Source organism: Liolophura sinensis, chromosome 7, assembly GCF_032854445.1.
Source record: "Liolophura sinensis isolate JHLJ2023 chromosome 7, CUHK_Ljap_v2, whole genome shotgun sequence".
NCBI classification, from domain to species: domain Eukaryota; kingdom Metazoa; phylum Mollusca; class Polyplacophora; order Chitonida; family Chitonidae; genus Liolophura; species Liolophura sinensis.
Window position 1 is genome coordinate 17181878 of NC_088301.1, and position 72089 is coordinate 17253966.

The 72089-nt window shown below is 40.7% G+C and overlaps 2 protein-coding genes and 1 long non-coding RNA gene across 3 annotated transcripts; 1 reads left to right on the forward strand and 2 right to left on the reverse strand.

The window, feature by feature from the left end:
- Window positions 1-1877: 1877 nt before the first annotated feature.
- On the reverse strand, window positions 1878-14009 carry LOC135471922 (endoglucanase A-like). Its single transcript, XM_064751363.1, has 11 exons — window positions 13824-14009; window positions 12813-13023; window positions 9669-9839; window positions 8931-9115; window positions 7859-8018; window positions 6361-6472; window positions 5779-5935; window positions 5133-5277; window positions 3369-3534; window positions 2486-2676; window positions 1878-2001 (listed from the first exon to the last, which is right to left on the reverse strand). The coding sequence occupies exons 1-11, from the start codon at window positions 14007-14009 to the stop codon at window positions 1961-1963; spliced, it is 1725 nt and encodes a 574-aa protein (XP_064607433.1). The 3' UTR covers window positions 1878-1960.
- A 24155-nt stretch (window positions 14010-38164) lies between these two features.
- LOC135470695 (uncharacterized) lies at window positions 38165-41826 on the reverse strand. The gene is made up of 2 exons (XM_064749730.1): window positions 41811-41826; window positions 38165-38931 (listed from the first exon to the last, which is right to left on the reverse strand). The coding sequence occupies exons 1-2, from the start codon at window positions 41824-41826 to the stop codon at window positions 38165-38167; spliced, it is 783 nt and encodes a 260-aa protein (XP_064605800.1).
- A 21335-nt stretch (window positions 41827-63161) lies between these two features.
- Window positions 63162-66320, forward strand: LOC135469693 (uncharacterized). The gene is made up of 4 exons (XR_010444351.1): window positions 63162-63269; window positions 64709-64951; window positions 65339-65548; window positions 66194-66320. It is a non-coding gene; the product is annotated as an uncharacterized LOC135469693 (long non-coding RNA).
- The last annotated feature ends 5769 nt before the right edge of the window (window positions 66321-72089 follow it).

The window sequence follows — 72089 nt, forward strand, 5'->3', positions numbered from 1 at the left end:
CCTAGTGCCAAGGCTAGGAAGGAAGTGCCCATAACATTGGTAAATACCTCTACTATCTGCATGGGAACGTTCACCTTCTTAGGTAAACTTATGTCAAGAAACTTATGGTTTTTGTCTTATATTTTAGGCTTAACCCGGGGCTAAGGATTAGGTCGCCACGTTGGCTATATGAACAGTAGCGATCAAAACGCAATTGAGATACACATTTTGTTACTGATTTCACTTAGTCGCCTTGACCATACAATGCGTCTTCCAACCTCATTTTTGACTGCTGTTCTTTGTATGTTTCCGTCTTAGTTGTGTACTTTATATCCTTTTTTTAAAGTTCTTTGGTGATTTGTCTTTAACGTTATTTTGGGAATTGGCCTTGACATCATTGACCTGGAACGTCCTTCTTGTTTGACGGCAGGTATACGAATGTCTGTTTCGACGCATAGTATGAACGTTTGTTGCTCATGTAATGTTTGGGGTTGAGGTACAGGGCTAAATGTTAAAATTATCGCTCATGGAAAATTAATAAGGGACTTTGTCCATTACAGTGCACCCCGTATCGTCTGAGTTTCAAGAAATCTCTTGAGTTTTCTTTTATTTTAACAACATAATGTTGTACTTATTTACTACATGGAAGACGTTTTGTGAATATCTCAAGCACGCGTTACAGTATTGCTGTTGTTGCATGTGTGAATGGCTCCAGACTACTTATTTTTTCATAAGATCTGAATTTCTGTATATTTTTGAGTCCCGTTTTGCCTACTCCTAGATCACTTAAACGATGGTGGCCATCAGATCCCTAAGAGGGATTTCAACATATGTAAACCACTGGCCAACCCTATTTTAGAATGCAGTGCATTTGCGCACTCCTTGAAACTCTACTCTATAGACATGCAAAAGTATATAGTAATCAGTGCATTCAACTAATATAATTTGCATTGAAAAATAACTAAGTAACTGCATGGAGAAACTCCCTTTTCCCGTAAACACCTGTTTTCTACATTTTTTTTTCAAAGACATTTTATCTGTGGAGATGAATACACCCACGTCTGTATTAAGCCTTCTTGGGAACTACGCGTATGGACCGCTTATGATAGTGATATGATAGTGAAGTGTTTAGTGATATGACTTTTTTGATATACAAACAACATCTGGTATGGTACCAGATTAGCCCAGCCGCAAAGCTTTATCATGCTGATAGTATAGTCAAATGTCCCATGTTGCTAGTGTTTTGTTGGACGCATGCTGTATGCAAACTCTTTGAACTGCATTAAAACGAGAAAAAAAACCGCATGTATCTTTATCTGAGATCATCAATGTAAGACTTTAGATCACTAAAATATGTGTCAGAAAAAAAGGTCTGCTCAGGTTTAAGATTTGCTTTAAGGAAATTAGTTAAATGTTTGAATTCCTTAGGGTTTTTCTTTTCTTTGTTTCACTTTAACTACCAGCACATGCATAATTATGTGCGGTCAAAAACTGTGGCGCATGCGCACTTCAAAAATGTACCCCTAGTATCAAGAAGAAGAAAGGTTCCATTTCCAACAAAAAGAACAATGTAAACGATGTCCTCTCATAGACCTATTATATTATAAATATTATATATTTATTTATTTGGTTGGTTTTTGCGCCGTACTCAGGAATATTTTACATTCGATGGCGGAAACAAAGCAGAGTCCGTGAGAAACCCACTACCATCCGTACAAGGCCGGAGAGGAAGCCAGCATGAGTTAGGCTCACAAGGACGGCATGACCTGCTAAATCCTTCGGCGGCTCTATTATATGGTGGTATAACTATCGGAAAAGCTGGTATACTGCCAGACAAGCCTGCAAATGCTACAGTTTATAGTACATGGACACATGATACCCGAAAACAACAATAGTATGTTCCAGATAAGTAACTGCGTTTTATTCCTTCTTGAAAACGGAAATCCTGCGACTACATGTTCTTCTCGTGAAAAAGATGACATTAATGAGGCAAGTTATTGTGTACGGCTAGATGCTTGAGACCTGGAAAAGACCACATCATCAAATCAAGTAACAATTAATTATTATATTATTGTATTAGGATACAAAACATGGGGGAAAATGCACAGCGGTATTTATGAGAATCGTATTGTTGGTTGTCTTTTTTATGATGTTTCTCAATCTTCCAATGAATTCTTAAGGATAAATGTCTGGGTCGCACTAAACATTATTAAATCTGGGCCTTTCAATAAAATCGTTCCTAGATGTCTTTTGAAGTGTATTTTCCATGGAATATGCTAAGCAGTCTAGCGGTCCTACGCCGTTCTGCAGCTTAAAACTAGGGTATCTGAAACGTTAGAGTATATTACGAAACTATACTAAAACAGCTTTTTTGTGGTGATTATCTGCCATAACTCTCTGACTGTTTCTTCAAATAAGCGAAACATTGGCTTATACCGTATCTGGCGCTAAAATCAATGCCAGGCAGACAAAGTGTTAGAAGTCTAAAAAAAATAAAAATACCCACCCGCCACAGCGGACTGGAATCCGGCATTGTAATCGCAGGCTACCTCATTCTTCTTATAGTCCGTCCTTTCATCCACATAATCGTCGTTTTTCCCTGGGCCTCCAACGAGAGCGCCATACAAGACGTGAGGGTCGGGTTGGTTTGTCCGCTGGTGATCCCATCCGCACGTGGCAGGCATGTCCGGGCAGGAGCTGCAGAACACATAAGCGAATGCGACAGTGGAAAGGCAACATCACCTTCTGGTGCATTCCATGTTTGAACCCGTCCGATTACAGTTTGATTAGTTTCCACAGCTGAAAACAGATACTGTCACATGGGCTATGTTCCAATGTTTTCGTGAAAAAAGAAGTATTGTAATGAGGGAGAACGTGTATGTGAAATAAAATGTCATTGTAGGTCCCCATGGCTTTTTGCACATTATCACGCGAGATCTGTAATATTGGAGCACAGACTAAATGAGGGTTTGCGAGTCACGTGGTCTTTCTGGCCGAGAAAAGCCAATAGTGCACCTTAATGCATTTTGGGGGGATACTTCAATTACAAATGTAGACGCAGTAGTGAGAACATTGAATTGAATCTTACTGAGGCTCACTTTATATATACATTCATAGAAGACACGTTTTACACGATCTAATGATTGCTGAGAAGATTTGACCGATGAAAGACATGAGTTGATTCCATCATATACTGAGAGCGACAATACAACGCCATAGTTATCACGAAACATTTTACCGCTGTTGTGTTTCTTCCAGGCTTTACAACTTTTGCTAAACTTTAATTATAAACTGACAGAGAAATTTACAGATCATTATCATTATTGTCAGCATTATCTTGGAAGCGTGTTCAGTTAATGTTCATGAACAGGTGAGGCTAGGCAACTTACGCTGCTCTGTGGTGAGGTTTTGTTGGAGGGTTTTTACCGAAACCCACAACGTAACTCCTCCCGCCGTCTCCCAAAGCGTAGTTAACCTGACCCATGGCCCACTTCCGGTAAGATGTGGGGTTAATGCCGTAGTCAGCTGCCATCAGGGCAATCATAGCCATGTTTTCTATAAGAAAAAGTATGAAATGACAATGTCCATCACAATCCAAAGATTTATATTAGGCTACTTCTATTTTTAAAGCTTTAATGGACTACCGTAAGCAAAGCATATAACGTGGCCCAATTCTTGGTGAAATAAGAGAAAAAAAGACTAGAGCATTTAAAAAATATTCTCTGGGACTGCTATCAATCATTATGACATTCTACTTGAGTTACTTCTAACTGAGTATGCGATGTAGTTGAATTGTCGTCTCTTTGATAAATGAGAATGTGTTAGATGTAGCATCTAATTAAATAATTAACGCTATCAAATAAATAGGTCTGGTAGCTTATTTACGCCGGAGCCTTCTGGCAAAAACCCAGACGTGGAGGCGCCATTTTTGCATAAGATCAGGAATGTACAACCTGCTGTTTTGGGAACTGCTTAAATGTTGCTGTTAAGATACCAATTATTAGATGTTAGGCGCCGTTATTGGTAATATTAGTCTTGCGAAGGTCGGGATGTAACTATAAAATGGTTCTCCAACAGACACTTGGAAAGCTGATGCGGATACCACGGCAAAGAGGCATGATCCCGGCTTTTACCAACAATGTCTCGCAATAAACAATCGATGATGTAATTCGCCTTTAGGCCGGAATCATATTGTGTCCATTAACCGGTGGAGAAATGTTTTGATATTTTAACACGACAGACAATAGATATATAATAGGCAATAGACATATGATAGGTAATAGACATATAATAAGCAATAAACACATGATAGCAAATCTTTACTTGCCTACATCGTTAAGTGTAGACCTCAACAACTACATGGTGCACACACCTAATCTAGGACATCGTTAAAGGATACATGAAACCATTCGATTTGATTTTTAGCATATAGTTTATGATATATCCTTCCATATCAGGTACAGATAACCTTTGTCAGCATTCAGTGGAGTAAAGATGGATTAAAATGATAGTTTCTCTAAGGCTTCAGCGGGCAGTCCGGAAATTAAGAAAGCTACACTAGTGACGTCAATCTATTGGCGAGGGGAATTATGTCATTCCGATCATTTCTGACCAGTGACGGAAAATATGCACAAAACAGAGGAAGAGATATTAAATATGCCTAATTCAAACCCAATTCCTTTATTTGATTGAAACTATATTCGTTTTTTATGTATTTTCTTTTCAGGTTTTATTAAGGGCATATCTAGTGCATTGTTGGGTACAAACCTTATCTGGTACACGGTTAATCGCTCAGTGACAGGCCTTATCTATATTGTGAAGCATTTGAATCGTGTTTGGGTGACCTCAAGGTCAGTCACATACAGTGCAATGCGAAGTAAATGTATAATGCACCAAGTATTTAAAACACTTAAAACGATTGACCACAAAATTATTAACGCAATACTCTCTAAATGCGTCAGCGAACAAATTGTGTATTTCTGGTACACATTAAAGTGGGTGTGTTACACAAATTGTTCAATTTGTGCACTGTTGGTGCAAAATATTATGTGGGTTTGCATTTTTGCCAGAATACCGACTTTTGATTTTAGAGAGTGTTACTACCGAGACTTTAAAGAAGAGAATGTATAAGACTGTGGTGCATATATACACACGAGCATATCTCAGGGTCCCCCACTCAAGTCTCCAGGCCAAGCCTTTGGGCGTGTAATGAATGGAGCCGCCAGGCATCCAGCTCTTGTACGTCTGAACGATGTCTTGTTTGTATGTATCCTTCTTTGTGAACTTGTAAAGGAGTAGCTAGAACAGACAGATAGACAATCAGAAACAATAAATCGTTATAACAATTTTCAAATTTTCCCGTCAAACTAAGCAAAACACCTTTTGAGGAAAGTGCGGTATGTGCCAATATGCCAGTGGGATATGACGAGCGTCATTCGTAGCGTGCTGTTAGGTGACATCGACGTATATAGGCTCCCATGAAGCATTGAAGAATTTTGTTTTATCTACATTTATATACAATGGTAAGGTGCTTCACGGAATTAAGATGCTTAATCTTCTAATAAAGTATATTACATCAGGCAATTTTTCTAAAATACTATACGTAAACAAAAATATCACACTCTGTTGCATGATAATTTTTGTCAGATACATATAGTGTAGAGTTTCCGGTAACACTGCCTGCCCTCTTTTGAAAGGTCACTTTAAATGTGAATACTTCATGTATTCTGATCAGCCCAAACAAGTGTTCTTTAAGTGCATAAGACATGTATAGCATTTGGCCTAAATAAGCAGGCCTACATTTGCTCCGGCATTTTTCTCGTCCCACGACTGCCCCCAGGCTCCTCCAGCTATGGCAGGATGATGCTTTTCTGCATCCGCCAGATATTTAGCGTCATTAGTGGCGTAATACAGCCAGCATCCTGCCCACACAGCCTCGTCCTCGTACGAAGCGGATCTTTAGGCAAAAAATAAAAGGAATCAACAGAACGTATGATATATATTTGAAAGATGGAACACCCATTGTACAACTTCAGCATTAAAACAATTTTAAAAATGGTGACTTGATACCAAGACACACTATAATTCTGACGCAAGACTTCTCGATTACCGTTCAGTGTATATCAACACATAATATCTAACTGATCAATGAAAACCCATTTTGAGCATGTGAAGAGATCAGCCGAGTTTAGATACTTCCACCATTTCATCTCGTCCTAATTTTTAAATATAGAATCAAGTTATGCGTTTTCCATTCAACATTGCTACGCTGGGCTAATTTCGCAAGCAAAAATTATTATCACTGATGATTTCGCAGATGTGTACAAAATTCGAAAAAAGTAAATAAATCAAGGGTGTTATTGTTGAAGAAGGACCACTAACTTGTAGTATTTGGCAGCAGCCGGTACAGATTTGGAGTAGATGCCTTTGTGGTTCTTGGAGAAGTCGTACAGTTGTTTGGCATGGGAAAGCAGCTTGTTGGCGTATGCATGATCTGTTGAAAGACGTTCAAGACGTTGCTAAATAGCACACATCACTGCGATGAAACGTCTGCATTTAGCTACTTTTTATTTAAAAGCTGGAAAGTAGTAAGCCAGAACTATGGTACAGACCACTAGAATTTTACCGTCAAGTATTGTTGGTGTTCACATTATCAGTACATTGTTAAAATGAAAGATTGCATAGTAATTACAAACAGGATCTGCATTAATGCTTATAATTATTTGACACCCCTGCTGGCCATACCAGAACAGAATTTGACGAAACCGTATACGGAGCTATTCTTCTGTGATGATTTCATGTTGTAAACAATTACAAAAGAACAGTGTGCAAATTCCTGAAAAAACACTCATGCTTGGTAACGGTAATTTCTATAACAGCCTTTATGCCGAGGTAAATAATGCAAAATTTTATGCAGTTATTCTCTCTGGTAGACCATTGAAAGCTTCCTGCCTTAAAAACAAGTGAAATTTGCAATAACTAGCTGTGATACATGAAATAAACAAATAAACAGAGGAAGATAAACACATATATGTGTTATGTAAAAATGAACAGTACTGTAACAGTTAGGGAAAGATGCATGTGAGGGGAAACACCAGTACTGTACTTGTTTAGAGAAGACAAGTATCATGGAAAAATCGGCAGTGCTCTAATGGTTTGGGAAAGACATGTGCTGTGGAAATTCACTAGCACAGTACCGGTTTGAGAAAGGCTTGTTGTATGGAAAAATCAGCAGCACAATAATGGTTTAAGAAAGATATGTGCTATAGAAAAAAACCCAGTACAGTAATGGTTTAAGAAAGACATGTGCAATGGAAAACTCGTCGGTACAGTAATGGCTTAAGAAAGTCATGTTTTATGGGGAACGAAATCGCCGGCACTGTAATGGTTTGGGGAAGGCGTGTGTCTGGGAATAATAACCAGTACAGTAATGGTTTAAGAAAGACATGTGCAATGGAAAACTCGCTGGTACAGTAATACCTTGAGAAAGACATGTTTTATGGGGGAAAAATCGTCGGTACTGTAATAGTTTAGGGAAGACATGTCTCAGGGAAAAATAACCAGTACAGCAATGGTTTGAGAAAGACATGTGCAATGGAAAACTCGCCGGTACAGTAATACTTTGAGAAAGACATGCTTTGTAGAAAAATCGCCGGTACTGCAATGGTTTGGGAAAGGCATGTTTTATGGGAAAATGCCATTGGTTTAATAGAAAAGGAAAGACTATAACTGTTTAAAACGTTTATAGTCATTTTCAAACTGTGTGTAATTCATTTCAAAATTTGAATATTAACTACAATTCAAATCCAGATCACTCCCCAAATTTCCGCTGACCACTAAGAACGATAGCTGCGCATATATTAGCTGTCTATAAACTTACCCTTGGTTTTGAATACCAGATATCCAGCAGCCAAAGCAGCGGCGGTTTCTCCGGCTACGTCACTTCCTGGCTTGGAGGTGGTGATCTTATAGGAGGGTCTTGCCATGGTCATGTTTTCTGGGCGGCCCCAAAAGCTGTGATCAGCGCTGCCATCTCCAACCTGAGCAAAAAGTTAAACCACATTTAAAAATTCTTGTGGTTTTCTGACAAACTCGAAACTTGCGGGCTTCTTCCAATGCTTCCGTTTACACGAGGATCATGATTTTTGGACTTGCGAAGATGGATATCTGTGTAACAGAGTATGTTTAGTTTAAATCGCTCGTACGTTGCTCTGTAGTTTTGTTTTACTCTCTTCACAGCAATGATCTAATGTTAAAGTTTAACGCTTTTCTCCTCCGTGGTGTATTTATTTATTTGATTAGAGTTTTACGTCGTATCCAAGAATATTTCCTTTATACGACGACGGCCAGTATTATGGTGGGAGGAAACCGGACAAAGGAAGGGGGGGGGGATTTTTCAAACTTTTCTAGGCATTTGTGTTAACATTGGCTATACATGTAGCACATGGGTGAAGAATGAAATTGTGACACGACGCCATATATGATTGCTGAATACATGTAGCAACCTATACACATGCGCTTAAAAGTGTTTAGTTCGGGAGATACAATTAACCATCTCGCTTTTCTTCGTTTTAAAATTTTTTCGTGACGAACAATTTTGATACACATTTAATACAATATCACTCATTCTTCACAACTACGTGTAACGAGTCTCTTCACATTTCGTGTAGCTCCGTGGCCCGGATCCTGAAGCCTCTCACCAATGCCGTGAGTTCAAGTCCAGCTCATGCTGACTTCCTCTCCGACTGTACGTGAGAAGGTCTGCCAGAGACCTGTGGATGTTCTTGGGTTTTCCCCAGGGCTCTGCCCGGTTTCCTCCCACCTTAATGCCGTCGTATTAGTGAAATATTCTTGAGAACGGCGTAAAACACTCTACATAACTAACCAACTCACATTTCGTCGACTAAATACGCAATGACGACAATAATGTGGTTATGTTCACCTCCGCCTACCTGGATATACAGCTCATTTGTGCCGGTGTGAGCCTTTAGGAAGTAATCCAGTGGCCATTTGATGCAGTCGTACATGCGGTTAAGCTGTCCGCTAGCCTCATAGGCGTCCTTCCACTGAAGCAATCCCCATGCTAATAACGTTGTGGAAGCCGCCATTGGTAATCCAAACTTAACGTGATCACCGGCTTAAGATGGTAAATTGAACATAAAAATATATAAACGTTTGAATCATTATTGTATGTATGTATATATGCTGGGGATTTTACGTCGTACGTAACAATTCCTCGGCTGTATAACGACGAGGAGCCATAAAGGCTTGTACATGTACTGTGTCTTCCTGTGGCAGAGAGAGTTCATGACGCCACTGAAACATCATGAAGAAGACACTGATGCCTGGCCAACCCGGTCAACCAGTCCTGTTTTCTTACTCTAGCAAGCACCGTGCGAGGCAGCAACAAGTCGATATGACCTGACCTGTGTTTCATCCCGGGTCTTCAAAGTTCGAGACGGACGCTCTAATCATTAGGCCACCGAAACAGTGGCATCTTTAATGTGATTAGCATTTGTGAGTTATGCATAAATTGTTCATCATTCGCTGTTCTGTGAATTAACGTCAACATGACCTTATTTGCAAAATGAATATGTACAGGTATAACTCCATTCTTTATTGAACCCCGGATATATCGTTTAAGAGACAGACAGTCTATTATCCGACGAAGTGTCAACTATGAAACTCACCGTCATACCAGCCACCTGTCAGGTCGTGGCCTACATCTTTTCCGTCGTGGAGGGCGGAGTCACCTCGCCATGGAATCGGGTTATTTGCCGGAAGTTTACCAGATCTTTGTGCATCGTAGAATAATATTGACTTCATCAGGACCTCGTCGTAGTTGTACTTTGTGGCTTGTCCTGATAAAAGGTAAAATTCTAACATTGAAATAAGGTACATCTAGCACATTTATAATTTACATATTTTAACATTGCTGTTATAACACTCTTATTTAAGTCTGTTTCTTTTAGCTAGTTTCGTGTAAAGTCAGTCATACCCGCCACAAATACTGCTTTTAATCGATGACACGTACCAACACAAGTTCTACACATCGATATGTTGAAAAGTCATATTCTAAAATGAATTTAGAACATTTTTTCTAATTCATGACGTTTTTCATATTCATAACTGCATAATCAGAGTTTCGAAGGCGAAAACTCATTGCCTAGAGTCACATCATAATCATTAAAATACATGTGGCATGCGGAGAATGAGCGGAGTCTGGTATATTTGAATAAAAGTGACAGCAGTTACCTATGCTCATATCAACTCTAAACCCTGTTTCAAACACTGACATGTATGGATTTAGTAGTAGTACTAGTAACATTTAGTAGAACATAACCTTAGTAAGTGGTTTATATTTTATATCTTGTAACAGCAGTATAAATGAGGCATATGTTAGGTACATGGCGAAGTATGATAGTTTCATAGAGTCTGGTTTCCTCGACCCACAAACCTGACGGATGAAGAATGTTTGAGCAATTTGTCTCACTTGAGTGGGAACTTGCTAGCCCCATGCGAGGTACTGAATCAAGCATTTCTTTACTTGAGTGGAATTATGATTGCTCCACTTGTGTGGAATTATGACTGCTCCACTTGTGTGGGTTTGGTGATTATCCCATTTGTGCGGAATTGTGATTGTCTCAGCTGTGTGCGATTATAATTGCCCCCCACTTGTGTTGGATTGTGATTTCTCCACATGTGTGACATTATGATTGCCTCATTTGTGTGGGATTATTATTGCCCCACTTGAGTGGGATAGTGATTGCTCCGATTGAGTGTAATTGTGATTACTCTACTTAAACGGGATTGTGATTTCTCCACTTGTGTGGGATTGTGATTGCTCCACTTAAGTGGGATAGTGATTGCTCCGCTGGAGTGGGATTGCTCCGCTTGAGTGTAATACTCTACTTGAACGGGATTGTGATTTCTCCTCTTGTGTGAGATTATGATTCCTTCAGTTGAGTGGAATTTAGATTGCTCCACTGAGTGAGTGGGATAGCTTCACATGAGTGGGGTTGTGATTTCTCCACTTGTGTGGAATTATGATTGCTTCAATTGGGTGGAATTGGGATTGCTCCACTTAAGTGGTATTGTAATTGTTGCACTTGAGTGGGGTTGTGATTGCTCCACTTGTGTGGTATTGTGATTGCTCCAGTTGAGTGGAATTGTGATTGCTTCACTTGGGTGGGGTTGTGATGGCGCCACTTAAGTGGTATTGTGATGGCGCCACTTGAGTGGGGTTGTGATTGCTCCACTTGACTGGGATTGTGATTGCTTCACTTGAGTGGGTTTGTGATTGAATCACCTGAGTGGGATTTTGATTGCTTCACTCGTGTGGTATTGTGATTGCTCCACTTGAGTGGGATTGTGATTGTTTCACTTGAGTGGGATTGTGATTGCTCTACCGGAGTGGGATTGTGATTGCTTAATTTGAGTGCGATTTTGATTGCTCCACTTGAGTGGGATTGTGATTGCTTTGCTTGAATAGGATTGCGATTGCCTCACTTGAGTGGGATTGTGATTGTGCCACTTTAGTGGGATTGTGATTTCTCCCCTTGAGTGGGATTGTGATTTCTCCACTTGAGTGGGGTTGTGACTGTTCGACTTGTGTGGAATTGCGATTGCTTAATTTGAGTGGGATTGTGATTGCTCCACTTGAGTGGGATTGTGATTTCTCCACTTGAGTGGGATTGTGACTGCTCGACTTGTGTGGGATTGTGATTGCTTAACTTGAGTGGGATTGTGATTGCTCCACTTGAGTGGGATTGTGATTGCTCCATTTTATTTGGATTGTGATTGCTTCACTCGAGTGGGATTGTGACCGTTCCACTTCAGTGAGATTGTGGTTGCTTCACTTGAATGGGATTGTGAATGCTCCACTTGTGTGGTATTATGCTTGCTCGACTTGTATGGGATTGCGATTGCTTTACTTTTGTGGGATTGTGACTGTTCGACTTGTGTGGGATTGTGATTCTCCACTTTAGTGGGATTGTGATGGCGCCACTTGTGTGGGATTGTGATTGCTCCACTAGAGTGGGATTGTGATGGCGCCACTTGAGTGGGATTTTGATTGCTCCACTTGTGTGGTATTAACGTTGACTCTATCACTTTTGACGTGCATCTGATGTAGTGGACAAGAAAGTTTCCAACCCTATGCCGCCTAACTACATCATCACAGCAGTTTGTCAATATGCATATTTCTGCGAGAACTATTATAAAACATGTTTTCCATAATTATTGCTTGGCTTTCAAAATGACGTGGAAAATCCAAACAAATAAAACCAATAAGGTCTTTTAGCTTCTGTCCTTTAAGTAAAATGTGTTACCCTCGAGCACCTTTATACTAACATGTAATATTTCTCGAGTACAGGCGATAAAAATATGGATTGGCTGCATTTGTTACGTTTTGCCGGATCATGTTACTTCAGCATTTGCTGCTGATGCTGCTGCTTTTTAAGTCAGGAGGTTGTCAGGTTAGTGGTGACCATTCACTCCATGCGGTGCGGCTTTATCCACTCATAACCTTGTGCACCGCTATATGAGTGAAAATAATTTGAGCACGGCTTCTTTTTACAGCAATCAAACCAATAAATAAATAGGTATCGGTACTGTAAATAAGTAAATAACCTGGTCACATTTAAACCAGGCTGATTGTTTTTTTTGTTTTTTTTGTTTTTTTTTTCGGGTTATAACTTGCATAGATAATTTTCAGAAAACAGCTTGACGAATCTCTTTTTTTCTATAGACAAAAGAATCTATTTAGCGAAACAAAAATCCCCAGAAAAAAAACTTAATTCATCAGTGTGGTGAATTGGGAATGTACGTCTTACCCGTGTGGTGTGGCAGGGGTGGCAACGTCTGGCTGTCGTGGGAGAGGTCAACGAAGACGCCGGTGCCCTTGGGTACTTCACTTCCGGAAAACTCTCCCAATATTCTGATATCCAGGGGTTGACCGGCAGGGAGAATACCATTCGACTTCTCATTTACCATGACAAAGTGTTCTCCGTGCGGATCCTTCTGGATCCAATCCCCATCCCATTGCTGTCAATGAATGTGTGTAACGCGTCTTTACATATTTCATGCTCATGGTAACTACCTCTTCAGTTGCACTTGAGGTGTTTTGCCAGCAACCCGCGGATGGACGGCTCTGGCCGATTTCCTCCCACCATAATGCTGGCCGCCTTAGTATAAGCAAAATGTTCTTGACTGCGACGTAAAATGCCAAGTAATTAATTAATTAAACAAATAAAAAAAATATTTCTTTTTCTTGTTATTCAGACATAATTTTGTTCTCTCTTTTGGTGGGCGTAATGAAAGCTGCGTTCATAAAGTAGACCTTTTTGAAACTTCTTTCACCACTATTTTTATAGAAGTTAAGGGAAAGTGGAAGTTGACAATTCACTAAAATTCAGGTCTATAGTATTCCCTACTCTCCAATATGTACGACCAAGTGCGTATCGACACGTTCTCTTATCAACCGGCAAGCAGCCAGTAGTTTATCACATGCAATGCTGTTAATGACAGATTTATGACAAGTTGCATTTAAGCGCAAATCAGATGTCTATGTTTAAAGCACATGCAATGTACAGCCATTATGAGTGCCTATGAAGTAATTTGCTTGCGCATTACAAGACATGTGTAAAGACAGATCACAATCAACCAAAATGCCACACTGTGTTACCCTAAAAGAACCTCCAAAGCCATCATCTTGTTGACCCTGCTCATTGCGGAAAAAAAATTATTTGTCAACACAAATGCAAAAATAATTCTGCTTCTTCCGAGAACAGTTATATACCATATGCTACTTGCAAATATGTTAACTTTTCCCTGAGCCCTTTTACCCGTATATTGTGGACAGGCACAGAGAAGTGAATCTTCAGTTCCCAGCCCTTGATGCCATGCTTTGGTGTGTAGACGAAGTGGCCCTCAAAGTGCCCGGAGTAATGCTTCGTTACCTTCATGTTCACGGTAACATCTTCAGTTAAGGCTTCTCCCAGGAGAAGTGCAAATGCAAAAACAAGCAACATGTTGCCTGGGAAAGCAGAAAAGCACAAAGAATATATTATGCACGAAGATGTTCAATACAATCATAATTAAATGCAAAGAAAACACTAAAATTGCATCAGATTATATTTCATCTGAAAAATCATTCATCTCTGCCAAGGAAAATAGTTTTATATATTTTTGTTTAGAAGTTTTCCAGCCGAATTTATTGCTCTCAAAACCTAGGATCCTATGGTAATTTGTCGGTACGCTGAAGGTATACATGGCTTACAATAGTTCTTTTTAAGGTCCATCCGTTGAATCCATTCATACCTATGTGTATATATTATGAATGATGAAATCTAGCAGCCTGCGAGGGTTAAAGTGACAAAAAACCCGATGTCATTTCACTTGTTTCAATATGGACTGAAAATACCACTGAAGAATCTGATGTTTAATAGTCTTTCATCTGACATATACATCATGTTAGTGTTTCCTTTGCCCTTTATTTCAATCAGACAGCAGATATCTAAGGTGTGTTCGCTCCAATGATTTGCGTGGCCTTACAATGTCAATACGTGGTAAGTATTTCTCTTTTGTGTGGTCCCGCAAAAGGTTAACCAGCAACTTTTCACAGGCATGTACATAACATGTACGAGAGTGTGCCAATAAATCATCAAATATCGGTGCTTCCTTCGAGGAATTTGCTTTCCAGCACTCATAAAAAGGGCTGCCACAGTTAAAAATAAGGCCGTGAGACAAACCTCAAATGAATATGACTTTTCTATTTAAATGGATTTTATGCTGTTCTCAAGAATATTTCACTTTTTCCACGACGGCTAGCAATATGCTGCAAAGAAACCGGACCCTCTGTTAGGTATTCACAGCCAGCATGGCCTGGATTTGGACTCAAAACGATCGCTTTAATTGGGGTCCCCTGAGTTTGACACGCTTATCACATGGCCACGAGTAGCCCCTCTATAAATTAATATTAATTGCCGCCTATATCCTGCATCCAGTATGTCCATAAATTGAATGTGAACAGATGGAGCATCATATTCAGTCCATCAAACTGTACATAAAGGACTAACCGGTCGACCAAATAATTATATAAACGATACAATATGTCTGCCGTCCAGGTTTCGACTACTGTCAAGCCATAGCAAAAAGATAAAAAAAAGATCCAGCGTTACCTTAATCTACGAAGCCCGCCTGCCTGAAGAATGACGCTTTCGGTCACTGGGTTATACATAAATATACCTCATAACGGTACCAGCAGATAAGGAATTTTCCTTGGCCTATATACAGCCTTATACAGATGTCGTGACATGCCCATGATTAACACTATTCTCCTGGACTATATTTATGTACATAAATGTATAGATTTTAGTTAGATGTTTCATTGGTGTTTTGCGCTGTACTAAAGAATATGTAACTTATACACCTGTCAGCGTTATGGTGGTAGGGTACCAGGCTAGTCCTGCGGGAAACCCACGACCGTCTGAAAGTTGATGTCATACATGGATGTGTTTTTCAGTCATATAACGACGACCCATTGGGTTCGTGTGTATACATTGTCATTTTGTGACAGGGCGAGTCAGTGTCGACAAATGACTACCTCCACAAAAGTATTTTGCCGAAGATACCAAGCATGTCACCCTACCTAGTCACATTATGCTGACACCAGTCTTGTTTCTTTGCTCCATCCTCTCAATGCTGAGCCCAAAGTGAGGCAACAGCTAGTACAGTTTTTAGCCCTTAGTAAAACCCGATCAGGGTGTGTTCACCGACCTTGACACAGGTTGCTGGTAGACCTTTCCGTATATGACCAGAGAGAAAGCCAATATGAGTTGGACTTGACCTCTCAGCCACTGCACTATGTTGGCGGTTAAATTGCTAAATTCGGTGGTTTTAATTGGGTACTCAGCGGTTTTCAGAAAACCTTTTCTATTACCACCTTTGCGAACTTCTTTAAAAAAAAAACAAAAAAAAAAAACAAACAGAGGACGTTAATTAAAATGAACAACCGTATGACAAATGTAAAGCTTCCGATATCATGTGATTAGTCCATGAGATCGCTTCAGGAGATGACATTTCTGGTATATCAACTATATTAAGATCTCATGAGAGAGTTCCTTGGGTACATAAGGGAGTCAGATCTAAATAAAGATTTAATTTAACGTGACCACTTCATGAAAGCCTTCTATGAGAGCATATTGAACAAGAGCGCAAGATGTTGAACAACCGAACTCTAAGGCAGGTGTATTACGCCGTGGTGTGTTTACGTGAGCGCTCACCGAGTATATTGTTAAACAACCAAACTGATGTTACTGGTATAATTAGATCTTATCACATCAAGTGACATCATGCTGTAAATCAGAACCATATCTGGTGTAATATGACATGAGCAGCCGGCATAATTAGGTCTTATCGCATCAAGTGACATTGTGATGTGATCAGAGTAAAATCTGGTGTAATATGACATGAGCAACCGGTATAATTAGATCTTATTGCATCAAGTGACATCATGCTGTAAATCAGAACCATATCTGGTGTAATATGACACGAGCAGCCGTACCGGCCCGGATAGCACAGTTGGTAGAGCGTCCGCTTCGGGACCGGTAGATCCAGGATCAATCCTTGATCGAGTCACACCTAAGACTTTAAAAGAGGAAGTTGTAACTTCCTCGCTTGGCGTTCAGCATGAAGGGGATAGTGCAACGACTGGTTGACCCGTATCAGTATAATGGCTCGGGCGGGGCGGCTTACTTGCCTTCGGTAAGTCGTCTCAGTGAAGCAGCACTAAATAAAAGAGCGGTGGAAATCCGTCCTGCAACAAGGAGGCACATTACACGTACATGCACCCTAATGATTCCTTCGTCGTCATATGACTGAAAAATTGTTGAGTTAAACCCCAAGCACTCACCCACATGCTCACTCACATGAGCAGCCGACCTAATTAGGTCTTATTGCATCAAGTGACATTATGATGTGGACCAGAGCATAATCTGGTGTAATATGACATGAGAAACTGGTATAATCATATCTTATCGCATGAAGTGGACCAGGACCAAAATCTGGTGTAATATAACGTATGCAGCTCACGAATGCCGTCAATTAGGTAATGTTGAACACGGCATGTAATATGACGTGAACAGCTCGCAAAAGTCATTCAGGCTTTAATGTTGGACATTTGATGTGAGACTGGTGGAATGTGACGTGAGCAGTTTACCAAAGCTCTCCATCAGTTAAGGACAAAATGCCCGGATGATTTATTTGTTAAGACCCAACGTGAAGCTGGTATAATATGACTTGATGAGTATATAGTTGTAGAACGTTCGTGTCTGACGACAGTCAGTGTAAAATATAGTATTCCACCTATTCAGAAAAGTTAACAGTGTACACGTAAGACATAGTACGACTTCTTCCACACGTACACCTACACGTACACGTACACGCACACCTACACGTACAGGTTAGACATAGCTGGTATGATACGACATCATCCGCACGTACATGTATACGTAAGACATAGCTGGTATAATATGACTTCACCGACATGTACATCTGCACGTAAGACACAGCTGGAATGATACGACATCATCCGCACGTGCATGTACACGTAAGGCATAGCTGGTATGATACGATTTAATCGACACGTACATGTGTACAAACAGTTACCGAATACCTGGAATTGGCCTTGCATGTTATGTCAACAGGTGGCTCATTTTTATGTACTGGTCAAATAATCCACGTCCAGTAGCTTGTGACAATTAAGTGTTATAAATTTATTTTTGTTTATTTGCCTTGAAAAAGAATGCTTTAATCCGTAACTGTATCGTTGAATTAAAACTGTCTTTTCTTTGTCCTTTCCACGGTTCCATATTGTTAGTACATCTACATACATTTTCTGTAATTGTCACGTGGCTCAGTTGGTTAGCGCCCTAGTGCAGCAAAATGACCCAGGGACCTCTTACCATTGAGGTCGCTGTGAGTCCAGCTCATGCTAGCTTCTCTCCTGGGTTTCCATCGGGCTCTGCCCGGTTTCCTCCCAACTGCTGGCGGCCGTCGTATAAGTGAAATATTCTTGAGTACGGTGTAAAACAAAAAATCAAATAAATAAATAAATAATTGTCACGTTTGCAGATGAAATGCACCAGGTAAAAGGACGTATACAATTTATTCGATAGGCATTTAAGACACCTGTCTGGTGAATACAATAAATACTGAGCCTGTAGGCTTCCAAATACAGGTGTAGCGTAACATGTGGTGGCAGTCTAAGATATTGACACCGGCCGCTGAACCTATGATATCTTAGCAAATTAGTTCAGCTACCAGTTGAGTTACATTCGAGCGAGTCCAATGGCCTCCTAAAGGCGAAACGGTTCTGTACAAAAGAAAGTCAAAATACTATTGCAAAGTTTTGTGACAGTGGTGGGGCAACTTCCTGGTTATTAGCTCTAACCTCTCGGTAACCTTTACGCAAACATTAACCCATGTTCAACAACTGAGACGTGACCAAGATATACAAAAGGCATTCCACAAAATGTAGGCCAAACAACAATGGTCTGGAATCTCACAACGCATTTTTTTTAGTATAATAAAACACACTTGACAACTGTCTTTGAATTCCTGGTGTAACGTATATACAAGTGGAACTCTATCTCGTCCCATGCTGAGGGGGTAGCCTTTTGGAAAACGCCGCATTTATCGAGAAGACATCTGAAGGGAAATGTTCAGCGCACCTTACAAAAACTGAAATGTTTAAATTTTAGTTCACAGTGAAGCTACATTTCTGATGAAAATTTCCCCCAGGCGGAACATTGCAACAAGGCAGACCTAGAATTAGACAGATTTGTGATGTTAGCTTGGTTTTCAGTTAAACGGGAATTTATTCTTGGGCATGGCGGATCGTACGGCGTATATCATCAGGTGGTTTGTCCTTGTGATATATATATGCATTACACTCGGTAAGTCATCTTCTGTTAAGCAAAAATATTTGTCACATTCAATAAGTCACCAACTTACACTGAAAATATTAATCTGTTAATTTTAATAGAAAATTTGTTATCTCAGTGATGCTAGAATGTGTTCTGATAGTATGACGTATTATTATGTCATATTCAATATAATATCATGTTAGTCTGATAGAATGTTTATGTCAAATTAATAGAATATGTGTGTTGCATTTAACAGAAAAATCTCCTGCAATAACAGAAAATATTCTAGCGTCACCCAAACAACCAGATTGTTTTCTGTGTATGTGTCAGTGGTAAGCGTAATATTGGGAAAATCAGCTGCTGTACCTAACGGAAGTGCTGTATGTTTATTTGTATATTTAACACACGGTAAATTATCTACTGCATCAGAGTATTCTGTACAACACTCGGTTAACTACATTCAGCCCCAAATCTGTCTTTTGTATTACGTTCTTTCCGTATAACTTAATATACACTTGACAAGTGGCTTGCATAAGTCGTTTTCCGCAACATACAACCTCGCATAACTTTAAATATATTTAATATTTTATATTTAAAAAAATTTAACCCAGCTAACGTTTGCTATTTGCAATAAGATCTCGAGTCATGAAATTCTTACAACATGGCGATCTGATCCCAAACCCTTAAGTTCCTTATGAGGAGTTTCTTACACACTTCCTCGGGAATGAAAATGGAACTTTCGACTTGCGTTATACTAACCTTGGACTTACAGGTCTTTAATCGCGCCATTTTCTGAACATTTGACCAGTGAAAAAATTAAATGCCATAAACGTCTAGAGACGACTTTGCTTCAAGGCCGGGCTATCATAGTGGAGTAATATATGTTTGCGATTAACACACCCATCGCTTCACATACACGCCAAGATATGCATGGAGGTAAAATACTTTGAATAAATGCTCGTTTTCATCGTCAAACTTTATTACTTACATAATTTCTATACGGATAACAGCTTATCTTGTATTTCCTTGCATCACATCAAAGTAAATTCTAACATGGTTGTCAAGCATTTGCATCATAATCATGCTGACCGGCCCGGATAGCACAGTTGGTAGAGCGTCCGCTTCGGGACCGGTAGATCCAGGATCAATCCTGGGTCGAGTCACACCTAAGACTTTAAAAGAGGAAGTTGTAACTTCCTCGCTTGGCGTTCAGCATGAAGGGGATAGTGCAACGACTGGTTGACCCGTATCAGTATAATGGCTCGGGCGGGGCAGCTTACTTGCCTTCGGTAAGTCGTCTCAGTGATGCAGCACTAAATAAAAAAGAGCGGTGGAAATCCGTCCTGCAACAAGGAGGCACATTACACGTGCATGCACCCTAATGATTCATATGACTGTCATATGACTGAAAAATTGTTGAGTACGACGTTAAACCCCAAGCACTCACTCACTCACTCACTCATAATCATGCTGTCTATACTGGCTTTCTCTTTAATAAATACCGGTTGTTAATAAATACCGGTTGTGTTACATACATGTAGCTTGTCTTTCCAGCTTGTCCTTCATCATTAACGGCCAGATTTTCTGGCTGATGAATATAGTCAGATGAATACTTGAGTCATATGCTTACATAGATAGGATGCAAATAAGAAGTTGCTATCCATACAGACGCTCTTTGATGTAACTCAAGAGGAAACTGGGCAGGTACTGTGTTCAGTATTTGCCTTACCTGAAAGATAAACGTGTCAAAGCGGCCAGTTATCAATAATGTTCTGTTAAGTTTTCTGTGTGTAAATGTCACTGCGCACAGGTCTGTACCAGAACTTAACACACTGACCCAATTGTTTACCGCCAGCCACTTACCCTGTGTGTCCACCGAAATAGCTCTGACATTTATATGACCACTGTTGTTCGAGAGTAGGAGGACTAAACTACTAACTAACCTTGGCTGCTTTGTTTAAAGACTTTGTGTGGGTTAGTTACTGCTACAATAATGATTAAAACAATAATCAGAGTAATGAGTTTATTGCAGTCTCAAAGCCCACATAAAAACAACAACAACAAGATTTATACCGCGCTCATGTCACACATAAGTGACAGGCCTGCATTTTTAATAAACTTTTTTTTTAAAGTATTTGCTCTGTTTGACGACAACATATAAACCCGCTACAGGAATGCTGTTGACAAATGAGTTTGTGCTTACGATCAGCTCAGAAAAAGACAACACATTATAAAACACAAATGTGCCAGGTGCACAGTGTAGCTGCATTAACCCTCGGAGCCATCTTGACGCATTAGTGTAGCATACATTGCGTTTCATCATATCGGTTTGCGTGTAAACCGAAAGAGCTGGGCAGTACAGATTGCCACAGTAATTTCCACGGTATGGTACATCCTCTCGAAAGCTGCGTCCGTTAACCTATTCGCCTCTTAAACCGTGATGTCTCCCAATGGCCAGTGCTGTAAACTGAATTCCTAGAATAACTTTGATTCGATAAAGCGAATCAATCTTTCCGAATATTGAAACCATTGTGTAAGCTAGTCACCATTTCAAGTTGTGGTGTCCACGCTTCATGATCACCTAGTCCTTGTTGTCTGTCGTCATCCCAGGTAACCCTGCCAAACATGTCTGTTTGAATACTTCAAGCGGCTAATGATACTAAGCAGAAGTATATATATATATATATATATATATGTAGAGAGGCTTTTATGTCAGAACATTATATGATATCTGCGGCTATCACACCTTTGTACTCAGACATGTTTAACTGCCCACTTGAGCGATGTTACACCAGCATGAAATTAGCCTTTTTCACGTTTTTCGTAAAATACCGATGCTAATTTGTCAGCCCGGAGTTCGAACCCAGCTCATGCCTTATTAGCAGTTTGCTTATTTTTTTTTCTTACCACATGCAAGAAATCACTGACCCATCAAGGACTACGCCAAATATGCTCTAACCAAAAAGGGCGCTCTGTAAACTTACCAAGCCAATGCAGACATCTTGTTCTACAAGCAGCAATTACAGGTTACTCTTCATATTACAACTTATAGTAGTGATCAAACAAAACACAGAAAATCGCTTATAACTGCAAAATCCTTGACAAAAGAGAAACACAAATTCTGTAGCTGAGTTGTTAATAATATTCTGAAAACCAAAATATGATGTTCTTGCATGTCGTAAAGAATTGTGATTGGGTTTAGTCATATCCTCAACCCAAATACCGCCTGTTTTATGGCACAAGTGTGTCTGGCTTTTGTAAGGAGTATATCGTTATATCACCGTCAGCTACACTAGTTTAGCTACATGAAGTCGGTATCCAGGCCCATTAGTGAGAGTCCATCATGTAGGAGACAGTTTATACATCTGTGTCTGAGCAAGGCAACAATTCTTTTCTGGCTGCTGCAATCACGGTAGCGTTTTCATTAAGCTTTACTCTAATACAAAGAGTAAATACTATGTCTGTACTGCTTGAAAGTCGACTCAAGAATGTATAGTTACGACTGACTTTGTCCTTCGCTCACACTTTGTGTACATATAGTTTGCTCTATGATATGCAGCATTCAATTTCGAAAGCTTTGATGTAGGCAATTATTCAATATCAATTTTAGAAATGCATATGCTCAGTTAGATGTCAACTAATACAATTTTCAGCTAAGTTGGTTTACTTTATTTTTTAGTCATGTGTTGGTACATGTAGAATCATGAACTGACGCTTGTCAGAAAATTATAATTTTTGGAAGCGTCTTCACCTACGTTCATAATGCACAATTATGTTGGAAAAACCAACAACAAGACATGGTAAACAACAGTTGCATCATGTTGGCTGCATCTGAATTTCAGTTTGTGCGCAGCTATGCCAGAACTGTCTGAATAAATGTGACGAAAGAACTGGAGTGTGTTCCGGAAATTGTAGTCCAGGCTGGGATGGTCCCACTTGCTCGAGACGTAAGTAACAAGATACAAACTGCGTGTAGGCATTGTCATATTTATTGGGTGACCAGTCACAAGAATGCTTACAGAAGTTAACCGGTTCCCATCCGTCAATCTTGTGACCTGTGGTGATTTTTGCAAACACAGTGTATTAACCGTCAATAAATTGGTCGTTCCTATGAGTTCCATATTAAACACTCACGGTCCTTGTATAAACCAGTAGAACATCTCAGTAAATCGTAAATTCAAACTCAAATCATATTATTATTGATAGTAGTATTTAACTGTTACGTGACACAACTCTTTATAACGCGAGACCTGGATTACGTGGCACAAAGCTATCGTAGGCTAAGCTGATTGAAACTACAATGGCGACACATATGAAAAGCATATGTTGCCATGGTAGTTACAATTCTCTCAGGTTTTGTGCAAAATTCATGGCCGAAATATAACGCCATTCTCAAGAATTTTGCACTGATACGAGGGCGATCTGAATTTGGTTGGACAAAAACACAGAGCCCTGTGTAAATCTTTAACTTTGGCAAGTTACTGATGCGCTTTCCAAGGTGACTTGCAGATTTACTCACTGTATTGCTGCAAGTTTCTAACAAACGTTAAACTGCATAGACGACCACACGAGTCTGCATATTGTCACAAAGGCACCAAGAACACTGAGAGCCGTGGTATATACAAATCCCAAGCCTAAGACCGGGTTTGAACTCACACATCGTGTATTCTAAGAATTATAATCCCACTGCCTCAAACACGTGTTCACCTCCGAAACATAATCCAGTATTAATCCTATACGTATATATAATCCACGATATATGGCGATAATTCATTTTAAACAAGTTTTTTCTTTTACAATTTTGAATGATTATGACTTAATGCTAATGCCACTTCTTTTGTCACATGACAGCAAAGCCTGAAACATATGTGAAGCTATTCGTAGCTCTTCATAACCATTAGTTGTATTGTGCTTTTGACAACAGGGAATGTGGCATTTCAACAAGACACGACACAATCTTCGGATTATAGCAACAAAGGGTTCACCTTCATCTCCAAATTCGCCGTTGATGGTGGCACTGGACAACGCCTCTTTATTAAACCATATACATGTACTCACACCCGAGAGAACTTACAACAGGCGTACTGGACGGTAACACTGGATGCACAGTACAGCATCAACAGGTTCAGGATTTATAACAGAAAAGAGCCGTGTGAAATGATGCTATGTAAGTTCCGACAACGGCGAGAGGCCATACATCGCTTTTCCTTCAAATGTTTACAATTAAAATTATTGACCAGTGAAGTCGAAGGCTGGAATCCAACTCTCGCTGATTCGGCTGCATCTTACGTTTGGGAGTTTGTTTAGTACCTGCGCTGGTTTCCCGTCGTTCTGCCAGGCATCTTTAATCTGTCAGCAGATTATGATTATTTACTGTACGAAAATGTTGTATAAACTAGGACATGACTAACTGATTGACAAGACTAGAAATTGTAACTAGCCAATTTCACAAAACAATATTTGATCATCAATTTTTTTTGTCCCAACCCAATATAATGAGTCATTTCCGTCTGACGGTAGCCTGGAGAACAAAAATGCGCATTTCAAAGTGTAATGTTGCTCATTTTCAGATGTTAATTTATCGATTAAAGAAAGAAAATGCTTAAATTATCTTCTTTCACCACACTAAACGCATCGGTTGTTGCTACTCTTTTTCTCTCTGTGGCAACAGCAGTTACTTTTTTGTTTGTTTGTTGACTACGTATTGTTGTCGGCTAAATGATCCTTAGCCGAATAATTGCCCATCGTCGGCTACGGAAGTTTAGAGAAAAAGATCTCTGTGCTGGCCAGAGGCATTTCCTCGAGGTTCAATCACACTTAACTTTGACATATTCTCAAACTCTTACGCTCTCAAATCCAAAAGATCACACAGTTTCCAAGGTCTAGCTGCACCTGAGATAATCCTGGTAATGTTTCACCGTAATTTTATCTATTTTTTCTTTTTCTTTTCTTTTATTATTCCTTATGTTTTTCTTTTTTTTTCTTTGCGTTTATCTTTTTATTATTTATTTATGTTATCTTGGAGGGGAGGGGAAATTTTCTAAGCACACCCACCAGTTCTTGAAAAGTATAATGGGAAGGTGAACAATAAATACCTGGGGCCAGATGTAAAACGCGTGCAGAGGAATGGTGATTATTTCTTTCTATTCAGACAGATTCTACAATTTATGTTTCAGGTGGTGCACGGCTTAACGGCTTCTCTCTTTCCGTGGGGAACTCATCCCGGAATTACAAAGTCTGTTACCAGGACAACACCACAGTCCCAGCAGGTCCCGGGGACATCATCAACCGAGTTTGTAACAGTGGTCCTATATTTGGGGACACCGTCAAGATTATGATAAATAATTCTCAAGCCCTTACTCTGTGTGAGGTACAGATTTTCGGTAAGTTTCTGTAACTGTAATAACATACAGATATCGCAAGGTGTTGCATGGAATATCCCTCGTCTTCACATATCACCATATCTTTTATCACAAAAAAAAACAGCTTCCCCGCTCAGGTGGTACTTTAAATCGCAAAAGCCATTGTCCCTTACTTTATTTTGCAGACAACAAGGCAAGAGAGCACACAAAGGGGTTTATCTGGAGTAAAAGAAACGCATTCGGTTGTTTGAATAAATAAATGTTTTGGGTTTTACGCCGTACTTAGCAATTTTTCAGTCAAATGATGACAAGGAGTCATTAGGTTTGTGTACATATGCTGTTAAGTCTTGTGACAGAGACGGATAGCACAGTTGGTAGAGTGTGCGTTTCCGGAGCGGTAGATCCAGGGTCAGTCCTAGATCGAGTCACAGCTAAGACCTTAGAAGAGGAAGTTGCCGCCACTAAAGTATCATGCCGGTTACATCAGACATGACACCCCAAGCAGTCGCATTACACTGACACCGGGCCAACCAGTCCATTTTTCTTGCTCTAATCTCTCAGTGCTGAGTGCCAAGCGGGGCAGCAATAAATACCAGTTTTGGTTTGGCCCAGCCTGGGTTCCATTCCGGGTCTCCAGGCTTCGCGGTGGAGGCTCTAACCATTAAGCCACGGAAGCCGTCTACGATAGTTTGAATTGCCTTATAAACGTGGGATATTACTTTGTGAGCGTGGCGTTGCTTGGCTTGAGAGCGTCATTGTTGTACTTGATGTTTCGCGGAAAGTCTTGTGACTGTGTGTTGAACAAGGGAATCACTTTATATGGTGTAGTGATACATGATATTCCCTCCCACAGCATGCATGAACGGAGGACCTTACTCTTGTGTTCATTTCATAAAAAAGTTAATAACCTCAATGAATGAATTTTGCACTTGGTGTTCGCTCATGCGCAATTTCTCCAACGAGTTTCACAACTCATAGAAAATCAACACGAGTACATGATTCTGTTTAGCACACAACTGATACAGATAAAAAGAAGAAACCAATGAATACTTTATAAGTTCAAGCTCACAAACTGTACTTAAATGTTAATACATATATTCCCGTGGCTCAGATGAAGTATTGCAGCCGATAGCAAGATGACTAGGTATAGACGGTAAACATACTGTGGCAAGGCGAGTCCATGCCACTAAAGTGTTACCGACATGAAAGTATCACGCCGAAGGCATGAGACCTGACACCCCGCCCAGTCAGATTATACTGATGTACTAAAAGACAACAGTGTGATACCTGGAAAATGGTCACACTTAACCGGTGAAATGCGGCCTCGTCAACCTACGTCAGTGTATCTTTTCGTTTACATGCCTGAATAACAGCTTTATACGCCCTTGGTACGTTAAAAAAATTAGGTTAAAAAATACAGTCATGCTAACTGCCGTTTATTAGACAACCAACAATGTTGAGTGGTCCTATATGTACCAACTAGCGCTGAATGCCTAGCGAGAAAACGGCCCCATGTCTCCCGACTTCAAAGCGGGACGCTCCACCCACTAAGTCACCGAAGAGATCCCAAGATGAATAATATAAGCCAAATTTGAAATGTGAAAATAGCACATGCCACAATCAAGCGTTATTTCATTATGCCTCAGTTTTTATACAAAATGTATATATATCAGTGTGTACCCCCGGAACGTATGGGCCAGACTGTAGGGAGAGATGTGGAAACTGTGCCGGTGGACCAACTGCCTGTATCACAACATCCGGGAACTGTCCCCAGAAAACACCAAGATGCATGCCGGGATACTCCGGTCTGAAATGTGTCACAGGTAAGTTATACAGGCTGTGTTTTGCATGGTTTAGCGTAACCGGGTGTACTCATGCAAAGAGTTTGACCAACAGCGCCATTATTGACAAATGTACACTGTTTCTGACGCGATTGGTTATCTCTCTTGAATCTGGGACCCAAAGTTTGATTTCAAATAAGATCAAAATAAATAAACACATCAATAAGATTCTCGGCGGAATCATAAAACACCAGGAGGATATAGTTGTGCCATACAATGTATATTATATTCTGTTATATACTTTTGAGCTTCGTGTATTAAGATACAAGCGCGAAGCCATGTTTTTTTTTTGTTTTCACATTTCCATTGTGTATGGTCAACAGTTTATCATTACACTCTACTGAGGTGTTATATACTTCATTGTTATCTGTGTGCTTGGACGTTATACTACTCATAACACTTTCCGCTAGTTATTTTCGACAAGTACTTGTTACTGAAATGTTACTGAACATTTTATGCCCCTACATATAGTGTGCACACCGGGGATATACGGAGCAGATTGTACAAAGAGATGTGGACATTGCGCTAAAAACCAATTAACCTGTGAGGTTGCAACCGGAAACTGTACAAGCTCAACACCCAGATGCATGCCGGGGTATTCTGGTCCGAGGTGTGACATAGGTGTGTCAATTGTTAACGGTGATGCAGACATATACGCACAGATATCAGTAGTATATTTCTTTTAGCGACTTGCGTATATTCAGATGTCTGTAAAATCAGTCATACTCAGTCAGTGGCATGTAACAACACAAGCTGTACACGAGGATATGTTGGAAGTTCATATTCTTGGAAGGAAAATGAAGTTAGAACACGTTTTGTAATTCATGGTGTTAAAGTCCATCAGCTCGGTTTCGATGACAAGAACCCTTTGGGTCAGAATTGTAAAAGAAACAGTGGCATGCTGGATGCTGGGCGGAGTTCAACATGTTTTAACGGAGGGAGACACCAGTTATCTAAACTGCTATCGCCTTCATTGGAAACCCTGTTACTGACACCGCTTTATTTGAAATTAATTACACATTTTAGACTAATATATCCCTTATAAAGGAAGTTTATTTTATCTGTTGTGGTATATGATCTCACGTTTGTATAGATTTGGAGACGGGTGTTAGGAAATTTAGCCATGTAGTATATCTGCACAGCAGTGGAGAGTTGTGTATTGGGTCAAAAACGTGTCTGTTTGCGGAGGATGGGAAATCCCTTAGGTATACAATATGTCTTTGAGTCCGCGCTCTGTATGTTATAATATAGTATACTGTCTGGTCGGCTTGTAGAGTTGAATGTTGAGCTCTGGCGCGCCAAAACGGACCAATGAGTGGGCTAGATTGCCGCCCTCGGATTTCGTTGACGTCCACGCTGTGTCATCCAATGAGAGGCGGACGGACGGACCAATGACGGAGGGGTGAGCGAAACATGGGCTTGTAAAGTTCGGTTGAGCAGCTCCGTTGCGCCAAAATTGTCCAATGTGAGACAAACAGATCAAGAGGTGCAAATGTTGGGAAAAATCATCACGCATTCGATGTTGGCGCGCGAATTTCGTTGACATCCGCCTTGACGGGATAAATAGAGGGCTCGGAGAAAGGGGACATAGTGCCGCTACAGATAAGTTTTACAGGTGGGGTTTTCTCCGATTATCCCGTTCGCTGAGGACAGAAGGAAAAGAGCACGTCATGACAGTAGTGGATCCGTCCAAGAGCTTTCTGTTTGAGCAGCGTGCACAAAACGGCTTGAAAAGTGTTAGTGTATGATATCTCTCGTCAAAACATATCATGGCCCATTTAGTCCCTGAGATAATTTAGTGCGACATCACTGCCAAGCATACGGAGCGTCCGACGGAGGGCAGGGTTCGATTGCCTAACGTACTCCAGGACATTTTCCAGACAGAACAACTGGCTCAGGCTTCAGCGAACACACACGACGACCACCGCCGCCAGCATCCTGCGGGAAGAGACGTTCACTTGCCATACATGCACCTTGACGTTTGTCCAACTGACGGATTTGGTCCGGCACCAGCTGCCTAAAAAGCTGAGGTGCTTCTTCTTGAAGCCAAACCCCGGACACTCTACGCGGGGAACTCACGCAAAACAAATTCACCATTGACAACCATTGTACGGTCACTGCTGCCATGTTTTCAACACAGCCCGGGGCATCAAGACCCCCCCCCCCCCCCCTCCAGGGGCCATGCATTCTCAACACCATGCTTCTTGCCACTCCACACCAACATAATTGCCCCGGCTATAGACAAATCCGGCAGTGGCCGCCCGTAAAACATTATCACAAACTTTATCGGTGAACCCCACAAAATCTACTGCCGTGTTTTCAATACGTCCCAGGGCATCATCCTTACGCACGGCACCAAATCTGGCATTCTCCGCCCCATGCATCTTTCAGGCCATACCAACATATTTCCCCAGCTATAGACGGATCCGACAATGTCTGGCCCGTTAGAAAAAATACACAACTTAATCGGCGAGCCCTGAGAGGCTGAGTTTGTGGCTTGCACTGCTCGCGAGGGCATAAGCCCATCCCACACACCCCCAGGCCTGGCCTCCAACTGACAACACTTTTCTATGACAGTAACATAAAACTAAAAAAGATAAGCCTGAAAGCGTGTGAGCCGTATTGTCTTCTATCCCTGTTTTGTTGGGGTGGGCGGGTTTGTAGGTGTCATAGGGGTTGGTATTGTTAATTCGAGCGTTCATCTATTATCTCTCTGGGCAAGGTATGTGGGTTTTCCTACTTGTATCTCGGTGGAATAGGTGACGTAGGCAATCATGAACTGTCTGGTGGTTTTTGGGACGCTGATGGGTATACCACTTCTGACGAGGCGGATATCTCAATATGACAGTTTACAATCCCCGGCCCTCGCCGCCACATCCCGTCCAGGATTAGCTCCTATCATGCAACATACAGGCATTCCCACGGCCAAGACGAGTAATTTGCGAGCACTTCTGCCCTTGATGAGACGATGTAGAGTCAAGCAACGCTCATCGGGGGAAAAAGACAAAGACATGACTGCCTGAAGGAAAACATCGCTGGCGGGCCGAGCATCATTTTTCATTGTTCCCACGAACAAGGCGCGACCCGTCTACAGAAAGGTAAGCTGTGTCAGCGGGTCGTCAGGTTCGATGCTAACGCTTTGTACTTTGGCCTGTCTTCCCTCAATTATGCCTGTGGGTCATTACATCCGATGGCGGCATGACAGGGAGAAGTTCGTTTCCTCCGGCACAGCGACGCGTCTGGCTGAAAAATCGCACCAGCCCAGGGTACCCATCCGCCACCGGTTTAACCACTCGGAGTAAAGGATAAGTGATCGCCAACTCTCTGTATACGGGTTCACCGCACATCGACGGACGTCCCACCGTCTTCCAGGACAACAGTTGCTATTACCACTACCACAGCTGTCACCTGAGTCACTCAACAAGGCTGAGCTAGGCAACAACTACAGATGAGCGTTGACACCTCGAGACCTACGCTGGGAAGTGGACAACAACGAAGCCAACATCCAATCCCAAGGGTACGAGCTGAAATCCAAATTGGAGTGCGAGTTACTTTGCATGCGGAAAAGGGACCCGGCCTTGCTCGCTTTCCTGTAGCAGTACGCCTTATCGCCGTCAGAACGACGGCCCACGACGCAAGCTCATCGCGTATAGGCTGTCGAATGAGGCCGGTTTTTTGTCTTCGCCGAATGTGACATCCACGTCCAAGACAATCTCAAACCGGAATGCCCACCCATGTTTAAAAACACCAACGTGATCGCCTGAACGACATAGGCCCAACCAAGGCGGAGTTTGCACAGCTCAATGGCATCATGTCTGGTTCCAGGCGAATACTGACCGTGAGTGTTCGGCATGGAAATTCTGCTGGACACATCGATACCCCGTTCGGGGGTTAGTAGTGACCTGTTTGTACCAAGTCATGGAAAACACTCTTGAGCGAACCTTCCAAACTTTTGCGGAGGCCGTCAACCAAGCCCGACGACAAGAGGAGGCTAACCCTTCCAAGGCATTCATCGATGAAATTCCGGCTATGGCAAAACCCTGACAAACCAAGACCGACCCGTAGGTGTGAAAATCTGTGGCCTGGCGAAGACGCACCAGTGACTGGGGACTGTGACGACACCTTCGAAGTGGTGAGCGGCAAGAGAACCTTTCGCTGCAATCTACCGTACAAATAGGATATATGGTGTAGCAGTACGCCAAACTGCGTATGCTAGAGTTGTATGATCTATGTTCTTTGACCAGTTTGACTTGGAGTACTGTGAGATGGACACGGCGTACATGGCTTGGTCTAACCCAAACTGAGAATCCTTGGTTAAACCTGAGCTGTGGGTGGCATAGAAAGGAGAGCGAGACAAGTGGTTGCCTCTTGATAAACGTACACCGGAGCTGTTCAAAGTCGAATGGACCGGTCACGGCATCGACAGCTTGTGTTCTAAGACACACTATTGCTACGGCGGGGAATCGAGCAGTAAAGGCAAGCTCTTTTGCAAAGGCTTTAGCGCACAGGGTGTGGACAAGGACGTGTACCTTTCCCGTGTTGTACAACGATCAAACCCCTATGGTGTGAACCGAGGTATGCGTATGCGGGGTAACAGCATATATTCCTACACGCAGCACAAAGACGCTTTCACTTATTTTTACGGGAAGCCAGGCGGTTTGAGCACCATATGCCTGGATGCTTATATTTGATCTCACTGTCACCGACGGTTGTACCATGACCTTATAATATGTTGTCTTGAAGGCGAAATAAATTCAAGTCAAACCCACTGTATGAGCGTCATCTTCTTTTGTTTTTATTAATAGAACGTCAAACAAGAAATCATGGAAAGTTATCACGGCCAACTGGCGGCTAGAGTGACACAAAAAAAAAAACGGGGGCTGAACCCCAAACTGGCGAACCAGTCAATCGAACATCATTAGGTCGTTATCATACGTCGACCTCGAATCCGCTGGGTAAAGTAATACACACAATATTGCCTGCACACAGCCTGTCCAGACTCTGTACCAGCCGATCAATCCATGTTCGGTGGTGTGTTCTCCGGTTGAGCCAAACGGTAAAATCGGCGTGGAGTGTTCCCGAGCGTAGACACCCCCCAGCCTGCGTAGAACGCATAGCAGTCGCAATTTTTTTTTAAATGGCGAAATCACAGCACATTGCGGTTTTTGACTACTTCGATGATTTCCTCAAACTCGAGGTAGGAGACCACGTTAACGGTTTCCGGTATTGGTCTGGCAAACCGCGTAAATCGCTTTTCTGGACCAGTTTCAGCTGGTGATTGTCTTGAGGTATTGGGAGTCAAGTCGAAACAAAACACTTTGTTGCCTTTGGCGAGAAAGGTACGGAGTATGGCGTTACACTCGCCGTAGAACGCTTTCTCGGAGCTGCTAAAGAGGTTCAGGTACGTTTTGGCGAAATTCTCTTTTTCAAAGTTGAATGTCAGGGATTGGTAGGAATATGACGTCCACAGACATGCAAGTTTCTATAGAAGTATTGTAAATTGAACGGGTTTTTATCGTAGTTCCCGTCAAAATCCGTGCTGCTCACGCATCCCACGAATCAACGTGCTCCTCAAAACAGGTCTTGTTCATTGATGAGGGTGTGGCCTTTGTGCAAGGAAAAATACTTCATCAGCACCCGACGGATGGGGTTGTTGGCGGAGGCTTTGTCCAATGTTTTCAAATAGAACACCGCTGGTCACTTTGACTTTGCACACAAAAAACCAACATCTTCTCCAAACGGATCTTGTAGTCCAGACCCTCTTAACTGGACATCAAGGCAAACGCGTCCTAGGAAGAGGTGATTCGGATGCAGACGCTCGCGCTGTTGAGCAGGTGACGACGCATGTTTACATACCCACTTTGGGCCGTGAGTCTTCAAACACCTCCCCCTCCCTATCGATCATTTTCGCCTTCACGTACATCATGGTGTACGGTCTCCACGGTACTCAGGCTGGCGATGGGACTGTAGGCATCCCAGCGGCGTTCTCGTACGCTAATGCCGGTAAGAGGTAATCTCCACAAATTAGAGAAAGCCATGGAGCTAACTAAAAATATCCGGCGCGGAGTGTGATTTTTGAGTCAAGGTTACGTGAGAACGTTTATCTTCTTGCCCAGGTGTGCTAGTGACGAGTGGGAAGGATGCCTCGGGGCTTCCTTTATATAGGCTTGCCCCCACCATGGCCAACATGGTCCTCACCATGCGCTGGGCATAGCGACCGGCTTTGGCCAACAACTGTGTTCCTCCCTCGAGAACGTGTCGTTTCAAGGCGTGGCTGACTAATATTCCACCCATGACTTTCACTCCGGTTTTTCCCTAATTCTGGAGCGGCAGGCTTTAACAACGGTTGTGCATTTTGGCGAAGCTGCGTACTACATATGACCACTGTATGGACGCACCTCGAAACAGAGGCAACCCACCTGCCCCTGCTTGCTTGCAATAGTCCATGTAAGATCGAGACATCGAGTGGTAGTTTATGACGCTTATTCTAAAGGTAAGGCGCGCCACTGTCGAAAGTGAAATGTCAGCACCACTTTACCGCGTTCGAAAGGCATGGTTTGGACTGTGTCGTCTCTGATATGGATTCCCAACGTTGAGAAATGCTTGCACCGAACGGGGATGTATTCAACGTGTTGTAAGGTCTTGGAGATGTGCCACCCGCCAGTTCGGTTGCGAACCTAGTATTACTGGATGTTCATGCCTCTTAGCCCTGCGGAAGAAGTCCTCCAGATCTCTCGGTATGAAGTGTTCTCTTTCACGCACGGCGTCGTTCACCAGGTCGATCATGTTACTCTCGGGGTGTGAAAACACCCGGGTGAGTGATGCTGTCAAATAAATCATATTTAGCGACTTTGGTGCGGCGTGCCTTTGTATTGATCTTGAATTACTCGGTAGCGCTGAATCGTGTGGTGATACCGCTATATTTTCTCAGAGTCCGAGAGGGTCGTGTCGCGGAGGATGCTATCTCTTGGTTGAGCCCGTGGGGGCTTTTACTGTACTGGGCACAGGGCACGGGGAGACGGTTGGTGGCTGCGTGAGCGTGCCTAAGAGCCGCAGCTTAACCAATGATATTTCTTGACGTGCTTCATTACCGCGGGATGGCATTCACTGCCAACAGATGCTATAATGAAAGCAAGGTATCGCTCCAATTAAACCACCACGCTGAACAATGTGTCATTTCTTATGCAGGGGAATACTTTTGTTGACCAGTGTGCTGAAACCCGTCTTGTGTCGTTGTATCCTCGCCTTTTGAGCCCGCGTAAGTGGAACGTTCCCATTTAACACATTCTTCGCATATTCATACAAACCCTCGCCGGCGTTCCGTTCCAAAAAACCTTTCCCCGTTGAGGTCCTCCAGTGTGTACACTATGGACTGACGGGGGTGGGTGCAGAAGATGCGGAACATTTCCATGCTCCACTTAAGGCTGTACGATTTTTCGAATTTCCCTTTGACTTGGCTTATATGCACAAGATCACTCTTTCCCTTCGTCCATTTGCAGGTATAACGGTTGACCCCTCTTTCTTGAAAACGCGTCGAAACGCCTCAATCAGACGAGCACCAGTTTTGGTGCGCATCGCACGACCCAAGCGTACTTGGCGGGGACATCGATGCAGGTAAGTAGGTAACGGTTGACGTCGTTCTCTTTGCCTTGAGCAAAGGTTTGACGCCGCTGAAAGACGCTGGGCTGTCGGGCTCGAAGCAGAATGCATGAAGAGTTGCATCGAGGATCTTGGTCATTGCTTGCAACCATGCTCTGACCCCGCTTACGCTCATGCCGACATGGTCCCTTGTCGTCCCGTGTGTGTGCGTGTGTGCAAAGGTACAAGCAGCAAAAGTCCCGTGCCAAGTTCGTTATTAGTGTGGGTGTGTGAGTGTGTTTGTTTTACGCAGGGGAACAAGTCTGGTTACAGTAAGACTGTCTCGTAGTGGTGACGTAGTGGTCACTGATATGGACATCTTGGCAATTGTCTTTGTTCAGAACTCGCACCCTGGTAACGTCCCTGACGTGGTGGAACACATAGAAAGAATGATCATCATTTGTCATGCCAAGGGGTAATGGTGGTTTCACCTACACGAAGGAGGCGAGGGTGGGAGGGAAAAGCACCTACTCGTCTGCGGGCCTGTCTTAGGCGGCCCTGGAGGGTTGGGCGATTTGGCTGCCACATGTCACAGGTACATCCGGGCGGAGTGAGGGTTGGCCTTTATGATAAGGACTCGTGTAAAAACTGACGCAGTTGCTGTCCACTTCCTTCGTTGCTTGTTGAGGCCTGGGGCGTACGATTTGCGCTGCAATTGTGGCATGTAGGACTGGAGAGCCACGTCGTACGCATTCCACAGCAAGTTGGTCAGCGCTGTTTCGGCTGCTCCAGGCTGAATGTCACAGGCTCCACTTCCATGTTGTCGTCGTCGAAGCTGGCCGCTTCCTCGAGTGAAGAGTGGACAGAGTGGAGAGAGACCAGCCGTTGGATATTGGCTGACGCACCATCAAGCCGTCCTGGGAGAGGTCTGCAACCAGTTTCTTCAATCTCACCCAGCCCTGACCGCCGAGAACGGCACGCTTGGGTGGGGAGTCGAGGTCTATGGGATATTGTAGAATCTCAATCAACTTGTCATCACGCATCCCCACCCACAGGCACAGGGCGAGCTGAAGTTTGGTCACGGTCTCGCTGGAAAAGGCATGCACATCTCGGCAGGCTCTGGCAGGAGATAGTATAATATGCTATGGTATGGTATGGCATGGCACGGCATGGCATGATTATACCTAGGGTATTCCCCCTCCTCCTTCCGCAAACAGACAGGTTTTTGACGAAATATACTACTGTGGAGGTTGTGTTACTGTGTGGAGTTTGTTCTAACTGCGTGCTGGTGCAGCCATTGTAAAACAATTGCCCATTGTCCTGCATGCAAATTGTGATGACGTCATCCGAGCAGTACGTTTTTCGTGTCGAAACTAAACTTATGGGATTTAACATTATGAATTAGAAAAAGTATTCTAACTGTAATTTTTTGGTAATAGTATGGACGTTAAACATATGAAGCTTGTGTTTTTCGTGTCACTGACAAAAGGTAATTTTGGTAGTGAGTATGACTGATTTTACAAACAACTGATTATAGTCTCTGTGACAGAGGCTATGCACAACATAGCGGTAAAATCTCTCCCGTAACATTTGTCTATCATCTCGATATTGATTATTGAATAGAAAACTTCTGTAAATCACTGCTTTTAATGTCCGTTGTGGTGAATACTTAGGGTTATGTCAACAGTACACGATGTGGCGGACTAAGTATTTAAGATTACGCTGAAGTATGGTGTAATAAACGAGCGAATCGTTCAAACATCTGGTTACTTTAGCTTGCTACGGCACTTACGGTCCGGACTGTGGGAAGAGATGTGGTCACTGTGCCGAGCTACCGACTGTCTGTGACGTTATATCTGGGAATTGTACTGACAAAACACCAAGGTGCATGCCTGGATACACTGGTTTCAAATGTGACACAGGTCAGTCAAGTTCCTCCTCTCTCTCATACATGCTTTGTGGGACCGAGAACACTCGCTTTCCAATATTTATTTATTTAATTAATTGATGCAGTATATTCGCTTATCCGACCTGTCCATGGGAGAAAGCCAGGGAGGGCCCGAACGTGGAGCGATCATCTGGGCTTTTCCTTCGCCCTGACCTTTGTTTATGTCATTTTTAAGTGCATTCTGGACAAAGACGGGTATGAAAACACGATTTTTATTACTCGGTTATCTGGGTTGTACATCATGTTTCGCTTTCCAAAGCTTCTTAAATTTAGCTGTTAACATACCACGTGTTAACTGTTGTGTTCCAAAAGCTTATCAACAAGGCGAAGGGCTCCATCCCTAACATTTCAGCGAACCCTGAACCCGGCTTTAATCAAGAAAGCGTTGCGACAAATAATCGATGATGTAAATGGATTTTAGAGCTATTGAAATTATTATTTTCTGATGTCCTATTTGTCTATTAATTTCATCTGGAAAAATATTGAATTACATCTGACATGATGTCAGCCGGTAAAACTTATTGCAATCGTACTCTTTACAGGTGATTCGTTATTTCTCTGTGTAGCTCTAACCAAATTTAGACTTGTATAAAAGTTACTTTCTGGAGCAAATAGCGTTTCAAAATTCAGATTAATATAGCATATTTACAAAGTGATTCATTTCACATAGATGTGGACTCTATTCGCGAATCCTGAAACGGTGAAGTTTACTTTTATCGGTGAAACACTCTCGGTTGGATTGTACTTTCTGTTAATATGCTGTAATTATTGCGAGAATATACCTGTTCTCGCACAACTCTAGACCTATATTTTTTGCAACATAAACAAAGGGGACAATGAACATCAAAACAATGCTAAAGGATTTACTTCGGCCTTTGTTAAGGGGCAAAACAGAAGACAACGACCAAGAACATCAATGACAGTGTAATGGTTGGCACATGGTCACACCTAAGCTCTAGTTAATTTACCTCAGTTAAGATTCCTTTCAAGTCTTCTTATAAATACGTAAAGGTATGACTTTATACACCGTCAAGCGAAATGGTTTAAGCAGAATTGACTAAAAGGTGCAATGAAAAGATAGTTTCACTTAATATATATGAGCTGACAGCAATAAATAGGGTGAAAACCGGACAGAGCTTGAGGTACCCACGACCATCAGTAGCTGGAATCTGTGTTCCCAGGTGTGAGTTTACTGATGCGCTTTCCTACGCCAAAAATGTGCTTTCCTGCGCCAAAAAGTATTTGCTATATATTTCTGATTTGTTAATCTATATTGAAGGTTTGCTTAAGTGGCATTTAGAAGTCGGTGAGGGGATACACTGGACAAGGCATTCTTATGGATGTACAACTTCTTGGTTTATTTAACACAACGTTTCGATGCAGATACTAGCATCGTTATCAAGTGAATGACATCAAAATTACCGCTGCGCTTATATATGGCAAGAGAAGCAAATGCCAACAGATAAAACAAAAAGAGGGTAAACAGTCCTCAGGGGATTAAGGTGTCCTGGGGTGATGTTGGGGTACTGACTAGGCTCGGTGGGGTTCCTGAGCGGTTTGGAGGATTAGCAGATCATAAGCTGAGGGGAGGTAGATGCCGTGATCTCTGTTCAGACTGGGCTTTAATCTCTTAATCTGGATGGCTTCCTGTAGTTTTCGTTTCTTCCAATGGGGCTGATTCATGTTAAGTGTCCTGACTGTATTCCAGTTGATGTTGTGGGATGGGTTTTCATGTATGTGGTCAGATATGGCAGATTTGGAGTCAAGTTTCTGTACTGATGATTGGTGTTCTTTAATTCTGGTTTGAAGCGGTCTGCCTGTTTCACCTATGCAGGAGTTGTTGCAGCTGCATTTTAATTGGTAGACAACTCCTTTGGGAGGCTGGGGTTTGGTTGGTGTCTTCTTTCCTGTGGCATGTAGGTGGGTCTTTAGTGTGGTCAGGCTTCTGAAGACTGTTTCTATTCCAGTTGTCTGTTTTATTAGGCGGGCTATTTTGTGGCTGGTTGGACCTATGTAGGGGAGGTTGATTCGTATACCGGGGCCTTCCACGTGGACTCTAGGCTGTTGATTGTGTTCAGGTTGCGAGGACTTCTGGATGGTTTTATTTACTTGGTCTGCTGGGTATCCATTCAGGTGGGTGAAAACTGTGCGCAGGTGTTGGATCTCTTCATCTAAGTTGCTATTACAGATGAGTTTAGCTCTCTTTGTGAGGGTGGAGATGATGCCGGTCTTGGTTTTGGGCGGGTGGTTGGACTTGTAGTGGATGTACTGGTCGGAGTGGGTCGGTTTGCGGTACACTGTGGTTTGGAGAGCGTTCCTAGATGTCCACCATTCCTAGATGTCCACGTGAAGAGAACAGCGGACGCTCTCCAAACCACTCCAACCAGCCACAAAATAGCCCGCCTAATAAAACAGACAACTGGAATAGAAACAGTCTTCAGAAGCCTGACCACACTAAAGACCCACCTACATGCCACAGGAAAGAAGACACCAACCAAACCCCAGCCTCCCAAAGGAGTTGTCTACCAATTAAAATGCAGCTGCAACAACTCCTGCATAGGTGAAACAGGCAGACCGCTTCAAACCAGAATTAAAGAACACCAATCATCAGCACAGAAACTTGACTCCAAATCTGCCATATCTGACCACATACATGAAAACCCATCCCACAACATCAACTGGAATACAGTCAGGACACTTAACATGAATCAGCCCCATTGGAAGAAACGAAAACTACAGGAAGCCATCCAGCTTAAGAGATTAAAGCCCAGTCTGAACAGAGATCACGGCATCTACCTCCCCTCAGCTTATGATCTGCTAATCCTCCAAACCGCTCAGGAACCCCACCGAGCCTAGTCAGTACCCCAACATCACCCCAGGACACCTTAATCCCCTGAGGACTGTTTACCCTCTTTTTGTTTTATCTGTTGACATTTGCTTCTCTTGCCATATATAAGCGCAGCGGTAATTTTGATGTCATTCACTTGATAACGATGCTAGTATCTGCATCGAAACGTTGTGTTAAATAAACCAAGAAGTTGTACATCCATAAGAATGCCTTGTCCAGTGTATATTGAAGGTGTTAGATGAGATTGTTGAGTCATCTAAGTGAAGTGAAGATAAGAGTGAAGTTAATATTTTTATAACACATTAATTTCTTCCCAGAATGCACACGCGGAACGTACGGTTCAGACTGTGAAGGAAATTGTGGTTTCTGTGCAGAGGGGAACACTGCCTGTAACACTACATCCGGGTACTGTCCAGACAGGGAGCCGCGATGTGCACTAGGGTACTCCGGTTCACAGTGTGCTATAAGTATGTCTAAGCATGTTGAGATCTTGTTTATTAGAGGCTTTGTTTTCTCTGAAAACATTTTATAGAAAGTCTATTGATGAAGGTGTCATTATTTTAAAGTGCTAAAGATTTTTGTTAAAAAACACACAAAATTATACTAAATTCACTTTTGTTTGAGGAAATGCGTTACAGACTTTAGGCTAAAGTGTATTGTATGATACAATCCTACAATTTATATCCACACCGCAAAGGTTTCTCTAGTTATGTAAGCATTCATTTGTATTAAATTTTTAGATTCCGGGCTCAACTCTCATGATTACACGGGAGTGATTGCCGGGAGTGCTGGCGGAGTATCCCTACTTGTCTTGATAATTGGAGTCATTATCATTGTAACCATGATGTAAGTCGGAACATTTTTAAATTTATGTCCTATCGTTTTATGATTTACAATAGCTGTAGCCATGTTACTCTGATTCGGATGTGTCGTACGATATTTTTGCTGCGTGTCTGCGGCAAAGACCTGTATTTTAGGCTGGTGCCTTGCCTAAAATGAACTCTCTTGTGACAGCTGTAGAGAAGAGTCGAGGAAAAAACAGAAAAGCATGACGTTTTTCATACAAAAAGAAGATAATCCGAAAATGCCAGCTTGTCGGTGGGTTTTATCTTAGCGGTATGTGCTATAATATGCAAAGTATAACTACCAGTGACAGTGGCGGGTGCCGGCGGTGCTTTTATTTAAAAACAAATTGTGCAAACAATATGTTTTACGCATACCACGACGCATTAGAAAGGGTTGAGACTGTAACTGTCGCGTGTACACTTCTTGAATCATAGTTACATATCTGCAGCTACATTGCTAAACGTTAATCGTAAGACATTGACAATAGTCAGCATGGAACCAATGAGTACTCAGTGAAGGAAAAGGGTATGTGGCGATTTCGGCATACTAACATGTATTAGGTGATTGGCGTTTTGAATTGACAGTACAGAAGTGTTCAGTAAAGGATTTTGTTTTATCCATTGCCTTTCATTAGCAGGAGGAAGCCGGGGAATGTTCAGACAGGTGGCGCTGTGGGCTCTGGGCCAAACAGTGCTTCGTTCCAGGAGAGCAGTTCTATTTCTTTACGAGCCATCGACAAAAGTAGCATTCCTGAGGTATCAAGCCTGCGTGATATGTGCGAAGGAAATTCGCATGAGGACCATGTCTATGAAGCCGTGCGTGAAAATACCAATGACGTTTAAAAAACAGAAATGTATATTCTGGTATATTTAAAATAGTAGTAACGTGTATTAAAATAATTACTGATCAACATTTTACACGGAAAATAATTACTACAATGTTTTACCGGCATGTAATGTGTTTCTTTGGCTTGGTGTTATATGTAGCAATCGCTAACTGCAATTTAATGCCATATAAAGATATACCTGCGTTTCTGTGTGTGATTTTTTTAGGGATCCCTATTGTTATTGTTCTGTTTTATTTTTTGTTTTTTTTTTTGGTTTTTATAAAGTTTTTTTTTAAAAATGCATCTCTCGCTGGCTCAGACTTGGCATGTGTTCTCGTGGGAGCCAATCGCTCAAAACTTATTCAAACGTCAAACCTATATATTTTCGTGTTTTATGAGGCTATGCAACTATATCTGTTGATAAAACAGGTGTTCCAGGATGTCACAAGGGATATTAAAGGGAACTTATAAGTATGACGTGAAAATCTGGTGGTGAAAAATAAAACAACATAAAGCTTACAATGACAAGCATACTTTGTCTTTCCTCGTCACATTTTTTCTTTGTACTTTACAGTTTTTAAAATGTATATTTATCCTTAGTCGAAATAAACATGCACCATCAATCCTTGGTACAGTTTTTGGTTACAAGGACATACCTTTAGTGAAAGCCATGAGGACTATTTCCATAAATAGTTGAATGCTTCTACCTAAAAGTTACACTGATTGTCGGAGCTCTGTGATTTAACTCAGTCGCCTAGAAGATACCTTGCGTCTTTCCAACATCACTGAAAACTGTTGACTGCTTCTCTTTGCATGAGTCTATCCTATTTTCGTACTTTATATACTTTCTTAATTCTTTGGTGGTTTGTGTTATGCAACGCTCTGGGAATTGGCATGACCAGGCATGGAACGTCCTTATTGGTTGACGGCTGGTATAGGAATGTCTGATTTTACGTACAGATTCACTACATTACATTTAGTGCCCACGTCATGCAAAAATCTGTCTCTCCCATTTTTATTTGGATCCTGATCTATACTTATCTGATTTAAGATGAACGTAAGGAAAGATTAAATTCATATCTTTGACTGGTGTTTTACGCCGTACTCATATTCACCTAGTACTCGTATTATTTCACCTATACGACGGTAACCAGCATTATGGCGGAGAAGAAACCAGGCAGAGCCCGAGGGAAACTGAGGACCATCCGCAGGTTACTAGCAGACCTTCCCTCGATCGGCCTGGAAACGATTAAAGACGTAAACTTTTATTTATTTATGTATTTATTTACTTTTGTATTTATTTATTTATTTATTTACTTGAAACTTAATAGTTTTCCACCCATAGTCGTGCAATCATGCAAGTTATATTGGTGAAATGCAAGTGGTCTTTAACAAGAAGAAAGACTGCGAGATCGACTTCGCGAGGTCACCCAGGTCCAAAGAAGAATGCGCAAGAGTAATTAATAAGATAAAGCAGTGGAACACTTGTAATCTGGTCACACATCGAGGAAGACATGACATCTGATTTCCACGTAAATTTAGATTTATAAATTCCAGATTTGATGATTTTTAAACGTGTTGCGGCATGTATACTATCCTAGGGTCTCGAGTAGCAGTTTTTCTTTCTAATGTACTTGCAGTTTATCCATGAAAGTTAAGTTATATTACTGAGTAGGATATTTGTTTATGCGTCATATTTTGTGGTAAGGTCATCCAGAGATGTTCTTTGTGATTTTATTGGACTCGAGGGTATTCGGTCGTTCATATTTATCCTCCGTTTCGCCTGGGACAAATATTATCGACTTAAACCAAATACACTGAACCAAAAACGGAAACTCCACATTTGGAAATATTAATTATTTTAAAAATGGGTGCTACAAGGCAGTTGATATGAGCAAATACCATAAAGGCCAGGTCTAACCTGACGCTGCCGATCATTGTAAATAAGGTGAACCACGCGGGTAAGTATAACACGTTCTTTGGGAGAACGCAACCCTGAATTTGTGCAATGTCACGTGACCAAAATTTCATGTGGCTGAGCAGCAAGACATTTGCTGAATTTGCTGGTGATTAGAAAAAATATTGTTATCAATCCTTGAGAGAGAAACAATTTCATGCCACGCCTAACAAAATTTGAACGATAACATGCAGTTGGCATTCTCCAGGCTGCCCAGTATATCCTGACTATTGCACGCGCCAAGAGAGGCAGACAATTCACAACCTCAGGACACGTGTGCATTAAACAGGTAGGACATCTGATCGACCCAGGTCAGGGCGGCCACGCGTGACACATGCCGAGGACAGTCAAATTCGGCTACGTCATTTGCGTAATCGTTTTCAGATCGCAACGTCAACCAGTAACGCCCTGTTCAGGGGTTGCGTAACTGCCCAAACCACAGGAAACCACTTGCGAGATGTGGAATCAATCTCCAAAAAATGGCTAGTCTCTGTGAAATCAAAACTATCACGGTTGACGGCGGAGGGTACACCAAGCGCTCCTTAAAGCCGAATCCTGTATTGGTGTACGCTTATTACGTCCATAAACCAGATTTATCCATTAGCAGCACCCATTCTATTCTCTATGGGTATTTTGGAACATAAACACACATGAAGTTCGTTTTTTTGTTCAGTATATCAACCCGTGTGCTTCTGGTAGGACGTCATGTATATAACTGCTGTTATATAATAGTATTTTTATCCCATGGTCATAACCTGCCGAAAGTATAATGTCGTCACGATCTCAGTCCGCCTAGCCATATCACGATTTTATGTTTGATATACACGTTCAAACAGAGGGTCCTATTTAAGTTGACTGGGGTTGAAAGAATCAAATTTATCGTTTCCAGGTAGAGATTGTCTGGAAATAGCCGTTCTAACAGGGATAATCGCAATAGAGGTCAATGTACTTCAGATGAGGATTTCATCTTCAGTATTATTACTCAAGTCAACTAGGTTTAAATAAAATTTTCTTAAGATCTGGCTAGAAACGGAAAATTTCTCTGTTACATAAAGAGAACATTTAAAGTATTGGTAGAACAAAGGTTGAGACTGAGCTTGTGTGTTTCCTGACATCATTTCCTGCCTCATCGCCTCAGTGACCTCGGCGTTGTTTAAAATTTCTGAACTATAAATTAAGAAATAATGTTCGCGTCCGGGTAGTCTAACGGTAGTTTTACATCAAATCGATGTGGAAGAGTTTATATTTTAGGTCGAAGGCGAAATTTTGAACAACGTCGAGGTCACTGAGGCCAGAAAAAAATAGCCATGCAAATAACAAGATTCAAAAAGTCGTAATAGATTTCGAAGCGCTTCGGGGAATGATTTCATTTTCAAGAGTCCCACGAGTTTACGTATGTATGGACGAGACATGGTGTAGGTATTACCAGCCCTGTCTTTAAACATTGTATTGTATTTCACATTTTGTCAGTGTCTGACGTACATTTTCAACTCCGTGTGTGTTATAGCCTTCATTACAGTGCAACGTTCTCGAGGCTTCGGTGTGAAGGGTGTAGTGTCATTTTACATTGGGTATACCTTCTGGAAATATGTAGCGGTGCTGTAATTTGGGGGTGGGTGTAGGGGTGTTGGTGTGAGATAGGACGTCGGCGAGGCGTAATGACCCAGGAACCTCTCATCAATGCGTTCGCTGTGAGTTTAAGCCCAGCTCCTGCTGGCTTCCTCTCCGGCCGTATATGTGAAGGTCTACCAGCAGACTGCGGGATGATCATGGTTTTCCTCTTACCATAGTGCTGGCTACTGTCGTTTAGTGAAACGTTCTTGAATACGGCGTAAAACACCAATCAAATAAACAAATAAAATAAACGAAGATATCAATTTGCAGTGTGGTTTCGGGTTGTAGCTGCTATGTTGTACGACTCGTGGAATAACGAACGTTTCTACTCCAGCGTTGTGATAACGTAAGATCTTAGTCTTGACAACAGATGGATTGGCGCGACCTGTCTAAGTTTAGGTTCGGGAAGGTTGAAAATAAATTTATATTTTCAGCAGGAATAAATAACGTTCCACCGATACAATAGACATATGAAAATTGGCTGGTTGAATCACTTGACTTCTTATTCAGACGAGACTTGTGTGTGATAATTTACTCTGTCTGACAATCAAACGGCGAAGTCTTCATCACAACAAAAGTCTTAGGTTACAACCGGATCTCATGCCCCAATCACTCGGCAGTGGCACGTGAATTTAAAGACCCTATACACATTCACAAAGGCTCTGGGTAATTGTAGCCTTTATGGAATGCCACATCTTATAACAGGACACTTACATAGCACAACAAAGATGAACTACTTAGGACATACACCGCCGCCACCTGGGTAAAAACAGCGAGTTGGAAACCATCCCCAAGCTGAATTTTCTTCAGAACCCTGTTTAATCTCATCTACCCATCAGAATGACCGCCATTATACATCGAAAATGCCCACTCGAAGTGTAAAACATCACAATATAACGTCAGGTAATTTTAAAACATCACTCACTACATATATACATCTAAACTGTATTTTTTACCTTACTAGAGGAGTACAACATATTTCCGGCTAACCCATTTAACTGTCCATCCTTTTTTACATGTTTATTTACTCCCGTAAGTATGAAAGGTCTTTCTCTTCGTAAACCACATAACATTTTGATCGTCTCGCGCCAATAAACCCCTACACGAAATGTTGACTTTAACCATCTAGAGTTTCCCAATACACGTGTTAGATTTCTGTGGGTGCATAAAAAGGATGTGCCTAAACATGTATACATCAACTCGGATCGCTGACGAAAATCTTCAACGAGAGAATGCAGGACCCTGTAAAATGTAGGACACAAACAATACCTCTCGTAACATTTTCTGGCAGCCCTGCTGTTATGCACACGTAGTTTAAACTGGCGAGACTTGTTCGCTCAGTGTATTCACAACTATGCTAGCGTAAATTACCGAACTATTTATTCATTGCATGCACGTTTTGAGCATGTTGCCAGAAACCCTTTGTTTTTTCGGTTTGGAATGCTCGAAAACACTTTTTACATACATACCTTTCACCACAAGGCATTTCACTGTATTGAAATTTTATTAGCATTGTCATGTAACTTCCTAGTCACTTGAATAAACATGCCAACAGAAAAATATCTGGGAAATCGCACTTGTATGGGGTAGAAACGAATTTATCATGACAGAAACATCCAGGACTGTGTTTATGATCATCTATTTTCCGATGTGAGTGCCTCAAGATTACTCATACAAAAGCGCGACTCGTCCGACGCCTAACTCGGTCCATATGTAGCTAGTAGTCATGTGAGAAAGCTGTTATTATCATTAAAATGCCTGAGCGATATGTTTAGTGGATGTGGGAAGAACTTTACACCTGTACAGGTATAACTTCTAGAACGACTTCTTATCAAGGATTCCTTCTGTTTGACAGATTACACCAGCAGAACAGAGATTGCTCTTAGACATGAAATATCATAGGAAATCGATCAGCGGAGTGATTCTCTTTATGATGTTAATAACAGTTTGTAAGTATCCTGTTTCAAGGAATAGATATTTGTTCAACATGTTTTCATTTTTGGGAAAACGCACACCGGAGAAGCCTCTTGTGTAAGACCTTTCCTCTTAATTAATTACGAAAAGTTCTCTTTAAAAATTCAAATCATCAAAACATTGTGTTGCAGGCTTTCATATGTGAACAAAGAAAGATCTACGTGAAGCGCTGATCCGGTCAGCATCATTGCAGACGCAGTCACAGCAGTGCTTTTGCAGAAATCGTCAGTGTGTACCTAATTGTCGGTGGTGACTGTTCAAACGGTTTTTCGATTACTACATATTAACGTTATATACTGTGTATATCTTTCACACCCTTGATTTTCGTTTGAAGCCAGTACACACACATTTTCCTTAAATTGGTCGCCCCTAACCCTGTAATCCAGATTACTGTTTATAGTGTATGTATAGAGATGTGATTTATCCCCTCTTATGCAACATTGCTGCTACAGCTAAAGATGTTGCCGATCGAACCGCAATGAGGTAATTGATTGCAGTCCTTGATATACAATTTGTTCATACCAAATTTATTCCATGTACTAAAAAAATCCAATACTGTTTTTAAAATAAAGGTAGTTTATATCACGCAGAGTTTGTTAGGGGTATAACGTCTGCTTTAACATTGCTTTTCTCAACTGGACGGTTTTCGATATATTCACACTGCTGCCTCAGTGGTTTTCCATGCCGAAGACACCAGGCATAAAGAACACCAGACATGAAGACATCATACAGTAATTTCATTTTTGCACCAATGCCGTCGCTGTGGAGGTCAAGTCCCAGCTCATGGTGGTTTCCTCTCCAGCTGTAAATGTGAAGGTCTGTCAGCAACCTGCGGATGATCATGGGTTTCCAAGGTCTTCATCCCCACCATAATTTTGGGCACCGTTCGTATAAGTGAAATATTCTTGAGTACGACGTAAAGCACCAAATAAATAAGTAAATAAATAAATAAAAAAAGTAATACCTGCCGGCAATTTTGGGCCACAGGGCATATAAACAGCTCTCTTCTGACAGCCCGACCGGGTAGCTACACCTGCAAATGTGCTGTGCAAGTACAAGATCATCTCATATGTTTTTTTTTTTTCGCAGCCATAGTGCGCTAAAGACAGAAACACGATTCACATACACACCAGTTTGATATAAAGTTAGGGTTTAAAATGGTGTGCACACCAATCGATGGTAAGCAGTGCTGTACCAAACCTACAACAGCTGCTTGTATTTGAAACAGAATGTATTTGTAGATCTACCACGTTTGCCTTGGTAAAGTTTTTGGAGTTCTGTTGAAAAACACAGAAAAATAGTGTGTATATATGATGCATAAACAGAGATTACATACTGTTTGAAAAGCGAACGAGTGAGGAGAGTATCTATAAAACAACCGCTAGCTCAAGTCGGCTAATGTGACATATCTGGGACGGCTTGTGTGCTTGACGAAATGTGCACTCATATACTTTACACATAGCATCAGGGTTGAAGTTTACGGCCATATGCTAAATAGTCAAACTTTCCAGCACTTCTGAAGAAAAGAGGTATATACAACCATGACACCAGAAGCAATAGTAACCAGTTCCTGTTTGCCTTATCCATCATAAACACCAGTTACATAAACTTGGATGCGGAACTTGATCCGTTAGTTTGTCAGTGAAAACATTTTTAGAGCAATTGTCAATTCCAAATTGTGAGTTTAGTGTGTTGACTGATAAATCTCATTCACTTGAGGAACAAAGAGTTGCATTTGATCCGCAATCATCACACATCCGGTAGCCATTAAGAGCACTAAACACACTGACGAGAATAAAAATTTAAAGTTAACGAAGCCATTTTTCACATTGCATTATTATTTAAAACAAAATAATAAATGGAACAAAAATTACGTCCTTTTCATGTTTAAAATAATGGGGTTGTAATAATAGTAAAAATGAGAATATTTGGATATGTGTTACCAAAATCTTGAGCATTTTAAAATATTTTCTGCACACGATCGTTTATTTTAATCCAGGCCTATTACCTCAAGAAGATTGAATCCATATCGTTGCTAAAACGGACCAAATTTTCCTTTATATTGTTATGCTCTTTGATTGCTCTTTATCGATGTATAATGTTTTGCATCTCAGTTCTGCTTTTGGACAGATGTGTGAGAACTCTTTGGGTCAGTATGATGAACAAACAGGGATGTGTTCCGGAAACTGTGCTCTTGGCTGGTATGGTCCTACTTTCTCCAGATGTAAGTAACCCGTTTCCAATAAATGAATTTGTAGATGATGTGTGGTCACTTGTATAGTTACGTATTTACGTACTTCCTGCCCACATGTTTTTCATTTATATTTTATACAAACTGAAGTAGAATATAATGCATTCCTAATAAAACAGTAAAAAATAGTGATGAGGTGATATTACTAAGTGTTGAGGATAATGGTTACAATACAGTGGATTTATAGATCTTACCTCTACCAAATGTTATTTATTGCTGGTGTTTTACGCTGTACTCAAGAATATTTCACTTACGCGGACGGCGGCTAGCATTATGGTGAGAGAAAACCGGGTATTACTAATGTAGTTACAAATTTGTATGATTTGCCTACATTGATGTATATCAGGTAGTGTGGGACACGTAATTCTGAAACTATGTATTACAAAACGCCATCCTTTAAGCTTATAATCCAGAAATAAATACAAATAGTGGAGATATGCGTACCTGTGCTTAGCGTGTGTTGGTGTGGAAGTACGTGTTTAATTTCTTTACCTCTACAACCTACCTCCTTAACACGACGTCATTAACTGTTTGAATCACTGCTGACATCACTAATCTTGGGGTTAACTGGAAAACGTATTTGTAGTGCTATTGTACTATAAAAACACCCTTATAAATCTCTTATAAAAGGACAACCTTTCGAGTGCATTCTCTAACCTTTTCCTGGTGGTATGTTGGAAACCGTCGTTCTGTCTGAACACACATAACTTTGACCTGCCCAGTTCTGGCTAATATGCCTACGGCTTTATGATGTGGGAGTAGCTTGACAAGACACAATAGTTTCCTCTGTCCTAAAACTCGACAGTTGATTTAGTAAAATATGCAGGAGTGAGGATTAAATCCAAAATGAAATCTAGTTTACTTTTTTTCTTGTTTTTAACCATATATATTATCAAGTTTAAGCCGTTTCACAGTTAAAGTAAAAGCAGTCACATGATATTAATTCTAAATCATGTCACACTATACACGGATAACTATAAGACTTAACCACATGTTGATGTTATTATTGTGCTTCCGATGACATGAAATGTGACATTTAACCAAAGCACGACGCAGTCTTCGGATTATACCGAGAAAGGGTTCCCCTTCGCCTCCAGACTCACCTTTGATGGTAGGACTGAACATCAGCTTTTCAGGACACGATATACAGGTACTGACATCACTGTGAATCCACAACCTGCGTTCTGGACGGTTACACTGGATGCACAATACAACATACCCGAGCTCAGGGTATATAACAGAAATAATGGGACGTGTGACGGACCGTGTAAACTTTTTATCCTCCTGCTCGAACGTCCTAAGGTCTTTTCTTTCAGAAATCCCGTGGCTGGTAGCAAGGCATAGCATGACATCGTGTATGTATACGTGTAAGTATAATGTAGTGTAGTGTAGTATAGCATGTGGCGTTTTATGGTGTGGCGCAGTATAACATAGTACATAGCCAACGCACCTACGGTATATGAAGGTGCAGCCAGCCTGCTGAGTGCGGTGGTGTCCGCCGTTCTGGCGGCCGTGCTGACCGTGGTGGCTGGCTGGCTGGTTGGCGGAGTCAAGCGGCGTGAAGGGGACGAGACCGCTTCCCAGCCCCAGCGAACTCGACAACACGGGTTTTCAAAGGGATACTAGGATCGTCCCCCTTCGCACCAAAACCGGTGAGATATAGTTGAGATATGTCATACAAACATATATAAATGTATCAATTTAGAAATAATCCAATATTATTTATACGTTATACAATATTACACATATATACCCGTATAAAATACAAGTAGCCCAATGAAGGGTACAATTAAGTTATACAGTATCATTTCAAAAGAACTATAGGTTAAGAAATCAATAAGCCTATATTATATCATTCTTAGTTATCATACTTTTCTGAGAAGCTGTAAGATACTCCCTGACTAACTCACACACTCTATTAAGCTTAGTACGAAAACTAAGCTTACCAATAAACACCTAACATCACTATGAATACAACGCTTAAACTCTTCTACCAAGCTGACGCAAACTTTCAAAATCTTTGCCGATTTTCTTGGCTGTACACCAGCGATCAAACAATTGCTCCTTAGCTCGACCAAACTCAACGTAAGTCTGGTCCCTACCTTTTTCATAGTTACGAAATTTCTGGCAGTAAGCTTTAGGCACCAATTTATTATCGTTCATTACTTAACTTAGTATAAATTTCCCTAGGAACACTCTGTAATAACATAGTCCAGAAATTTCTAGGCCACTTCAAACTATTTGCAATTTTCTCAAAATGCAGACTAAGTTGGAAATAAAAGCAACACTCAGAACATATACTATGTACATTTATTTGATCTGGAGAGGGATTTTAACATCTGACATTTATATGCTTGCATGTGCCGAGTTCTAGACAACACGGAAACCACTGATGAGGATATATGGTGTTGAGTGATGGTATTATGGCACACTTTGTCTTAGTGGCACATTTCCTTTGTCTTCTGTAAGCCTCTTAACTTATTACGGATCTACATGCATTGAGAAAATGTTGCTACCACAGCTATAAAATCTACTACATACCTATACTTGATGAATTCTGTACACAGGCCATAATGTTTAAATACAGAAAACTTCCTCCAGAGAATACGTTGTTGTTTGTTACATTTATGTAATTGATGTCCCTAATCTCTCTAGCAGAATAAATTAATAATAGTTATAATAATAAAAAAATATATTATTTGTTGTTGTTGTTACAGTAGACGCAGAAACTATGCGTGCGCCGTTGTTTTTGTGTAAATTTATCACACTTTTTTGATAAAATATCGCTTATTCATCAGATGACAAAATGCAAAAAGTTAAGGCTGGTAAAATAGTCATTTAATGCAAATGATTGTTGCACCTTTACCCGCCAATTTAGCAAATTTACTTATAATAAATATATCAGAGTAATGATTACAGGCAAGGAAAACCCTAACATGAAGTATATGACAGACAAAAGTCCATTAAATGCTGCCCCAAGAGATAGCTGGATTTATATTTTTAGAATTGTTTCAACCCAGAACAATGCATTTGTAACTTTGGATTCTGTGGATACCTCATCTGACGATATCTGGGCCAGTGACGTCACGCCAGGTTTCTCCCACTTAGCACTTATACATTGCTTATTGTCATCGTTATAATTGCAAATACACGTAGATCTATGGATGCACTCGCCATATCTTGAAAAGTACTATTTCAAGGAAAAAATATGGATGTGACGTCCCTGACACACTCTGGATTACAACAGACGACAGTAGATTCTACCGTTTTAAAACCATTCTACTCGTTTGGAAAAATCTAAAAAAAAAAAAATATTTTCATGAAGAGTGCTATACACTCCATTTAAGGGTTTTTCCTTGCCTTTAATATATGAAGGAATTGAATAAACAGTCATTTTAATCCAGGAATTAGACGAATTATTCATCACCTTAAGAGCTCAGTGTTTTTCGTCGAGGCAAATTTGTAGAACATATTTTTTATTTACTTGATCGTTGTTTAACACCGTGCATCAGAACTTTTCGCTTATAGCATGGCTGTTGCTTTTGTAGCTATTGAAGTCTGTAGTGTGGTTTCTGGCTTGATTATTGTTAATTAGTCCAATTTCATCCTTTCTGTTTCGCTCGTGAGTTTTTAACATACTTTGATTAAAAACAAACCATAAAGTAAAAATGACCTGAACTGAACTGAATGCTCCATTGGTCAGTTCTACAGTAATTCTGCACATGTTTGGGACACCTGATCTGCTCCTTTTGGCCAACATACATGTAACTGTAGCAGCAATCTTCAGGTTCTTTTTTCACATGGTTTGTTTATCTAATGAACGACATATTCATATCTTCACTCTTTCATAAAGCTAGAAGAGACATGTAGCTTTTTGTTTTCAGCACTGCTCATATATATATATCATACAAAATAAAATAACTAAGAAAATCTAGTGTCCACAACTTCAATTTGCAATTATTTGATTATATTCAGAAAATTCTGTGTTTTGTGTTTCAGGTTGTGCCCGACTTAACAACTTCACTCTGTCCGTGGGGAACTCTCACAAAAATTACAAAATATGTTACCAGGACACCACGACAGCCCGAACAGGTCCCGGGGGCACCAACCACAGAGATTGCAACCGCAGTGGCCGTGTGTTAGGAGGCACTGTGAAAATTATAATAAACACTTCCCAAACCCCTTCTCTGTGTGAAGTACAGATTTTCAGTATAAATATTATTTATTTATTTATTGTATTACGTTGTTATTTGATGGCTGCCTCAGGAATTTATCACTTATATGATGGCGGTCAGCTTTATTTATGAGGAAACCACAGTGCCCGGGGTAAACCAATAACTTTTGGCAAATTACTGATGAACTTCTTCACGCGTGACGTGCGAACTTTGAAGCCGTATTAGTAGACACAGGTCTTCAACAAACGTTAGACAGCACAAAGAGACTCAGGTAACATAATAAGCAATATGAGCGGAATAAGTGCGTTCAATTTGATGTTAAATTCAATGCAAATTCACCACAGAGAAGATACATATACATATGTGAGAGATGGGTCTTTTTGGTGTTCATTTGTCGTACGATCCATACATTGTTTTTCTTCAAGACGATGTATCAGATTTTTCGAAATCTAGGAATAAAAATAGGAAAGAAAAAAAAAACGAAAGAACCCCCCCCCCCAAACAAACAAACAACCCCCCCCCCAAAAAAAAAAACAAAAAACAACAAATAAACAAAACAAAAGAAGACCAAAAGTGTTGAATTGTCAGTTCTTGATGATGTATATATCCGTGTGTAACCCTGGGAGGTACGTGGCAGGTTGTGAGAGGAGTTGTGGGAACTGTGCTCAGGGACCGTCTGTCTGTAACACAACATCCGGGCACTGTCCCCTGAGAACACCCAGGTGCATGTCGGGATATGTTGGTGAGAGTTGTTACACAGGTACGTTTTAAACTTCTGTCTACAAGCAAACTGTTACATTTTGCATTCCCTGGTATGCACGCGCCATTTTCAAAGTTACAAAGAGAAAGGTACAAGTGCCGTATTATAATATTAATGATTTCTCATATCTGCTTTGAGGAACATTCTGCCCCCTGTTCATTTCTCAGCATGTGTAGGAGTCTGATAATCTAGACGCCAATACATGCATTCTGCATCTTAACCAAAATATTAGTACAGGGTCAATAATCACAAGATTACTTCCCAAATCGACGTTCAATACAAACTGCAATGTACTGTAAAAATCTAACAAAATATCAGGAAATAGGGCAGATTGATGCAAAGAAAAGTAGTCAACAGTTTTCGGTGATGGAAAGACCCCAAAAATTTTTAAGGTGAATGAATTTGATAAGTATTCTAATCGTGTACAATGCTAGTTTTTATAAGTTGTCATTTATCGCAAAATATATCTCCGTTGCTGTTAGATGGCACCTGTTGGTGTATCAAGGTACAGCAGGCTATCATTTTGTTTTTTTATGTGTAAGGAACGGCACAACGTATTGCTGGAGAACAAACACGACAGCCTATCTTTAATCCAGCCGAGGAACAATAAGTATTATGCTTACACCTGTACAAATTATATCCACGTACCAGATGTACCGCATGTACCCCATGTACCCGATGTAAAACAGCCAACATCTTGTTTCCCTAACATCATCTTGATCATGATTCAGAAGGTACCTGGCATTAAAAAAAACACGGAGATAAACTATCTACTATTTAGAATAAGAATTCTAGCCGAATTGTCTGGAATCACGTGGCTGTTCAGCATACGAAAAGTAAGCACCACTGTGTACTGCAATGCATGGCATTTTCTGGTATACCACGTACACTATCAACTTAAAGCCAAACAGAAAAGCCACAGAAAACTATCACGATAAAAGCATTGCAACACACTCATAGAAAACGTAACTTTGCCAAATTACCATTAATTATTTATTCTAGCATCATGGCTTAAGTAGAATTAGGGCATGCTTAGCCCACAAACAGAATCCTGAAATTTGCCGGAATACAATGTAATTAGAAACGCACAGCATAGAGAGTAAAACCAGAGCAGTGACGACAGTGTGTCGGCCGGCCAACTGATACGCGCAAACGGCGAAATACGCTTTTTCAGTTTTCATCAGTCAAGGTTTTATTCCAACTCTGATCATGTAAATGCGTAAATAGTAGGAACTCACACACCCCACAGCACTACGACCCAAGCACAACTAAGTAAAACAAAAGAGTGCCATGATGTTATTTGCAACTTATTAGACGTGAATGGTCTAGAATTACTCAAAATGCTGTGTTGTCATCACATATTTGGGTACCCGTAAATTAAGAAATCTTTAGAAAACTCTTTCTTATCATATCGGGCAATGGCTTTCATAGCCTCACTGACAGCACCACCACTGTAGAAATGATGGAATACACCAACATCAGGTTATTCCCTCCCTTCTCTTTCCGGTAAAGAGTTCCAGCCGTAGTATCGCCAATATTCTCAGACATCACAAATAAAATCTGGTCAAATACTACGCATGCTCTAAGTGTAGCTCAGTTAACAAAATGCATTGTGTAGTTGTGCGTATAGCTTTCTCTTAGCCGTTTGACAACACACCTATTGAAAGATTTGTCTCACTGAAAATTTTGTTTTACAGAGTTTAGTAGTTGGCTAAAAAAGCACAACACCTAACGGAAAATTTATCTCAGTCATCTACGAAATTCCCCACCACAGGTCGAATATAAAAAACAAACAACAGATGATTTATTCTCAATACCCCCTCTTGAACTGTAACGTCGAGTGTAACACTGTAACTGGTGAATGTCCCGTAGCGGTGGGGAATCGACTGTGTGACACTGGATATTCCCGTAAGCGACTGCATGACAAGTAAGTATACAGTTGTGTAAGTATTACATCGGTTCTCAATGTTCCCAGATTTACTTCCTCAATAAGAGTTTGAAACGTTGCACTTCGTCCACTGGATCTCGATAGCTTTCGACTTCACCGCCCTGCTGCCTGCTAAAGCTGTGTTTAAAGTAAGTGTTTATTCTTAGTCCCTGAGCAATTTCCCAGATTTTTATTATATAATTGTCATTCACCTACAGTTGTTCCATGATGAATTAAAATTTGTACATGTCCAAAACATATTATCTATTGCTTTTTTTATTCTGTACATCATCTTAGTTTTAAATCCACACATGTTTCAAACTATGTCGAATGTAGTCAATTCGTTTCGTAAATGGCTGTTAATTGCATTGTCATACTCTGGACAACTCACACACAACTAGGTGATATGAGGTTACAATTGCCACAGGATTAATGGAACATTTTTTTTTGTGTGTTTTGAATATGAGGGCAACACTTCCTATGTGAGTGAGTACAGGAGTGTACAATCTCTACAATTCCGAAAGCTAGGCTGGGAAAAATCTCAGATCTGACAATTGCGCACGGCTTTGTACAGGTGTACATGAGCATATTATACTTGGGCCACTTTCTATATTGTCCAGTCATTGTTACTTCCGAAATAAACACATTAGGTTAAACTATTTTAGCTTATTATTTGATAACAAAAAAAATCGTTTTCCTTTAAATAACCCAGGCTATTTGTTTAGGATCGATTCATTGACGAATCACTAAAGATAACCCGTGTACCTGAAGGTCTGATGCAAAATGCGATTGCTACTCTATTTCTTTAGCATATTTACTTTACCTTCAGTGTCAAATAAATATAAAGTACCCCTTAATTCTAACTATGCATCTGTCACGCGTAGAAAGGGCGTAATATCTCAAGAACATGTTTACATCATACGCCGATCATATAGCCAAGATAGGCGTAGGATCCGCATATGATGGGCATAGGATTCGACCACCATCCGGGAAGGGTTACGACATGCACTAACACTCACACATAAACTCATCTATCTTACAACAAATCCCACGTTACACAACAACAAGATTGTTATAGAACATTCACTAACAGCCTAGTTCCGGCGTGGTAATTAATTTGCACATAGCTGAAATAATATATGCAGATCGAGTTTTAACAGTTTCCACAATTACTTGCCATTAAATACTAAATATAGTGTATAGTTATAACAGACATTATACATAATAATTTAGGCACCACGAAATGGCTAATTTGTTATAAACTACCGGGCAAAAGAAACGTATAACCTTGTTCAGCACCACAAGAAAGAGAAAGAAAAACAGACAGTATCAACATGATAAGCATTATATTGCAATAAACCATTTTCCAAGTTCTGTTCAAAAATTCAAAGCGATATGGATATTACACTTGCTGTCAGGCCGAGTAAAGAAGGCATGGGGTAAATCTGAAAAATTACACAAGTGCAAGTAAAGGGACTCCGTTAAAAAGGTGTACCTAATGTCCTATCATGTCATAAGACAGATCGTTAGTAGCGTGTGTGAGCACCCATTGCATCAATTAAAGCGAAACACGTCTCCTCATGGAAGTCGTCAGTCGCCGGTTGACGTCATCAGGAATTCTGTCCCACTCCTCAAATAAAGCCTGTTCGAGCTGTTGCCTGTTTTGTGGGGGAGGGACGCGTTGTCTCAGATGTCGATCAAGATGATCCCACAGATGCTCTACGGGATTCATGTCTGGCGATCGTGCTGGCCAAGGCAGTACGTTGACATCAACGGTGTCCAGATAATTTAGTACAACTCTGGCGGTATGAGGTCGTGCATTGTCCTGCTGCAAAAGGATACCCCTTTGCTGTTGATGCACGAATGGCACCACAACAGGTTCCAATATTTCATCTCGGTATCTTTGGCCAGTCAGATTTCCCTTGATGATGACCAATCTCGTTCTCACCTGTCCACAAATTCCGCCCCATACAAGCACCCCACCAGCACCAAAAGGGTGGACATTCTGAATGCAGTTTTGTGCCAATCGCTCTCCCCTGCGTCGATACACACGAATTCGACCATCAGTCCTAAAGAGGTTAAATCGGCTTTCATCAGTGAACAGCACCCTTTCCCAGTCTCGTCGCTGCCATCGACGTACAACTCTTGCCCAACGCAGCCTGTTTTGACGGTGTAGAGGAGTCATTCCACGGAAGGGGCGATATACTCTGATACTACTCTCGCGGAGTCGTCGTAAGACTGTGCGTCTGCTGATGGGGTGTCCCAGTGCCGTTTCCGCCGTTTCCGCCGTTGACGTCGCCGTCACAAACCGGTTACGCAGGTGGATTGTGCGGATGTACCGGTCTTCGCCAGGCGTTGTAACACTTGGCCTGCCCGATCTTGGACGGTCTTGTGTCCTGCCTGTTAGGCGGTAACGACCCAACGGTCTGCTGATGGTGGCTTGACTGCAATTGAATGTTCTGGCAATGTGGTGTTGGCTGGCCCCCATGTCGGCCATACCAGTGGCTCTATGACGTTCTGCTTGTGTGAGTCTCGGCATCTCTTAGATGTTTTTTTATGGTATTGCACCCTTACCATGTGCTACATCGGTATTTATACGGTGGTCATTATCGAGAATTTTCAACAGGGCCCGAAACTCTGTTTTTCCGATTTTTCATGATGTCTTACACCAATTTGAATGAATCTCGTTAAAAAGTGACGTGTACACAGGGTGCTTATGTACAAACGTATTCGCACAACGTTCAAACTTATTCAACTTATTTTTCCATAGAAAAAACTGCATTTAAAAGTTATACGTTTCTTTTGCCCGGCAGTATATTACAGCTTTTGGCGAGAACTTACGTCATCGGTTTCCCGGAATCCGGTTACGATATTACATTTCCACTGACGCTAATAAACTATGTTGAGACAAAGGAAAGCGAAACTCAAAAGCCATGCATCGGGCTAGCTCACATTTTTACTGGCCTAAATGAGTGAGAGTCTGCGTATTACTATAAATCATTCACCAATACTTTTTCTCGTTACCTGCCTTAGATCTACCGGCGTAGACGAATATCTACCGCTACACCCACGCAAAAACTCGTTATACACATGTAGGAATGAAAAAAGCCATTGTATGTCGCTCACAAAGGCAGTCTTACATACGTGCAAAATTAACAGGCGGGGGGGGGGGGGGGGGGGAGGGACGGGAAAGCTACAATTTCCCTGTCCAAAGCCCCTTGCCTAACCCTTATCAAACATTTCAGGAGTTAGGCATATTTCATCAGATTTAACACATATTATTTAACCCTATCGAGCCATCCCAATCCCTTCGACGTTATTTTACTCAAATGTACTCGCCCAGTTATTCTTAAAGCTGGTACAAGTTCACCTAACATACATAGTTAGGGAAGACAGGAATTCTGCATATTTTATGCCTATTGATCTTCGTAAATATGAGTTTAATGTAAACAATATATATTAACGTTTAAATCATCAGGTAAATTTAATCTAATTTGTGTGGAGTGACTACATGTCAGTAATATCAAAACTCGCCTTAATTTACCGAAAGGGGATTGCGTTATTACGAACCGAATGTATACGTTCCATTGTCCCAAAATTGTGTTACCATGGTTACATATAGTAGAAGAAAACTGCCATATATAAGGGACATCTTACATTGTCGGGTCACAGCCGATACATACACAAACATATAGAACGAAAGTGATTTAATTGTCACGTGCAGTGTTCTTTTCATATCATTTATGTATTTACTATTCGTTTAAGTGGGTGCTTTTTTGAAAACGGTTTTACATAGGCATATTTAATAGTGAACACACACAGGGGAGTTTAACATTGGTATAAATATTCGTAATGTGAGTAACCACACGTACACAGAAGACAGAGGTTGCTCTGGGAGAATCAGAGGGTCAGTGGCACTGAATAAGCTCACCAAGCGTGTCCTTACGTATACTGACAAAGAGGTGAACACTGACGACACTGGTTTACCAGCTGCATGTATATTCATACACAACTGTGACGGCGTCCCGTATGTTGTCTTCCTTAGTCCATATGTGGCTTGCAGTTATCCGAGTAAGCTCTGGTGATCGTCCACACACCTCAGTGAACATGTTCAGTAGATGTGGAAAGAACTTTACACCTGTAAAGATTTAGCTTCCAGAAAGTCATATACTGTGAGAATTCCTACTGTGTAGCAAATTACTTTAGGACAGAGTTCGAGTTCTGTGATATAAACTGCCCTTAGAACTGAACAGTGATTGCCCTTAAACATGGAGGATCACAAGAAACTGATTCGCAGCGCTCTTTTCTTTGTGATGGTTTTTGGTAAGAATACATTTGGTAAGTATATTACTTATTGAGTTAGAATGTTTTTGTTCAACATTTGTCAATGTGGAAAATGTACACATTGATTGTCGCGTATGCAGTGAAGTTATCTTTAAGATTTAAAACCGGTACAGCCATTGTGTTGACAGATGAGGAAATAAATGTGACTTTCTCTTATCTCGTTGCCGTGGCTTCAGGCTTTTAAATGACATTTTTCCTACTTATTGGTGTTGGCTTGAACACGTTGGCGATATGTTTCCACTTCTGCCTCCCTATTTATCCATGCTGATGACAGCAGCCGTAAAGTCACCATACTGCAAACACTTACTTATTTAATGGTTAGTTCATTCATAAACTTGTCTAGGACTTGAATAGCAGAACTCCAAAGAGGTTTTGCGATTATCATTTATCTAGACCAGTTTGGGACGGAGTTGCCAGATTTGCTTATATTATAATAACATCTCTAACACAATTTACTTATTTATTTAATCGGTGTTTTACGCCGTACTCAAGAATATTTCACCTATACAACGGCGGCCAGCATTATGGTGGGAGGCAAAGCCCAGTGAAAACCCACGACCATCTGCAGGTTGCTGTCAGACCTTCCCACGTACCGCTGGAGAGAAAGCCATAATGAGCTGGACTTGAACTCACAGTCACCGCATTAGTGAGAGGCGCGCTAACCGACTGAGTCACGGAGGCCCTTCTGTAACATAATCAAGAAAGCAGTCACAGTTATTCATCAGTGAGCCATCTCAAATTACTAATCATGACGTTTACACCTGTATCTTGGAGAGGAGGAGAGCTATGAAACCAATAACCCGGACATAGACTATAGCTGAGACACCAGAAGATACACACAGTATCTGTAGCATCAAAACGGCGCAATGTCTTGGAAGTTAGCACTCCAAGTCACTGATAAGGTATGTCATCATTTTAACCTGCTGCCATTTTGTTTTGGTCCGTGTATATGGTGGATTCAGCTACTGTTTATTTTGTAAGTTGTTCTCCAGTCCTGTATTACCACAAAGAAGATGATTTAGACTATTTTGTTTTACAGTAGGTGCACAGCAATGTTAAGGACAAACTCCATCTAGTAACACATCCAGTCTTCACTGTTGTCATAGAGCGCACTATCTACGTTGTTTTTCATTACAGAATTTACTGACATGCAACTCTAAAACCCTTCTGCCGATTGATCCCATACTACAAAATATAACATAGGCTTCATATATTTATTTTATATTACACCACAACTTGTAAATAATTTCAAATACGGCAGTGTCAGAAACAGGGCTTAGAGTGAAGTTGATAGGGGATTAGGTATCTGGTGTCACTTTCCCTCAAGGCATACCAGAGCATGCCACCCGGTTTTGAATAATTCTGACGTCACCCATGTCAGTGATGTATTGCCGTCGAAAATGTGCTTGTCCAGTTTAACGTTATTACTTAGAAAAAAAAAGATCTAACTTCATTTTCTTTGTAAGGATATGAATTTTTAACATATCGATGTGCAGAGCTCGTGTTGTAACGTACAACTGACTAAAAGCAATTTACAGAGTATGACTGATTTACAGCCAGCTGAATATAGGCGACTGGCTGAAAGAAACAGACTACTGTGTATGCCATCAGTCCCGTGCAGGTGAATAAATTTATTCTCCTACCCCTCCTGAGTAGTCTTACTTGTCCACACTGTAAAAATATTTGAGAGTAAAACCTAAACTGCATTCACATTTAATGCCGATTGTGTAGTTACATAAAGTGTGGAGAATTAAAAGTACAGTGGCGTCTACAGTGTGGCATAAACCTCGTGGATACATAATTACCAGTATGATGTTTACAAAGTAACAGGTAAGGTGAGTGTATGCAATTCGATGGCAAAACCCATGCTCTATATGTACACCAGGTATTTGTACAGAGAACTGTTTGCAGAGTACTGTGGTATACGATATAGAAAAATGGTTCGCATACATATAAAGAGATTATTAAAAAAAAACCAGGCGAGGACATGTCCCACACGGCAACCTCTTGTGTCACGCCAGAGACGGCTTGTTTCTTTGACGAACTGTTCACTCCGCTATGTTAATTTCAACTCTTCCTGCTTAAGGTCCTATTATATAGTCACATTTTTCAGTGATTTTTGGTGATATATTCAGTGTGCCGACAACTCAAGATTCTGCTGGCTTGTCCGGTCGTACATGCGAATGGTTGCCAACAACCCTGTAGATTGTCGTTTCCCCAGTCTCTACCGGATTTTTTTCCACTATAATTCTGGCCGCCGTAGTATAAGCAAAAGAATATTGAGTACGGCGTAAAACATAAACAAATTAAGTGTGCCGACTAATTAAATTCATAAAATAGAACATTTACGAGATCTCTTGGATCTGTTCCACAATCATCACGTTTAACATTTTAACATTAAAAACGTATGACTCCAAACAGACCTTACTGAACAACTAAGAATGCATATAATGTAGGAAATTAGGACGGGACCATGCAAGGAGAAGCAGATGTTAAAAAGACGTAAAGTATGGTGTAGGCGAATGAATGAAATCAGTATTCAGATCGCGTATCATTCTAGTATGTAAGTTGACGATAATAAAATATGCATCTCGGTTGCGCCTTGATTGCAACTCTTCATGCATTGTATACCAAACTTTGCGATTTAATTCAACGCGATGGATTTATAGTCTAAGGGCCGTATATCTTTAAACATGATAACCTTTAAACTTTGCTACACCCACTTGGGAGAATTACACATGAAAAGATTTAAATGCAATACAAATAATGCATTTCTCACTCTGTATTATTATTTATTTCACAACTCATGGTAACAGGCTGCAGTTTTAGGTGTTATGTCTGTGTTAAGATTAAGGTATAAGATTTCTATGCCTATTGTCCAATAACTAAGTGCCTTATCCACCCAGTAACTTAAATGGGCCAAATCAACATTTGCATAAAGAAGTAATAAAATCTAACCCGACGAACATGTATTCTAAAAGTTAATGATGGGTGTCTATTAATTTCAGTTTGGGGCCAGCTGTGTGGCAACTGCTTGAGTCAGTGTAATCAGGAAACCGGAGAATGTTCCGGAAAGTGTGCTCTCGGCTGGGATGGTCCTACTTGTTCCAGACGTAAGTATCACAATACCAAACACATGAATTTATATATGATGTGTGAGCATCCATATACATATACATGTTGTTACATATTTAGGTAAATTTTCATCTGCCAGCTGTTTTCATTTATATATTAGACAACCTATAGTCGTAAAGAAAAGTAAAAAATTATTTTATTTATTCATTGATTTGATTAATGTTTTACGCCGTACTCAAGAATATTTCAAATTCCGTCAAAATTATGGTTGGAAGAACAGAGACAGAGCCAGTAGACAATGTGATTAGAAAACAGTAGAGCATGTCAAATTTCATTTTTGAAAGGTTTTTGTTAAGTGATATAGGTTTATATCTGGAAAAAGCCACGCTATATATATTTCAATGCATTAGGAGTATTCTCAACTGCGTGTAAGTTTTAATCTTAACAAAACGAAAATTTCTAATTGCAGCCTCAGTAGCGGCCCATAAAATCAGCATTTGCTCATTTATATGCCAGTAAAATGTGATTACTTTCAGTTTATTTTTGAAAAAATGAGAGCGTTGTCCATACTGAGATATTGGTGGAATTTTAGATACTTACCTCATGACCTCATCTCAGTTTCTGCTGGAATCACTGCTGAAAGCTGATGAAGCACCTAAAAGGAAGATGAGAATCGTATCGGCAGGATTACTTGTACAACAAAAACTTTGTTGATTGTAAATCTTTGTTGAAGGACAATTCAGTGCATTCTCTGACCTTTTGCTGGGGCTGTAGTGGAAACCATCATTTAGTCGGTGGCCTCCGTGACTCAGTTGGTTCGCGAGCTACTGCAGCGTAATGAGCCAGGAGTCTCTCACCAATGCGGTTGCTGTGAGTTCAAGTCCAACTCATGCTGGCCCGCTCTCTGCTCGTATGTGGGGAGGTCTTGCGGCAACTTACGGATGGTCGTGGGTTTCCCCGGGCTCGGTTTCCACCCAACATAATGCTGGCCGCCGTTGTATAAATAAAATATTCTTGGGTACGGGGTAAACCACCCATCAAATAAATAAATAAATAAATCAGTCCGCAGATACCTTGACGTGTACATCTCAGTCTTATGCGTCTAAGGCTTAATGTCTGCACTTTTGTGAGTAGACCGGCAATGTGCGATAGTTCCCTTTTTCTTAAAACTTGGCTATTATTTAAGTAAAATATGGATGGATGAGGGTTTAACTTGAAGTAAAATCTACTTTACATTTTTTCTTGTTTAGCAATAACGAAACGATACTTTGCATTTTTGAGGCATTTCTAAGCATTAATAACCAAATTACGTTTGTTGTATGTGGGTACAAAAAATGTTAGCCATTTAACAATTAACATGCAAAGGGATGCTGCTCTGACATAACATCATTGATAAAATACATCAAACTATACACAGCAACATGTAACTATGATGTCTAACACCATGTTGATGCTAATACTGTGATTCCGATGGCAGGAAATGTGGCATTTAACCAAAGCACGACGCAGTCTTCGGATTATAGCGAGGGAGGGTTCAGCTTCACCTCCGGACTCGCCGTTGATGGTAGGACTGGACCTGATTTTTATGCGACACCAAATACATGTACTCACACCAGAGAAAATCCACATCCCGCGTTTTGGACGGTGACACTGGATGCACAGTACAGCATCTATCGGTTCAGGATATATAACAGGGAAGCTTCTCCGTGTTCCCCTCCGTGTAAGTTAACTTTTTAGTGTCCTTAAAGAAGTTGACCTGGTCGAGAGTCCATGCATCTTATCTTCCTGTAATAAATCTCCAGTGAGGTTGCAGGCTCAAATCTAGCCTTTGTTGTTCCTTGTTATGGTTATAAGCCAGGTGGTTTGTCAATTACCTGCCAAGCTCCGCTGGTTTTCCCAGGCTTTTTTCGAGGAATGAGTTCTTAATATCGAAACCAGTCATATGCAGTTTAACACTATCAATTTAAAAATGCGTTATAATTTCATCCCCATGGCTAGAGCATTGATCTCCAAAATATCCATGTCTGAGCTTCCAGGTGTAGAACAAAGACGACTGGTTGAAAGAAACAAACTATAGTTCCAACAAATTCTGTTGTTTATTCTTCAGGTGGTGAACGACTTAACGGCTTCTCTCTGTCCGTTGGAAATTCCTCCCAGAGTTACAAAATCTGTTACCAGGACACCACCACGACCCCAATAGGTCCCGGGGATATCATCAACGGAGTTTGTAACGTCAGTGGTCCTGTGTTTGGGAACACTGTAAATATCTCGATAAACACTTTCAAACCACTTACTCTGTGTGAAGTACAGATTTTCGGTAAGTTTCTTTGACAACGAATAACACCCTCTATAAAAATTAATAGTGTGAGAACAATTCCATAATTGTGAGATCACAAAAGCACGCAAGCAACTGGCTCTCATTAACCCAGCGGATGGTTAAGTCTGCCGAACCTACGGTTTGTGTTTTCTCATGATGTTGTATATCAGCGGTGACCGGGAAAGTTGAGTACGTTTTAACATCACCGGTGCCAACCCGCGGTGGACCGCTGGCGATAATGTATTTATCGGCGTTGGGCCACTGGCAATAATGCATTTTCTTATGAGCTACAGGCTAAGAAAAGAAACATAACGTATTCGGTTGGTAAATATAGCGTTTTGTTATGCAAAAGCTTCTACTGCAAATGGTTGGAGTGAAAAAAACATCAGCAACATGTCTAGAGTAAATCTTGGATCAGCAATGAGCTAGAGGAAAGAAAAGTGTGGAACTAAATATGTGTTGGATGCATTTGACTTACAAAAGGTATTGCATTGTCTTCTGACTGACGTGAGGGCATAAAAATGACCTCACAGTCATTTTTTCATTTGACTTTTGCAATTTCTGTGTTTCCTACACGTGAGTTAAGGTCCTATGAAAAGAATTCTTAATGTGTAGGCCTGTTATGTAAGTTTGTTCATGTATCAGTATGTGCCCCCGGGACGTATGGACCAGACTGTGGGAGGAGATGTGGGAACTGTGCTCAGGGACCATCTGTGTGTAATACAACATCCGGGCACTGTCCACAGAGAACACCCAGGTGCATGGAGGGATACTCTGGTCTGAAATGTGATACAGGTAAGTGTTTTAAATTTTATCGCCAGTTATAAACAAATGCTACATGTTCTTTTCAAATTTCTGTAAAGCAATGGAGCAAAGTATGAGTGACATATTATAATCGCTTCCCATGAAATTCATCATTGAAGAATATACTCCTCTTTATTTCTTCCTTATAATATAAGTATGTTTAAATCCGGCAGGAACAATGAGCAGTTATGGCATCCAATGATAGAGGTAAAACATTACTTTTTACCATACTTCAACTTCTTGTACATAATTTTGGTGTTCTTTAGTTCCCACACATGTAGGTTATCCTTAAAACGATCTGTCGGATGCTGTGCTATGGTAGTTTTAATTAACAAGAACAGATGTGTTTATCTTGAGACAATCACATCACATGTATTTCATATAAACCATAGTTGCATTTTAAATACGGTGTAAATATGCATGTACTCAGCCTGTGATGACCGCTTCGGTGGCCTAATAGTTAGAGAGTTTGCCTTGAAGTCGGGAGACACAGGATCAAACCTAGATCAAGTCATAACAAACACTTTAAAAATGGGTCTTGGGACTCTTGTCGCTCAGCACTGTTGGGTTGGAGGAGGGACAAACGACTGGTTGGACCAGTGTCAGTGTAGTGTGACTGGGTCCGGTACGTGTGGCATGATAATGATCAGTGGCGGCAGCATTTTGGCGCCATGGATTAGCCCTGCCACCAAATAATATATTATATGTACATGTGCACAAAAGTAATGACTTTTCGCTGTCATATGGCTAAAAATTGTTAAGTACATGTAGGACGTTTAGCACCAATCATACAAACATATTGTAACCTTTGGACACACAAATCAGATTATGAGATAAAATGTGGAAATTGCTGTAAGGTGACGGAGTCTGTGACGTTACAGTCGGTTATTGCCCTGACCGGATACCAAGATGCATGCCGGGATACTCTGATGTGGCATGTGACACGTTTTGGTTTGATCATGGTGACATGCGATACTATACATTTAGTAAACGATAATTTAAACGATTACAGTTTAGAACATGAAAACCGGCAATATAATAGTCACAACGTTTTGGGAAAATTTTAGAACCAAGAAACTGTGCTCTCTTCGAGGTGATAATAATAACATTCAAAAGAGATCAACAATTTTACAGCCAGTTGTTAAGTCTATCAATTAAAGCACTTTAAATAGTCAATACCTCTAATCTGCTGGAAATATACGTAATGGTAAAGGCTAATTCTCTTAAGATACTAAATTTTAGGATCGCTGCTATCACCAGCATGCAGCCAGCACAATGGACCAAGGAATCGGGATGTAGAACTGCATGTCGAAGGATATCACCAAAATCCACATAGTTCATTAGGATATGTTTCATGTGGCATTAGGCATTTTCATTCATCTTAATTTCATCTTGATACTACACCCACTTTGACCTGAATTTTCAGGCTGCATGTATATTCTCTCTTCAACATTTTTTTCTCTCTCCTTGCTGTTCTTATATATTTGAGTTTTGTGAATTTACAAAACGGCGAACAGATATTGGCAAAATACCAGGGCCCGTATTCATAAAGATATTTAAACATGTCTTGGTGTTAAAAAATTCTTAAACCCACTGAAGAACCCTTAAATTGATAGAAAAACTTCAGTGCCATTTAGGAAAATACGTAAGCGTTAAGAAATTCTTAAATTCTAAGTGTGACCATGACCACTTTTGCCCATCTTTTTGTTAAATTCTTAAGTAGTTTTTAACCAACAAACACATAGGGGGCGTTCAACGAAATTGTTCGAACGAATATATTGAAAGAGAGCTCTTAGATAGGTATTGTCTGAATGCTGCACAGGAATTTGGTACATTGAATCACTAGTTAGGGACAACGTTGTAAGTTGTAAGTGCATCTAACAGAAACTGTGCACTTAAAACAATGCAAAAAGTGTTGATTACTCTTCGTTTTTTGACAACTAGGAAATGCACCTAAGCAGTGGTGATGACATTGGAGTCTCACAGCCGACTGTATCTAGGGCTGTCACAGCTACCGTCCGAAGTCTGTTTTCATTTCATTCGTTTTCCACTGACAGCTCGCGATTTTTCCGAGAAAAACAGGAAGTGTTCTACGCTGTTGCCCAATTTCCAGGCATTCTTGGGTCTATTGATGGGACACACGTACAAATCACTGCTCTTCGCACATATGAAAACGAAATTGTTAATCTGCACCATTACCACAGTATTAACGTTTAACTTGTTGTCGATGCGAAGTACAACGTTCTGGACATTGTCTGAAAATGGTCGGGGTCTACACATGACGCTCGAATTCTGCCACACTCATCCACACTCATCTGATTTGAGATAGCCGGTACCCATCTAAACGCTGGCTTCTTACCCCCTTCCTCAGGCTACAACCCGGTCCTCAAATAAATTATAAGAGGTATATCATTAAAATATTTCCTAGTTGACCTTTGTACCGCGAAGATAGAGTTGTTTCCACTCATATTCATTAGCGGCGAATTTGCTTTTCTATACGTGGTAAATGATCGAAATCTTTTTGTGGAAAAAAATATCCTCATTTAAAAACACTTGAGTTTCTATAAAGAGGAATAATTACTGAAATGTAAATATTATAAGAGTTCATCGTAAAGTCCAAACATTTGAGCTAATTCATCCAATTTTCCCCTGCAGTATTTGAGCTATACCTATATTCTTAAAAAATGCTCATGGGGAGGCACAAGAGCAATCACTATTGCCGTTTTAATGGTGAGATCTTTGAGTAAAATAAATTTAACTGGCGATAAACTTTTAATGAACCATAACACGTTGATGACATCCCATATTTCTGAATATATTGGGTTAGGAGGCCGCCCATTGAAAATGGTCCTCATAGATTTTATTTCTAAAGGGTGTTCCAGATGTGTGTCGTTTACAAACCTACATCACATCTCCTGGCACTGGGTCTGTTTGTTGCCTATTGCAAATATCCCACCCATCTGGACACATTGTTTATGAGTTCCTGGCTTCCAGGAAAATGTAGGATGAAATCGGCAGCGTGTGTTGAAATGTTTTGGTTTTTAACAGATCTCCTGACAATCTGGATGCTAAGAATTTCAGTTTCCCCTGAAGAGGATGCAGGCTGAGCTGTGGCAAAAAGTCACTAGATCCGGCCTTTGTGGAAGAAACAATGGCACTGCTCACAGTATGAGCAGCAGGGTAGAAAACCAGGTTTTTATAAGCCAGGCATGGGGTATTAGGAGGCCGTTCTCCCTGTCTTCCCTAATCTTTTGTAGACACACTGGGATGAGGCTGAAAGGTGAAAATGGGTATAAATAAATGTTAGACCAAGACACTGTAAAAGCATTTACATGAACAGCATGCGAATGTCTTTGCCAAGAGACATACTTGTCCAACTTTAGCATTTAGACGAGATACACACAAATCGATCTATGCCTACCCAAACCTCATCACAATTTTCTAATAGACACCTGTGTGTAACGCCCACTCTGTGCGATCATAGAAAATTCTATTCTTAAAGTCTGTCGTTTGATGAGTCTTTTCAGGTATGTTTTTAGATGTGTTGATAGACCGATATCCAAAATGTGTCTTGAGATACACCAGTTCCACATTTGTACACCAGATCATTAACCAGGATTGACCTTGTCCCTCCCACATGATTGACATGACCTCACCGCATTAGTATAACCCCACGAGTAACTGGATATGAATATCTTTGTCACACTTAGCAGAAGTATGCAGCGCCAAATAGCTTCACAGTAACTCCAAATAACTTATATTTTAATAAGTTTTCTAAACAAGCACCTCAAAGTAGAGTGGAAGCTTCTCAACTTATTGTTTTTGAGGCTGATTTGCGAAATAAGTGAAGTTTCTGACAATGCACTTCCTCAGCCCACTAGTAGAGCTCCGTTTTTATTTATCCATTAATTTTTTATTAAAGCATCATAATCACCCCACTGTCTTCGAGGGCATTTGTATTGTTCATTTTTAAGCTTCTGTTCTGTGGCGTATTCGACCCCAGAACAAAAAGAAACCATGGTACCGATTAGAGATGCTAACTGTGGAATTTTGGTTCTTTCATGAGTGAGTAATGAAGAGGATCTATCTACCAAAATGTCTGCCTCTCTCTTTATCATTGTAACTTCCATTTTTACCGTATCATTATTAAAACCTAGATGGCTTATTTGTTAGCTTGGTTCTAAGCAATGTTTTTCAATATTGATAGTAAATTCTAGAGGATGAAACAACAAGTTGTTTTCAAATTTTCCCATAATGTCACAAAACAGCTACCCAAAATATGCTGTTATGAATATTTATGGTTATTGGATTGTATGGTCCTGTATGGACGAGTCCATTTTTAAATCGCCTATATTTTTAATATTCTGGAAATACACATTATGGTACAGGCTAATGCTCTTCAAATACTAAATGGCAGGATCGCTGGTAACACCAGCATACAGCCAAACTCAATGGACTAAAGAATCGGGGTGTAGAACTGAGTGTCGAAGAATATCAGCAAAATCCACATAGTCCAATAAAATATATCTGATGTGGCATCCGGCATTTGGTTCACCTTGATTTCTTTTTCATACTACACCCACTTTGACTTAAATTCCTCAGGCTGCATGTATATTCTCTCTTCAGCAATTTTCTTCTCTCTCCTTGCTGTTCTTATATATTCAATTTTGTGAATTTACCTCAAGGCGAACAGAAATTGGCAAAATATCAGGGCCCGTATTCATAAAAGCAATTAAGCATTTTTTGATGCTAAAAATTGTTTTAAACCCACTAAAAATTCTTAAATTGATAAACGTACTTAAGTGCCATCCATAAAAGACGTAAGTGTTAGGAATTCTTAAAATCTAAGTGCGCCCATGGCCACCTTTATCTTTTTCTTAAATTCTTAAGTACTTTTTAACCAACAACACGGGGAACGTTCAACGAAATCGACGCCACTTTAAGGAAAGAAGAGATTTTTTGGTTTTCGTTTGGATGCTGCACAGGAATTTGGTATATGGAACTACTAGTTAGGGATAACGTTGTAAGTGGATCGAACAGAAACTGTGCAATTAATCCAATGCAGTAAGTGTAAATTACTTTTCGTTTTTCGGGAACTAGGAAAATACAGCTGTGCAATGGTGATGACATGAGAGTCTCACAGCCGACTTTATCTAGGGCTATCACAGCTACCGTAAGAAGCCTGTTTTCACTCTCGTCAGTGGGGCACTCGTACAAACCACTGCTCCTAACACATATGAAAAAGAATTTGTTAATCTGCACCATTACCACTGTATTAACGTTCAATTTGTTGTCGATACGAAGTACAACATTCTGGACATTGTCGCAAAATGGTCAGGGTCTACTCATGCGATTCGAATTCTGACTGAAAGTGGACTGAGACAGGTTTCTGAAAACTACCACACACCCATTCACACTCATCTGATCGGGGATAGCGGGTATCCATCTAAACGCTGGCTTCTTACCCCTTTCCTCAGGCCACAACCCGGCCCTCAAACAAATTACAAGAGGTGTATCATTATAATATCTCCTAGTTGACCTTTGTACCGTGAACATAGAGTTGTTTCCCTTGATATCCATTAGCGGCACATTTCTTTTCTATACCTGGTAATTGATAGGATTTCTTTTTTGGGGGGAAAAATATATCCTCATTTAAAAACATCTGAGTTTCTATAAAGAGTAATAATTACTGAAATATAAACATTAAAATTAATTATTATTAATATAAACATTATAC

Coding starts and splice junctions, on each gene's coding strand:
- LOC135471922 (XM_064751363.1), bottom strand. CDS start 14,009: ATGTTGCTTGTTTTTGCATTTGCACTTCTCCTGGGAGAAGCCTTAACT. Junction 5,936..6,360: donor GCTGCTGCCAAATACTACAA/GTTAGTGGTCCT, acceptor TTTTGCCTAAAG/ATCCGCTTCGTACGAGGACG. Junction 3,535..5,132: donor GGGGACCCTGAGATATGCTC/GTGTGTATATAT, acceptor TTTTTCTTATAG/AAAACATGGCTATGATTGCC.